Source organism: Eptesicus fuscus, chromosome 7 (genome assembly GCF_027574615.1).
Source record: "Eptesicus fuscus isolate TK198812 chromosome 7, DD_ASM_mEF_20220401, whole genome shotgun sequence".
NCBI lineage: Eukaryota > Metazoa > Chordata > Mammalia > Chiroptera > Vespertilionidae > Eptesicus > Eptesicus fuscus.
The window spans coordinates 28,062,141-28,134,229 of record NC_072479.1 but is presented as its reverse complement, the minus strand read 5'-3'; the positions used below and the strand labels follow the sequence as shown (position 1 = coordinate 28,134,229).

General features: G+C 38.4%; 1 protein-coding gene and 1 pseudogene across 1 annotated transcript; both read right to left on the bottom strand.

The window, feature by feature from the left end:
* Positions 1–18,233: 18,233 nt before the first annotated feature.
* Positions 18,234–57,041, bottom strand: RASSF9 (Ras association domain family member 9). Its single transcript, XM_054718424.1, has 2 exons — positions 56,683–57,041; positions 18,234–20,581 (listed from the first exon to the last, which is right to left on the bottom strand). Exons 1-2 carry the CDS (start codon positions 57,039–57,041, stop codon positions 19,321–19,323), a joined length of 1,620 nt encoding a protein of 539 aa, XP_054574399.1. The 3' UTR covers positions 18,234–19,320.
* A 3,445-nt stretch (positions 57,042–60,486) lies between these two features.
* LOC103288145 (male-specific lethal 3 homolog) lies at positions 60,487–62,065 on the bottom strand (annotated as a pseudogene).
* Between the last annotated feature and the right edge of the window lie 10,024 nt (positions 62,066–72,089).

Genomic DNA, 72,089 nt, shown 5'->3' with positions numbered 1-72,089 from the left:
AAATTAATCATTGTAAATTCCCTAGCTAAATATATGTTCTCAAAAATATTAGGTTCCTTTCCTAGTTGATTTTTTCTTCCATTTAGACCAGACTACACCCCTACCTTGAATCATACTTATCTGTTCACCACAGTACTTACCCTATATTATGTTCATGATTGACATCATGAAACTTTTCTTGAATGGATTTTGCTAAGTAAATTATGACATTTCCTATTGAAGTACAAACCAAGCTCTTGCAAGTTTTAATTATGAAACATTTCTCAGGAGCTCCTAATATATAGATTTAAAAAGCCATGTACATTTTAGTATTTAAAAAGAAAACACAAAAGAAAGAGGAAGAAAAAAAGATAAATTGAAATCTTATTGTTGAAAATAAAATGCATATACAGTTTAAGATTAGATACTGATACAAGTGAACCAGAAAACTAGTTTTATTCCCTGCCTACAATGTTAATTATATGGTAATGTTGGGAGGCAAATACTCTGATCTGCTTTTGTTTCAACATCGCTAAAATGTAGGTAAATACACGTTTAACCTCATCCATGTGAGTTGTGATGGTAAGACAATACCATATATGGAAATATTTGAGGATTTTTTTTTTATAGCTTCAAAGAGCTACATATATAAAGTAAGATCATCATTGCATATACTATAGATATTATATAAGTGTGTTTCTTCACAGATATAGAATGTTTGCTTTATTCTTATAATTTCTTCTTATTAGTCATGATTTTGTGTTTACATGGCATTCACTATACGTACATCTGATCTATTCTTACTCCCCTGCCTCTCTTGCCAGATTGTGCTACCTGAAGTTCAGACCTATTCAAATTCAGCTTCCTCACCCATCCTAGGGTTGTGTACATTAAGTTTCAAGATAACATCCAAGAAGTCTTTATTGTAATTACACTATAGTAAACTCTTGACTATCTATGATAATGGATGCCTGGGAGAGCCTGGATAAACAAATTGGTTTGGAGATTTGTCACCTTGAGTGATCTCTCCCATGTTGGTTCTTGGGAGTGGCAGAAAGGGTGAGAAAAACAGGCACAGTGACTGAGATTCCAGAGGGTAAGTTCACAGATAATTCCGGAATGTCCCTTGTCATTCCCCTCTCAAGGATGAAAAGACCAACAAAACTGAGGGCTTTTAGCAACAAACATTGTTTGAGTGAATGAGTGAATGAGAGGGTCACTTAGTGTCTTCCATAAAGGACTCTTCTTTCACTTCCTTCACAAGCTTGGAGTAAACAAAGGAATTCAAGAAGGAAAGACTGTGGTAGTGCAAACTCCTAATTAAGGAAGCTGTACTTAGATGAGAGACCTATCTCTCAAGTGTTCTATAAAATATGTTCAAAATATATTGCAATAAAGCAGCGTATAATGTAACATTTAAAAATAAATGCTAACTATAGAATAACATTTCCTTACAGATTGTCAGATATTTGTGACATTCAGAAATAGTCTCTCTTGTGCCCTTTTGGAAATGGCAGCTGATTTTCCTATAGTCAATACACAGGAAAATATGAACTGCTTGTTGCGATAGGTGAGGAGGTTCATGCCTCATAATTGTGCAACAGGTCGTCAGATGACTGATGCAATTTGAACTCAGCCAATATTCATTGGATACTTGTCAGTTGTAGGCATTTTTCTCATGATTAGGACAAAAAGATAACAAGATACTGTACCTGTCAATTTGCTGCTTCTAAGAATGTAAGGCGGGGGGGAGGGGGGGGCGGTTTACAGAAGGATTTGAAGCTAGTCTCCAGCTTTTCCTGAACTACATGGTACTTTCCTATCAGTTCTGCTGTTTTTTCCAAACAGGGAAATGACACAAAGGAAAGCTGCAGCTTAACTAGAATATCAGAATTAGAACAGCAAGTGTTACGTTCACACAGAGACTCTGGGGCATCCACTTTTCTATTAAGAGTTCAAAGGCCTGAATATCTGTCATATTTCCTCCATTACCTATCTATAACACTCCAGCTGTGTATGAATCACTACTCTTTTGTAAAATGACATATTTGGACTACACAAACTCTTTGATTCCTCTCTGACTCTAGCTGCAATAAGACATTGATAAAAGAAAAATGGAACTTTAAAACATACATGGATGGCAAAAGCAATGGGACTTGAGGACACCGAATATGGTGATTTGATATGAGGAGTCTAAGGAGATTCTAAGTATTTCAATTTGGATCACTGATGTCTAGGTAGGTTTTAGAGAAGTTAGTGAACTGGTAACTCCCTCAAAATTCAGGCAACACAAGGAGAAAGCGCAAGTCAGAGTGAGTCACGTATCCTACAATTGAGCACTGATTACCTGGGAAAGCTATAACCTATTTTTTTCCCTCTTTCCCTGACTTGTGTATTCTAGTTCTAACCATCTGGAAAAATTCCTCTGGCATTATGCATAATAGTTCATTACTCACTTAGCATGGAGAAAGCACACACACTTCAAGCCTCATTTAATTTGTGTGTACAAGGAATGATGAATGCTAAGCAAGGGCTCTAATTATGATTTTAAGGTAGTGGGTAAAGCATGAGTTGGTGCCCACCCATGATCCTCGCTAATGGTGGTATCACATGCAATAAGGTGGAGACAGAGACTCACAGAGCCAGTTTCAGCTGAGCTCCTATGGCGACCGAGGCCTGCTTGCAGAAGCAGTCTGGAATGACACATCACTGCATCAGGCTTCAAGTAATGAACTCATATCACATACTCTAACTCCACTATGCATGGAAAACTGCTTATTTATTTTTTTAAACATAAAGAATATATTAAAAAGTTTGAAAAAATTTAAGATCAAAATAAGCAGATAATTTTATCTTTTTGTAGTAATTTGGGACTTCTTTATTCTCAATCATTATAACTGATATTTAGTATGTAAAATTTTCCCCTTCTGGTATTATTATTGCTTATCTCTCTAATTCATTAGTTGCTAAAACAATCTTTTAAAAATTTTATCATTAGGATAAATGTCAGATATGATATCTTCCCAACTGTATCATAACCATCATGTACTTTTTTATACAGCAAATTCAGTCACAAATTCAGTTTCCTCTCTAGCTCAACTACAGTGAAGTAAAATTAAAATCAGTAATCTCTTGATTCTTTTGGAAACTGGGACTTGCTTTTGTCATACTTGATGTTATCTGTCATACTTGATGTTCTCTGTTATCCTATCTAATAAAAGAGAAACATGCAAATTGACTGTACCTCCGCTACACCCACAAGCCATGCCCACAAGCCAATCAGGAGCGAGCATGCAAACTAACCCAACAAAAATGGCAGCAGCCAAGGAGCTGTAGAGAGCAGGAGGCTTGGGTTGCCCCTGGCAATGGAGGAACCAAGCTTCCTGCCCACCCTGGCCTGCCTTGGCCTCCGCTCAAGGCTACAAAGTTTCAATTATAAAAGATAAATAAATCCCAGATACCAGTGCCTCCACTTGGGTCACCGGGAGTCATGGCCTTCCTGCAAACCACCACAGGCCTCTCGCCAAGGCTGCCCCACACCCCAAGAGAACCCCCACCCTGATCCGGGACACCCTTCAGGGAAAACCAGCTGGCCCCCACCCCTGTACCAGGCCTCTATCCTATCTAATAAAAGAGTAATATGCAAATTGACCATCACTCCAACACACAAGATGGCTGCCCCTATGTGGTCAAAGATGGCTACCACCATGTGGACACAAGATGGTCGCCACAAGATGGCCAGCAGGGGAGCGCAGTTGGGAGGGACCAAGCCTGTAAGGGAGGGCAGTTGAGGGAAATCAAGCCTGCAGGGGAGGGCAGCTAGGGGTGACCAGGCTGGCAGAGGAGGAAAGTTGGGGGCGACCGGGCCTGCAGGGAAGGGCAGTTGGGGGGGACTCAGGCTTGCAGGGGAGGGCAGTTAGGGGCAATCAGGCTGGCAGGGGAGCAGTTAGGCATCAATCAGGCTGACAGGGGAGTGGTTAGGGGGTGATCAGACTGGCAGGCAGAAGCGGTTAAGGGCAATCAGGAAGGCAGGCAGGCAAGCAGTTGGGAGCCAGCAGTCCTGGATTGTGAGAGGGATGTCCGACTGCCCTGATGGGATCGGACCTAAATGGGCAGTCAGACATCCCTCGAGGGGTCCCAGATTGGAGAGGGTACAGGCTGGGCTGAGGGTCACATCCCCTGTGCACAAATTTCATGCACTGGGCTTCTAGTTTATTATAAAATACAATGTAGTATACATATAATGCATATTTGCTCAATAACAGGTTTGTAATCTTCACCTGAGGATATTTTTTCCATTGATTTTTAGAGAAAGTGGAAAGGAGGAGGAGAGACACAGAGAGAAAAACATTGATGTGAGAGGGTCACATCTATTGTTTGCCTCCCACACATGCCCCAACCAGGGCTAGAGATTGAATCTAGGTACATGCCCTTGACTAAAGTCAAACCCAGGACTCTTCAGTTCACAGGCCGACACTTTATCCACTGAGCCAAACCAGCTAGGACAATAGTTTTTGATCAATAAAAGAAACTACATTCTCTAGCATCTTTAACCAACAATTTACATCACTTTGTTTTTCTGATATAACAGTTTAGGTTTTGTCTTCCCATTAAGAATCCCTAAACTGTTCTATATCACTTTTGAGCATTGGCTATTATGACTAGTTCATATGTTTATACAATACTGATTATCAGAGCAAATAATTATGAACTTGATCTCTTTATCTGGTAAAAAGTCATCTATATATATAAAAGCCTAAGTGACCGACTGACAGGCTGACTGTCCAGTAGCTATGATGTGCAATGACCACCAGGGGGCAGATGCTCAATGCACAGACATGGAAACATGGAACAGACTGATGAATCTCAGAGGTAAGAAGGAAGCAGGGAGGGCAGAAAGAGATTAACCAAAGATTTTATATGCATATTTGAGACCCTGCACCCTCTTGCAATCTGGGACCCCTCAGGAGATGTCAGAGAGCCAGTTTCAGCAGGCCAGGCTGAGGGACCCCACCAGTGCATGAATCCATGCACCGGGCTGCTAATATAATATAAAAAAATCAGCATCTCTCTTCTGGTATAATTTGATTTCTTAACATAATTAAATTAAATATTGTTGGAAATGAACTTTTCCTGAAAATCAGTCAGATGTTTTTGACAAATTGTTATTTGGTGCCTTGAGAGATAGGCTTCTTAACACATAAGTTACTCACCCTAACAAGATCTCTTAACTTTGAAAATTCTGTGGTCTGTTCTGAGATGCTTCGTATTTTTACTGCCTTTAATTGCATTATCTGTTCTGTGAATAAGCAATCCCTTCATAATGTATATTAATGACCAAATGTAGTGCAACTTTTTCTTGACTTATTAGATTTTGTAAAATTTTTTATTGTTGCCTCAAATTAAATATAAGTACACAGTCATCCTCCAAGGAAGGATGCATGTATTGCTTGTAAAGCTTATATTAAATACCTCATTTCAAAGCTCTATTTGTATCCTCTTTTTTCCCATACACACATTTTTCATTTTAATGCTGGATTGTGGTAAAAAATGTTGAGAGTTTTTATGATGTAGTACGAATTATATAAAAATCCAGCTGAAATGGCAATAGGATACATAGACTGACATTCTATAAATAATCCCACAACACTGACAATAAACAATATAGCATAACTTACTTTTCAACCTGGTAAGGATTTAATTTTTTTTTGGTTGTAAATAGAATGATCTATGCTTTTTAAAATTATCATTAACATCTTAAAAAGTAATAAAATCATCAAAGTATTATAGCAATAATTATTTCCATTATAATAAAAGCTTACTATATGCCAGGTGCAATGCTAGTTTACTTTTCAAGCTACATCTCTTATCCTTAAAGCATTTCAAAAAGTCAGATATTATTATTTCAATTTTCCAAGTGGGGAAACTCAGGCACAAAATGGATAAGTAATTTGACTAAAGTCATAGAGGTTATAAAGGCTGGAATCCAAATTTGAACTAAATCTGTCTGGCTACTTACATGAGAACTGCCTTAGCTATATTGCAGAAGGAGACACATTTAATTTGAGCCAAGAAAACACAACACTTTTGGGCAGTTTATTATTCTTAATATGCAAGCACATCTCTGGCACACTTGAAGGAGTATAACATCAAAAATATCTTGAGCACTCATTTGGTCACAGTGGTCCCCCAATAACCTAATTTCTTCTATCATTTTTACCTCAAATTAAGCACTATCTAGAAATAGAACCATAAACCTCTGTCCTTGGGCAGAAGTCTGCAGTCTTTGGAGCTGCTTTTTAATAAGTTTCTGTTTCCAGACTGCCTTTGGCTTCGGATCCTAGAACTGTTTGTGTCTTTACAAAGCCAGTGACTGCTCTTGGTCATTTTGAGAATGCTTGCTTTTCACGCTTTTTAATGTTTGCTTAGTAATGTCTTCAGTTACTCCCCAACTCTGCTAGAATCAGCAAACCACATTTGAATGCCATTGCTTTAAAAACATTTGGGAAGCTATTTAGAGCACAAAGTTTGGGGCCACAGTCCAGAATTCTTCAGTCAAATTCCCCAGGGTAAATTTCAGGAATCTGTATTTTAACAAGTACTCTTTGTGATTCTGTTGTGGAGACAGGTTTGGTAATTACTGCAGAAAGGCTTACGACTCAGGATGGCCTAAAAGTTAAATCTCCAAGCCATAGGCATTTTCCTGTCTAGGCTGTCCTACTTTTGAATTACCAATCCCAGTTAGCATTACCATACTCCCATCCTTAATAAAACTGCTGTTCCTCTCAGTATTTGACATTTGAGCATTTTATTTTTTTTTAATATATTTTATTGATTTTTTTACAGAGAGGAAGAGAGAAGGATAGAGAGTTAGAAACATCGATGAGAGAGAAACATCGATCAGCTGCCTCCTGCACACCCACTACTGGGGATGTGCCCGCAACCAAGGTACATGCCCTGACCTGGAATCGAACCTGGGACCCTTGAGTCTGCAGGCCGACGCTCTATCCACTGAGCCAAACCGGTTTCGGCACGTTTGTGCATTTTATAATCATTTGGGAGATGGCCTCAGAAATGGGTCTTGTGGGCTGATGCTGAAAAAAGATAGATAGCTCTCTCTTTGAGCTTTACCCCTTTGGATAATTTAAATTTTGGTCAATGATCTGTACTTGAAAAGCAGAAAAATCACTAACAATCACTAGGCCAAACATCTGCCCTTACAAGAGGAGAATGACTCATTAAAAATTCTCATACCTAAATGTAATGCTAAGAAACATTTCAAAATCTTAGTTTTGGTTCTAAAAAGGTATAAAACTTTCTGTACTCTCTTATCTGGGTATGACAAATGCTACCAAGGGTGGAAAAAACACCCCCACCCCACTTTAAAAATAGGATTTGGAATGGAAAACCTTATCTTGAATGTGTATCTCTATGAGTGCCAGTATATTTGTGCTGAGTGATAGATGATGGTATATACTTTCCAAGCTACTTAAATTATAACAATGGAATAATTAATTTACAGGAGAGGAAGAGGTAGTGTTTATTCTGAATATAGTATATAAGCATAGTTTACTGATGAACAGAAGCTTCACTTTTCTGTCATTTATATTCACAGAACAACTCATATTCTGGAAACTCCACTAGCTCTTTCATTACATAGCTAATATTATTAATGTGTGTTTTTTGGCAAATACTAGATGCAAATCTCATTTAGACAGTAGAGAAGTATAAAAATAATAAATACAGGTTACTTTCCTCCCTACCTCTATTTCCAGCATAGTTTTTCTGTTCCGGAAACACAATGATATTCTTTTTTCCTGGCCATATATTATTTAACTATCATAACCATGACTCATTTGTCTATCAAGGCTCATACTACCCACTCTATAGCCCTGCCCTAACTAATTTGGAAAAAAATAAGAGATAAGAATACAAATGTTGACAGAGTCAGAGTTTTGAGTTTCACTCACTCTTTTGAGAGATTTTGAGCTACTTTATTTTAATCTTGTGTAGGCTCTACCAGAGATAAAATAAAGAGAATAGAAACAATAATATCTAATTTTGTTGTGAATGTATCAAATCCATTGAATGCATTAGCTTACATAATTTAACAAAGTTGAAAGGACCTTAAGAATTATCTAATTTATTTTTTTAACTTTTTCTTTTCTAAAAAAACTATTTCATCGGTAGAAATCTTCCGTCCTTGGATGCAAATGGTTTGCTTACAGCATTCAGGCTCAGTTCTCAGTTAGTGTATCTTGTTCCTACACATCACTCTCTAGTTGTTTGATATTCACGAAACTCTCCAAAGAACCTCAGCAAAGAAATAAGAAAGTCAGAGGAACACCATTTATGGGGATATATTGCATGTGTTTAAATTATATTCTGTATTTTAAAATGTATATGGTGAAAAGAAATACACTATGCCCCAATTTTCACTTTAATAAAAAACTCAATAAAACTATTAATTTCCATGTTCTTATATGCATTTTGGTAGGCCCAGCTTTCTTAAATCTTGAATATAGTTGGTCTAAATACATTTCTTTCATTCATTTCTTTTCAACTAGATTTTGCTGTTGTATAATCTTATTAACATTAGTATTTCTTTGACAAATTTCTCACACAAATAATACCTCAGAACTTACCTAATACTTCTGCCATTATTGGGCTTTCAATTTGCTATTTTACATAAAACGATGATGAATTCCTAAATGCTTATGGGTTTTCAGAAGTCCTGGGATATTTTGTTGCCATTTATTATGAATGATGGGAATACTGACTGAAAGCTGTGAATAATTGAGGTTGTTGATAAATACCAACACTAATTCCCAATGTGTTATATCATAAGTAAACCTAGGTGACTCTCAGGGAAGGCCATTTCCTTTATTTTATTTTCAAAATGGGAAGTTCAGTAACCTGAATGGTGGGGTTGGCACATGGTATCAGCACAAATCCTAATAACATCACAAAGCATGAGAACTAAATACCTGAAACCCTGATATAAGGCAGAATCATTATAGATATTTTTAGTAACAGTGACACTAGTTTTATACTCTTGCTTGCTATGTTTTTGCTTTTCTGTCTGGCCATTGTCTGGTATCTTGTAGACTTATAATATACTGACTTGACCAATGACCCAATATTAATGGACATTCTGTTTTATTTATCCTATATTCATGGTTATTACAAATGTTACCAGTTATACTCCATGATCTCTGTCCTACACAAATGAGTAGATTTCTTCACATTCAAATGTTCTTTTATCTTAATATTTTTAGACAGAGAAAGTGTTTTTCACTGGTAAAATACACTGCCAAATCAACAGAATGGAATGGAAAGTCCAGAAGTAGATCCCAAATCTATGCCAGAGTTCGATTCACAATAAAAGGCTGCATTTAAACACAGTGGGGCAGCCCTAGCTGGTTTTGCTCAGTGGTTAGAGTGTCAGCCTGCAGAATAAAGGGTCTCAGGTTCGATTCTGGCCAAGGGCACATGCCCGGATTGCGAGCTCGATCCTCCCCCCACCCAGTAGGGGACTTGCAGGAGGCAGCCAGTCAATGATTCTCTCTCATCACTGATGTTTCTTTGTTTCCTTTTTTTTTAAAATTTCTTTATTGATTAAGGTATTACATATGTGTCCTTATTCCCCCATTACCCCCCATGTCCCCTCATCATTGATGTTTCTATCTCTCCATCTCTCTCCCTTCCTCTCTGAAATCAATTTAAGAAGTATAGAAAAAAAAAATAAACACAGTGGGGAATGAGTTAATTCTAGATTAACTGATATGGGATAACTAGTAACTATCAAAAACAAATTGTCTCCTTTTAAACATTATAACAGAATAAATTGCAGATAGTTTAATTGTTTAAAAGTACAACATAAAACAAATATATTATAAAGAAAGCATGAGAGATTTATTTGTTTCTTTTAAATCTTTATTGTTTAAAGTATTACATATGTTGATAGCTTTTAAATTTTACTTTTTGCACTAAAATGTGACTGCTTTAGGTTCATTATATGTTACGCAATTTTACCATGAGATGAACTACCAATAAAAATTTTAGTTAACACTTTAGTAACAGCTTTTTTGTTCAGTACAATTGATTTTTCTAGAGTATTTGCTTATTTTGATTGGCCAATTTAAATTAGTCTGAAAACTTGACTACTATTTTACTGTCAAATTTAATACTCTAACAACAATCTTGTTTTACCCTGTAATTATTAGTGGAGAGGATTATTTGCCTTCTTGAGTAGGCCCTGAGCATTCCTGGTGCTAGGCTGGATTTAGATATCCTAGACCCCAGTTCCCCGGATCATGGGTGCAAGACATCTCCATCAAGTCTTGTTGCGGTGAGAGGGCAGCATAACATTTCCAAAAGCCTCCCAATATTTAAACCAAAAAAGGGGGGATAGTAGAAGAATATCATGTAAGGAAAAATATCCTGCAAATAAATTACATCTAGAAAATTTTTACTTTAGAAAATTAACTTTCATTTGTAATGCTAACAGCAAGTCACCCAGGTAAAACATACATGGTGCCAAAACAAGCCAAAGGAAAATCATTTGGGCAAAATAATGAAAAAGGATCGCAAGTCAAATTTATAGAAAATATTCCTTTATTAACTTTTGGTCGAGAATATGTTTGTATATTTTCAGAAAACAACTCTGAGACATGTGGATTCCTGCAACAGAGAGGAATTGACAGGAGTGCTCCAGTCATGAAGTCAGAAGAGAAACAGTCCAGAGATGGAAGACGCTGACGACGCCTTGCCATACTAGCAGTCAGCAGATATGCGTCACTGCAGATTGCCCAGGACCAAACCAGAGAGGGTCGGACCTGCACTACCACCATTTGTCCACCATCCAGAACTGAAATATCATTGCTGTTATGAACACATTAACAACTGTTGGACATAGAAACCGGGACTCAAAAGAACTGTTGGCCCAGAAAGAAACTCACTACAGACTGATTCATTTGCCTCTCAGCATAACCATTATTGCTTGTCTCATTTTCAGTTCCTATAAGTGTATTCCTAGTATCACATGAGCTCACTCATCTAGGGGAAAAGATGAACAACATAGACTGAAGAACAAAAACAGCATTGATCAGACTGTCAGACTTCAGAGGGAAAGTAGGGGAGGGTGGGGACAAGGGAGATAGATCAACCAAAGGACTTGTGTGCTTGCATATGAGCCTAAACAATGATCACGGACAACAGGGGGAGGGGGGCTTGCGTGTGGGGGGGATTGGGAAGGGAACGGGGGGGGGGTTGATGACAAATATGTGATACCTTAATCAATAAAGTAATTTTAAAAAAATAAAAAAAAATAAAGTATTACATATGTTCCCTTTTTTCTACCATTGACCCCTTCTGGCCCACCCCTGTCCACTGCCCCAGGCCTTCACCACACTCCAGTCTGTGTCTGTGGGTTATGCATAGATGCATACAAGTTCTTTGGTTGATCTCTTCCCACCCACCCACCCACCTCCACCCTTCCTCTGAGATTCGACAGTCCGTTCTGTTCCATATTTCTGTCTCTGGATCCACTTTATTCATCGGTTTATTTTGTTCATTAGATTCCACATATGAGTAAGATCATGTGATACTTGTCTTTCTCAGACTGGCTTATTTCACTAGCATAATACTCTCCAAGTCCATCTATGCTGTCCCAAAGGATAATAGATCCTTCTCTTTTACAACAATCTCTCTCTCTGACTGGTTTATTTCACATAAAATTTGTTATGCAGCAGGAAGGCTCTGTAGAAATGACTTAAAAAACCACAAAAACTCATGAGTTGTTAATGAGAAAAATCCACAAATTCAAATTAAAAAAAATTAAAACAAATTTTTGCATTAAAATAAACAAATTAATAAGAAAAAAAATAATACACTGTGGCAGGAAGCAGTATTTCCTTTTTAAATTTCATTGATTGATTTTAGAGAGAGAGGAAGGGAGAGAGGAGACATCACCTTATTGTTTCATTTATTTATGCATTCATTGACTCAGTTTAGAATGTGCCCTAACCAGAGATTGAGCCAGATACTTTGGCTTATCGGGAGAATGCTCTAACCAACTGATCTACCTGGCCAGGGAAAAAAATAAACAAAAAATATATACTATGGGAGGGAGGAGTATATTTCCAACTCAAGTCTTAAAGAGTGAACTTCCATAAGGAATAATTAGCAATGTTAAACTTTATAAAATCTATTTGACACAGCATTTCTACATGTAGCAACATAGCCTCACAGAAATACATTGATAGGATAACATAGTTCACAATAGTAAATGATTAAAAAGCACAAAATGCCAATTAGGAGAGGACTGGTGAAATAAATCGGTAATGCATGCAATAAAATTTCCTGCTGCCATCAAACAGAATGAAGACTTTTATCAGTGTAGATTATCTCTAGAACAACTCAAAAATAACACTAAGCAGGAGATATTTCTGAGATAGATATCTGAGTAGTTAAGACATGGGATAGAATGGAGACCTACTTTTCAAGGTGTACATTTTTTGAGTAATTTGAGTTACAGTAATAATACAAATAATTTAAATATCTTAAAAATAAACTCACTGTAGGAAAAGACAATAGCCTTTTATAAAATTCATCTGATATTTCCATTTAAGAAAAATATTTTAATTTATTTTTTAATATCAAGGTAATCATTCATGTTTCCGCTTTATGATATAAAACTATTAATTATTAAACTTATAAATTATAATTCTCAATTATACCAGCTGTTGGAGATGAGTTAATTCTAGATTAACAAAATAACCATTGTGTGTTTTCTCTCACTATTGAGATACACTGGTTAAGAAAATAGTTTTAACTTACTTCTAAATGTTGTTACTGAACATTATAGACACTTTTAATAGTCATTTTATAGTGATTTATAGAACGAGCAAATAAGTTTCCTTATTTTTCAAATGATTTAGTTATTAAACACAGACAAAATTAAAGACCTATTTTGAGAAATAAGGATAGTGAAAAATTGAATGATAGAAGGAAAAATTTACACTTGAATATTTTTATATTGAAATGGAGTTTATTTTATTATTTATTTATTTTAATCCTCACCCCGATATTTTTTCCATTGATTTTTAGAGAGAGTGGAAGACAGAGGAAAAGTCAGAGAGAAACATTGAAGTGAGAGAAACACATCGATTGATTGCCTCCTGCATGACCGGGAGGAGTCTGCAACCGAGGTACCAGTCCTTGATTGGAATCAAACCCGGGATGCTCTATCCACTGAGCCAAATTGGCTAGGGCTGGAGTTTATTTTAGAAAGCAAGATACCAGGCCTTAAACCCGGCCACTTAGTACAGCAATCCCCCTTATTCATGGTTTTGCTTTCTGCAGTTTCAGCTACCCATAGTCAAATGTTAAATGAAAAATTCCAGAAATAAATATTGTATAAAGTTTAAGTTAACCAGTTCTAAGTAGTGTGATGAAATCTCTTACCATCCTGCTCCTTCCTGCCCAGGATGGGAATCATGCCTTTATCCAGGGTATCCATGCTGCATATACTACCCGCCTGGTAGTCACTTAGTAGCTGTCTCAGTTATCTGATTGATTGTTGATATTGCAGGGCTTGTGGACAAGGAACCTTTATTTTACTTAATAAATGCCCCAAAGTCATTCACATAACTTTTATTAAAGTATCCTCCTCTCTAATAAAAAGGTAATATGCAAATTAACCATCACTCTGCTACACAAGCCACGCCCACCAGCCACGCCCATCATCCAAGCCACGCCCACCATCCAATCAGGGCGAGTATGCAAATTAACCCCAGCCAAGATGGCTACCATTGGGTTTCCCCGGCAACAGAAGAAGCTAAGCTTTCCACACACTCTGGCGGGCCCAGGCCTCCACTCAAGGATACAAAGTTTCAATTATAGAAATGGCGGCAGCCACAGATTAGCAGGAGGCTTGGCTCCGCTCCAGGCTACAAAGTTTTAATTGTAGAAGGAAAATAAATTCCAGATACCAGGGCCTCTGCTTGGGTCACCAGGGGTGTGGCTGGACTGCAAACCACCACAGGCCCCTTGCCCAGGCCTCTCCACACCCCAAGGGAACCCCACCCTGATTCAGGACACCCTTCAGGGCAAACCAGCTGGTCCCCACCCGTGCACCCGGCCTCTATCCTATCTAATAAAAGAGTAATATGCAGATTGACCATCACTCCAACACACAAGATCAAGATAGCTGCCCCTATGTGGTCAAAAATCCTGCCCCTATGTGGACACAAGATGGCCACCACAAGATGGCCAGCAGGGGAGGGCAGTTGGGAGGCACCAGGCCTGCAAGGGAGGGCAGTTGGAGGCAATCAACCCTGCAGGGGAGGGCAGTTAGGGGTGACCAGGCTGGCAGAGGAGGAAAGTTGGGGGCAAACAGGCTGGCAGGGGAGCAGTTAGACATCAATCAGGCTGGCATGGGAGTGGTTAGGGGGTGATCAGGCTGGCAGGCAGAAGTGATTTAGGGGCAATCAGGAAGGCAGGCAGGCGAGCAGTTGGGAGCCAGCAGTTCTGGATTGTGAGAGGGATATCCGACTGCCCGTTTAGGCCCTATCCCATCGGGCCTAAACGGGCAGTCGGACATCCCTTGAGGGGTCCCAGATTGGAGAGGGTGCAGGCTGGGCTGAGGGACACCCCCACTCCGTGCACGAATTTCATGCACTGGGCCTCTAGTATATAATAAAAGGCTATTATGCAAATTGTCCCCTCCACTGGGAGTTCAACCAGGGGATGGGGCCTGCCAACCACCTGCAGCCCCTCCCCCAGGCCAGTCCTGCCCCCGATTGCCCCCCTACACCCCAATAGGGGGTGGGACCAGCCCACCAACTGCCCATGACCCCACCCCCAGGCCGGCCCGGCCAGATAGGCCCTGATTGGGGCGGGCCGGCCAGACCCCACCCGTGCACAGATTCATGCACCAGGTCTCTAGTATTAATTTCTATTTTATTATTAGTTAGTTTTGAATCTCTTACTGTGCCTAATTTATAAATTAAACTTTATTATAGGTATGTATGCTTTTGAAAAAACATAGTATAAATGGTTTGGTACTATCCACAGTTTTAAGCATACACTTGAGGTCTTCAAACATATCCTCAATGGATAAGGGGGAGTTACTGTATAAAAGTGAGAATATTTTTTAATGGTAAATTGAAACAAATATGTATGAAACCTAATAAAAAGTTTTGTTAGATCTTATTTGCTATACATTTATATTGTCAGAAAATAATATCTGATCTTAGATTGTGTGAGTTAGATGAGCAATTATATAAATCCAACTGATATAAAAAAAATTAATATATATTTTTTATTTCAGAGAGGAAGGGAGAGGAAGAGAGAGAAAGAAACATCAATGATGAGAGAGAATCATTGATCGGCTGCCTCCTGCACACCCCATACTGTGGATTGAGCTCACAACCTGGGCATGTGCCCTTGACCAGAATCAAACCTAGGACCTTTTAGTCCACAGGCCAATGGTCTATCCACTGAGTCAAACTGGCTAGGCCTAAAAGTTTATTTTTAATATAGCCAAGTATTACACCCAGAAAGACAAACAATATCATATAAAAGGGTACACTATTTCTTTTATTATTCTAAATTAATTACACAGAAAGAAATTTTATATATTTTTATATTTGTCATGACAGGTTTGTTATACCAATCAGATATTATGAAAATAAATAGACAAATATTTTTTAAAAAATCTAGATCTGGATAAGAAGAAACTCCTTTTGTCACTAGAAAAATACATTTTAAATAAAACTATAGTCCTACTTTGAAAATTATAAAATGTTAGGTATAGTAAATGTTTAAATAAATATAAAAATAAATTTTAATGAATTAAAATAGCTTCTATGCATTCATGAGGGGGGCAATAATCATAATAATAAAATGCCAGAGGTGTCACGACCGAAACGCCCAAATGACCTGTCACCAGGAGGTGCATGGAGCACCTCTCGGTCCTCCCCCTCCCCACCCCCCCGCCCTGCCCGCGAGCAGGGCTCTCATGGCATGGCAGGAGGCGGGAGGCAGGAGGCGAGGTGCCTCGTGCAGCATGGCAGGGCACGGGGCGCCTCACGCGATTTCTCACACTGGGCCTTTAGTTTTTATTAAAAGGAGAAAATAGATTATTTCATTTAGGATATTTCAAAATTATTTTGTGTTCTACCATTTCAAATTCAATTATATATATTATATATATGTATATATATATATATATATTTTGTATGCATATAATGCAGAGAAAAATGCCATAATTAACTAAGGGGCTTTTAAAAAGACATTATGTGCATTGCTTTAAACCAGTAAACTGCTAATTAGAAATAAAATAACTGATACTACATTAAATTTTTTCATAACAACATGAAGATTTAGTACCTCCTCCAAAGAATTTACAAGTAGAATTACTGCTAATGTTCTGCTAAAATGCATATATAAAATTCACAAGCATCATTTGCCATGTATAAATTTTTTAAAGTTATAATTTAGCAATTGTAAAATCTTCTAAAATTTCAAAATTCAGTTCAAAAACTAAGTAGGGGCAAAGAGGTTGATTGGAGGGAGTAGGGTTAACAAGATAAAAGACAAAGTAATAGACAATCAAAAATACATTGGGGGAAGGAAGTTAGATAAATTCATAAGTAAATATAAGTTAAGCCACAATATAAATGTTCCTCTCTGAATAGTACACCTAAAATATTTGTGGATTCAGAGATAAAACATTTTAACTGGTTGAATGTAATAAATCTTTCCTAGAAGAGGTAACATTACTGACTGAGAACGGGTAGGATTTCAGTACATGGCAGATGGAGGAAAAGAGTCATTCTAAGTGGAATGACAGACAAGGCACAGTAGGTAAAAATCTAATTTTTGTTATAGGAAGGAAGACTAGTCAGCTTTGTTTGCTGATTCTAGTTACATAAAGCAATTGCATAGTTAACCTGTCAATAATTTATAAACACTTTGTTTTAAAGCTTCTATAATGAATTAAAATATTACCTTTCTATCAAGTTCTATATTCATAATTCAAATTTTGTTAATTTAATAAAGAATAGTTAAGTTTCCAGAGCTGAGTGCATTGTATTTTATTATTTTTATTTGTATTAGTATACTACTCTAAATTAGAAACTCACCATGCTAACTGGGGATTTTAAATTATAATAAACCAAAAGCAAAAATATATTTGCATAACTAAAAAACAAATGAAAAATCTAGAATGAATTTAAATATCAACTGTACTGCATTCAGATAAGTTTTTAACATTATTTATTGTAAAAATGTGGAAGAATTGGTTCTTAGAATGCATCATTGTACTTAACTGTATAAAGCAAAAGTTAAATCAAAGTTTCTCAAATAAAATGATCTGTCTGGTCCTGCTTCTATATCAGAATCTCTTTTTAATTCAGATAAGTAAGCAAATTTATAGCAGATAAGCCATTTTTTAAATTATTTTTTCACTAAAGTGTAATCCAAAGAAATTACTTTCACTTTAGAAAAAGCATTACAATTATTTGTCATTGATGATGATCCAAATTTGATTCCCAGAAATAACAATAATACTATCTCAATAGCTTACCATTTTGCTGAATGATTTATTAGACAGATAAACTACCCTTTCTCAGATGACTATTCAATCCTTTCTCATTTTTTAAAAAAATTAAACCCATGTTAGCATTATTACTTACTCTTTATCACTGTACTTGTTCTGAAACAAAAAATTCCTACTTTTCTTGCCAGTCAGCTTCAAATAAAGCATTTAGCAATATATTGGTGCAAGAATTGATAACATAGATTCTTCCCCAAAGTGAAATTCTAAATATTTTCCCAAAGATTGGTGAAAAGTCTGGGGAATGGGTGAATAAAAAAAATAGATTAAAAAACAATTAAAATATGCACTACAGTAAGCATAAAAACAAAAGAGAAGAAATGAGAAATTCTGGGAACCTTAACCAATATTCATATATTAGTTATTCATATATAAGTAAAATAATATTTCTACTTACATGTGCAGTGGCATATAAGAGAAATGTTAGCTTAAAGAAAAATAAACTGTGGCAGTATTAATTTAACAGTACAATAAAATTGTTTCAATATGATTTATCGTGTTCATTGGCCAGAAACAAGGGAGTGAGAGAAGAAAGAGAGAAAACAGGAGAAAGACAGGAACTTCTAAACTAAAAACCAGGCAAAACCAAGTATAGTCTGGCACTATAATGATTGTTAGTCAAGGCAGGATGTAAAAAAACATTCATTTTATTTGTTCCATATTTACTAGCATGCTTGGGGGTAGGGAGTTGAGCTAGTACTTTTTTTTAGTTTGCACCTTAGGTGAAGTACAAAGATGATCTGAATTACAGTACAGCAGAATAAATTTGGTATATTTTTTTTTGTCCATGTGAGTTCCTCTCTGCACTCTGCATGTTCACAGATAAAATGGCCTATAGACTCTATTTTACCCATTCAAAGGACTCTGAGTTGCATCCCTTCAACTTTAGTAGGAAGTAAACAAACAGAACTACGACCATGTGATTTTCTCTGTAACCCACACCATACCTCCAAAGAATGAAGCTGCACAGACCATTGGTGTAATCAGAAGACCGGTATTGCCAGCTAGAGAAACCATATGCTTATGTCTTGATCACTTCAGGCTTCTTTACAAAAAAAAAACAAAAAAACTGCTGTTGCATGCAGTCCTTGGCCCTTCCTCATCTATACCCCCATCTGACCCACTGCTGGTCCTTGTACATGTCCCACCAGCAGCCCTTCCACTTCCTATTGATTAAGTCTAGAAGGGTAGAGGGGTTCAGGAAGTGACAAAGATAATGTATATTATAATTATCAATGGGATGAATCAAGATTTGAATTAATACAGTTACAGTAGAGTGCCTATCACATACTTTACAGATATAAAAATTTCAATAATACAGCATCAGAAAATCTATTACAGCATTTCAACTGTTCATGAGTGTTGTCTGAATATACTGACTACCTAATATTAAGAATTTGTTTTAAGTCTGGATAAATCATTTCTCATAGAAGTTATGGGAGGTTATAACTCCCATAAAATTATTTCTCATGTAATTGCAAACTATTTGTGCTGCATTCCTAATAAACAGTTCATCATTTGAACTAGTAATAATTAGGTCACCTTGGATATCTTAATCAAAAACAAGCTTATACATTTCTCTAGCTTTTATTAACTAGTGAATATTTTAACAGGACTTACTTTTTTTTTTTCCAGCATGTAATATTTAAAATAAAGTTTCCTGGTAAATTAAACAAGCATGAACAACACTAAAGTAGGTCAGAAAGAAGACATTCCAATTACGTTGACAACAGCACCACATCAGCTACGGCTGTTTCCGAGTCCTGACTGTGATTGGAGCTGATGCCAGTGTCCGAGTCTGTGTCATTTGTGTACATGTTAAATAGTCTTTGAGTAGAGGGAGGACCCTCCCCGCCGCTGCTGGGGGCCTCGGGCTCCTTCCCTCTGCTTTCCTTTAGCTGGCTTCCATCTTTGTTGCTAATATGAACTGAACTGAACTCCTTGGCCAGGAGCTCATATTCTTTTGCTTTCATTTGAAGCAATGAGTCACTGTACTTAATCTCTTTCTGGATGCCACTCAAGTGAGAGTGGATTTTCAAGCCAGCGTTCATGCTTTTCTCCAAATCACACTTAACACTTTCTAAGTTTAGGCTTTCAAGTTCACTTGCAGCTGCCCCTCCCACATCTTCATGTATCTCAGTGCAAACCCTTTTTACCTCTTTTTCGATTTCAGCGGAGAGCTTATCAATGAGCATTCTGTAATATATTAGCTGTTCCTCCAGCTGCAGGATTCCGTCACTTTTGCTCAGGTCCTCCAGAATCTGGTTTTCATCATACTGCAAGTCTAGCTTTTGCTCCACGTCACTGAAACTGGGCACTAAATATGCATCCTGGACATAATTTTCTCCATTATTTTCTACCCGCTCAAGATGGAACTTAGCTTCACACTTTTCAATTTCCAGATCCAGTTCTTTCATTCTCTTGACTTGCTGATGAATTGTATGGTCCTGGGAAATAATCAAATGAACTAAGGTCTCCATACTATCTCGATCATGGGAAACTGTGTCCTGCTTAATTTTAGCCAGTTTCCGGAAGGTTTTTCTGACTATTCTCTTTTGCTTATCTGGTGGTAATGTCTTCATGTAATTTGCAGGGCTGAGCTCCCACAGTTTTTCTGTGTTTTGTACTAATTTGGCTTCAGCTGTCCGCCACAAGGGAACTGGTAGAAAAGCATCGGCTTTAACCAAAACGAATTGCATATTGGATTGCTCATCCCCCCATGCTTTCCACAGCTTCAGGATTCTAGTTAGTGGAGGGAGAACCCGTTCTGAGCCCCTCCACTTTTCTATGATGCAATAATCATTGGGCTTCCCCAGAAGAAATCGTTTCTCTCCAAATGTAGTCTCGTGTTCTTCAAGCAAAGCCTGAATGACATCAGCCGAGGTGGTACGTTTAGTTAAACCACAGACAATCTTTTCTTCTTGGCAAACCCAAACCACAATTTCCTTCTCTTCCGAATCCATGTCTTTAGTTGGAGATCTGAAAGAAAAACAAAGCACATTATATTCCTGTCATCACCTGTGTAAAGTCAGAAAGACGGTTTAACTTTAATACCCTTAAGAAGACACACATTTTGTGGTTGAGACTACATAAGAATCAGAAGTTTTAGTGCATGAAAAAAAAAATCTTAATACCATGGAAAATATCTTAATTTCCTTTCTTAAGTGATCTCAGAAAGTGCAAATTCTCATAAAAAACAACTGAGGCTATTTTAATTTATTTTTAGAAGTCAACCACAATATAACTAAGTTCAAACTGCTAGAGTTGAGACAAGCAAGACAATTATCAAAGTGAAGGTGAATCGGAGGAGAAAGAAAATTTTCAGGAAAAACTTTTTTGGTATGTCCTTCCTGGAGTCATATGCCTTGAGGGTGCTACATAAAGTGATAAATGACTAACTTTTACAACAAGCCAATTACTACTCAAAAATTGTATGTCTTCCTGGTTCTTTCACTACCTATGTCTTTTTTTTCTTCAGAAACTGTTCCCCTCCTCCCATGCTCCTCTATATTATAAAGGAAATTACTATCAAGTTTTTACTTGATATGTATGTCCCAACTTGAACCACTTCCTATTATCTCTACTGTTAAAACTCTAGTCCAGGCAATCCTTATCCTCATCATAATCATCTGGAGTATAATTCATTTCATTTGTTTCTTAGCATTGTTTTAAAGAGATATTATGACAGTCAATTTTATTTACAGTCATGATAGAATCTTAGGACTAGGGAAGGAGCATGGAAGCGAAGGTAGAAATGGTGAAATGATATTAAAGTCATAGAGTTGAAAACAGTCCATTTTTAAAATTCTCATTCTTTCATTCAAAAAATGTTTATTGTATGCTGACCATGTGCCAGATATTTCTGAAAATGCTAAAGATACTATAATAAACAAAGGAAATGAGGACACAGACACAACTGTGTACTTAATATTAAATCAGACAGCGGTAAATGCTAGAAAAAATATTAAATGGATAAAGGGATACACAATGACTTGAAATAAGTCTATTTAGAGTGTTTAAGACTTAAGACTTCTCTAAGAAGGTGATATTTGAATAGGAAAGTAAGTTATGAGAAGGCAATCAGAGGCCTAAGGGAAGAATTCCAAAAAGAGTGAACAGACGTGCAGGGACCGTGAAATATGTTCCAGGGACAGAAAAAAAAAAAAAAAGTGAATGCAATTGGAGGCTGAGGATAGTGGAGTCAGGGTTGTTGCTGGTGGGACAGAGGGGTCAAATGACAGGTGATGAGGTCTAGAAGACAAGCGTGGCCTTGCTGACCATGATAAAGTGTTTGCACTTTGTTTCAGTTTCAATGAGAACCCATGAGAAAGTTTTAAGCAGAAGTGGAATATAATCTAATTTATGCTTTCAGTATATCTGGCTTCTGTTTATGGAATAGACTGTAAAAAGGGCAACAAAGGCAGGAAGTCTTAGTGGAAAACCTAGTGGAGAGGTCTAAGAAAGGGATGAGGATTGCCTGGACTAGAGTTTTAACAGTAGAAATAATAGGAAGTGGTTCAAGTTGGGACATACATATCAAGTAAAAACTTGATATAGTAATTTCCTTTATGATATAGAGGAGCATGGGGGGAGGGGAACAGTTTTCTGAAGAAAAAAAGACATAGGTAGTGAAAGAACCAAGAAAGTTGCATAACTTCTAGGCTATACCTTTTGGCAAAGTTTTACAATCACTTTTCTATCCTGACTGTAAATAAAAAAGGCTGTCTTTCATAATAGCTCTTTTAAAAATGCTAAAAACAAATAATATGAAATCAATTATAATCCATATGATTTATGAAGACATACAATTTTTGAGTAGTAATTGACTTGCTGTGAAAGTTAGTCATTTATCACTTTATTTATGCAGCACCTCAAAGCATATTACTCCAGGAAACACATACCGAAAAAATTTTCCCTGGTTTCTAGAATCATTTAAAACTTAGAATTTAGTTTACAGTGTTTATGTTTCAGTAGCAATAGTGATTGATCATATATTGTCATCTTTATTTTAAATGACTGATTATTATACTTTGGTTATTGACTCTCCTGAGATCATAAAGTGACTACTACAGAAGAAAGAACAAATTGCTAATACCAAATAACATAGAAGATTAGATCTAGTTCAGTGTACTAATAAAATTTTATCAATGATTGTTCAAAAAGTAATTCTGAGTTGTAATTTCTCTCTTATAAAACATTTTACATTTAATGACAGAATGGATTAATGTGATATCTGATATTTATGACACATCATTTAATAATTCTAAGCAGCATAAAGACAGGTCATAAATTAAGATAAAATTACTTTCATATTTTGATTACTAGAAAAATAATACACAAATACACTCTAAACAAAACAAATATGTTCTCCAAGTAATTAACTACTATCTGCTTTATGACTGACTATACAGGACAAATTACCTCTAAATTAATCCTTACCTTGATATGTTTTAAGCATGTATATAAAATATTTAAATTTAACATAAACATTGTTGTACACTGTGTAGTTAGAAGTTTACTAACTTGGATAATTTGAAAAGAAGTAACACAAATTCAATGTACATACTGTATGTTAAATTACAACTAAATTCCACATGAATTTTTATAAGTGATGGTAAAAATAACAAAATAGAGTAATTGTCATAATGATTCATCTCATAAGATAATGGCAATAGCTATGATGTTATAACTAAGGACCTAAGGACATCTTTATTTTATACTAGAGGCCTGGTGCACGAATTCATGCACGGGTGGGGTCCCTCGGCCTGGCTGGCGATCAGGGCAGCTGGTGGGGGGGAGGGACCATGGGAGGTTGGCCAGCCATGGGAGGTTGGCTGTGGGAGTACACTGACCACCAGGGGACAGCTCTTGCATCGAACGTCTACCCCCTGGTGGTCAGTGCGTGTCATAGCTACCGGTCGACTGGTTGTTTAGTCGTTTGGTCAACCGCTGTTTAGGCTTTTATATATATAGATTATGTTTTAGTCTTTAGGATTAAACTCTAAAATAAAGCCTATTAAGAGCAATAAGCAACAGCCCTGGTTGGTGTGGCTCAGCTCGTTGGAGCATTGTCCTAGACACCAAAAGGTGGCAGATTTTATTCCCAGTCAGGGCACATACCTAGGCTGCAGGTTTTATCCCCCATTGGGGCCTGTACCCAATTGATGTCTCCCCCCTTCTTTTTCTTTCAAAAAAAAGCAGCAATAAAGATTATAATAATTAATTATAAACTTTTAATATATGCCAAGCACTTTTCAAAGGGCTTACATATATCAGTTATTTAGTCCTCACAATTCTAAGGTAGAATGTTTGTAAGGTAGGCAAATATTATCTACTGGTGTACCGGTTAATAATGTGGATTTTTTTCAATAGATGGAGTTACACATATGTTGATAAATATGCGACTTGATGCATATGCTATTTTGTTGTATTAACAGCAAGCTTCAAACTTTATAGGTCAAATTTGCTGAAGGTGTTAACATCATAAATATTTTTATGCTTAAAAAGGTCAAATTTCATGCCAAAATAAAGAGCATTTGAGGGAAGTTTTAATTCATTACTTTATTTTGAAGAAAAAGTTATCTTATACTTTGAAAAGCTTATGGTGAACATGCTCCATCTCAAGATACTTGTGAACGCTGGTTTAAACACTTTAAAAGTGATGATTTCAATGTGAAAGATAAAGAGCGTCCAGGTCAACCAAAAAAGTTTGGAGACCAACAATTACAAGCATTATTGGATGAAGATGTATGTCAAACTCAAAAACAACTTGCAGAAAGATTCAATGTTGCTCAGCAAACAATTTACAATCATTTACAAGCAATGGGAAAGATTTGAAAGGAAGGAAAATGGGTGCCACATCAATTGAACAAAAGACAAATGGAAAACTGAAAAGTCATCAGTAAAATGTTGCTTCAACGGCATGCAAGAAAGTCTTTTTTGCATCAAAGTGTGACTGGTGATGAAAAGTGGATTTATTTTGAGAATCCCAAATGCACAAAATCATGGGTTGATCTAGGTCAACCATCAACATCTACTGCAAAGTCAAATTGCTTCGGAAAGAAGACAATGCTCTGTGTCCGGTGGGATCAGGAAGGTGTGGTGTATTATGAGGTTCTAAAACCAGGTGAAACCATTAATACTGATCGCTACCAAGAACAAATAATCAATTTGAGCCAAGCTTTGATCATGAAATGACCAGAATGTGCCAGAAGACATGGCAAAGTAATTTTGCTTCATGATGATGCAGCATCGCACACTTCAAAACCAGTTAAAGACACGTTAAGAGATCTTGCCTGGGAAGTATTAACCCACCCGCTGTATTGACCAGACCTTGCTCCTTCAGATTACCACTTGTTCTGATCAATGGCACATGCACTTTCTGAGCAGCACTTCAAAACATATGAAGAAGTGGAAAATCTGGTCTCTGAATGGTTTGCCTCAAAAAAAGAAAAATTCTATTGGGACGGTATCCACAAATTACCTGAAAGTTGGGGGAAATGTGTAGCTAGCGATTGACATTATATTGAATAAAGCACTTTTGATGTTTCTCTTGAAATTATCGTGTTTTCTTTGATTACAAAATCTGCCATTATTAACCGGTACACCTAGTAAATATATAAAAGCGTAATATGCAAATCGACAGACGGCAGAATGACCGGTCACTATAATGTGTACTGACCACCAGGGGGAAGACGCTCAATGCAGGATCTGCCCTTGGCCAGTCGATGGGGAACAGGGAACCGGGGGTGGGTGGTGGCAGACGTGGGTGGCTCCAGACCAAGGCAAGAGTGAGCGAGCTTGGCCCAATTGCCCTGCTGGTCACCTGACACACAAAAGGTGACCAGCGGCAGGGGGTGAGGCCATCGAGCGGGTGGGAACGGCCAACCTCTTAGTCACTCCCCCTGGCCAGCAGGCTCTGATCGCCCGATGGGGAACAGGGAACCAGGGATGGGTGGCTACGGACACAGGCGGCAGGGGGCGGGGCTGACTGCAGGCAGCCAGGGAAGATTGGCCCTGATTGCAGGCCAGGCCTAGGGACCCTACCCATGCATGAATTTCATGTGCCAGCCTCTAGTTTTACAGATAAAGAAACTGTAGCACGGAGGGGTTTAGTGACTGTCTTAAGGTCACGCAGTTAGTGGTGCAGTGAGGATTCAAACTTAAGCAAGAAAGCTGACTCCAGAATGCAGTTCTAACCATTACACAAGAAAAACAAGTTTACAAATTTTGATGAATTAGAAAAGCATATTAAATTGAAAAAAAAATCATAAAATAGACTGTATTTTTAGGAGAAACTCTATCACATAAAGTATCCTTTGGTACCAATTGGAACTATAGTGCCCTATTGGAGCACTCAACTGGTCAAGGAAGGATGTTTCCCAATGGCCAACCTTGGCAAAAGTGTGTGGATAGGTGTCATCTTCTGTGCCTTTTTCTTGTTAATCTTATTCCTACTCTGATTTAGTAAAAGGGATTTCTGGCTGGCCTGGTGCCTCCCTTAGCTGACAAAACTCTCATACATATAATAGCAGTTATTGTCTCCTTGGAGTAGTTCCTATGTCTTGTTCTACTTTCTGGCTGAGAAACATCAGTTCTGGGTCTGTAGCTAAGGAGGATACATGACCTATAAACTAAACCCTACACTATATCTGTGAAGGAGACTGAGAAGCAGAGGTGAATAGACTCTTTAGAATAATAGTAACCACTTATATGACAACTCTCCGATACTTTAATGTCCCCTATTCCAATTGAAATTCTTGTTTGGAAGGTTCAAGTTCTTGTACTAGTATATTATATATTTCCCTAGAGATATGCTAGTTTTCACCTCATGTGGATAATATAACACTGATGGGTATTATCCACAATCAAGAAAGATATTTTTATTTCTATATAACATATGAGAAAGTTAATGCCTTTATTAATAAGCTCACAATCATTTCCAATCTTTGCTTTTAAGCCTGCCCCAAACATCCTTATATTTTCTTGGGTCCGTTATTTCTAAATGTTTTGTGGAATTTTTACAACCATCATTTAAACCAGAAAATTTTCAGAAATTATGCCACTTGACTGAACATATTTAAAAGCAATCACTGCTTGTTATTGAATTTAGGGAATAAATCTTTCATATATAGTATAAGCTTCATCATTTTAAAATTCTGCTTTGTTAACAGGCTTAGGATTTGGGAAAACTATGTTTATTTTATAGTATGGCTCTGATTGAGTTTCTATTCATTCATTTGACAAATATTTGCTGAGCACTTCCTCTGTGTCTGGCACTGTCACGGAAATGTGGATTGTATAAGGACAATACTATTTATAAGACACTGTCCCTGGCCTATTGTGGGAAAGAGTGCTAGAGTTGGACAAAGAACACTTTAATGTCAATTCTAGAGCTAAGTTTCTTATTCCATCAGTGCTTCCAAGAAACTAGACTGATAACCCTCAGCATCATATATAAAAAAGAACCTTCAAATAAAAAATATTCATTAAAATTAAACCAATTTATTAATCTTAATCACAATATTTTAGAAATAATTGCTTTTATTTGTTCATAGACCCATGCAAATCTAGTCATCTGATATAAATAATTTAACACTAGAACTGGGACTAAAAATAATGTTTCCTTCCAAACCAATGGAAATTTATTATCTAGTATAAATAATGACATCTATAAACACATACATAACAAAGGTTAAAAATACAAACTTAGACTACATAAATTGGTTTGTCATGTAATATAATGTAACAAACAGTTCTTACCTAATGATTCAAATCTAGTAGTAAAGACGTATAACTTCCAATTATAATGCAGCAAAATAAAAATAAAATACAGACACTGCAGACCTAAGATTATTGTTTTTGCTTTGCTTTACTGTATGTTTTTTGGGGAGAAGTGATAAAAATTTTACTGGATCTTAAACTTCGCAGAGAATGTACTATAACCATATAAAAACTGAAAAACCATAGAACTTAATTTATAAAATTTTATCTCAGTCATTCACTTCTATTTTTATCCCAGTATTTTAGTTCCATTCCTCATTGTCAATTTGATTAATATTATTAAGTCTTTTCTTTTTCATTTTAGCTCCTCATACTCTGCCCTTGCTCACTTGATGTTACTTAATAGTGCAATAAATTTTTTTTTTCTGTATAATGAAGATGTTTCTTGACATCTACTATTTCCAACTCAGCTAAGTTACTTTTTATTTTATATGTTTCTTGGTTTGCAGCATCCTTTGATTTTAAGAACTCATGTATGTGGTAGTTATTAATATCATCTCCATTTTACAGATGAGAAGACTGAGACAAAGTGAGGACAAGTAACATGCCTAAAGTCACAAAGCTAGAAAGTAGAAATACTCCTTCCAACTAGATGTTAGTTTTATTTTTAGAATTATTCACTAAAAGTCATTATGACTATCCACTTACAAATAGTTTTCAATTTATGAACTGCTTTTATTTCAAAAATTGCTTTTAAATTAACTGCTTGAATCTCAATGCATTTTCCCCATAAAATTAATGTCCCACCTGGTTTAATCAACCAAGTTTCTGGTTCGATTATAAATTTACCTTCAACTTTCATTTATACATCTATATATATAAAAGCCCAGTGACCAAAATAGTGGAATGACCAGAACGACCAGAACAACTGGTGGCTATGATGCGCACTGCGGCAGCCAACCAGCTTGATCTGGGCCCCGATTGCCCCCATCTGGCTGGCCTGGTCTCTGATTGGCCCCCAACACCCTGACCAGGGCCGAGGCCAGCCACCAACCACCCACAGCCTTCCCCGCTACTCAACCCCACCTCCGAACGGCCCCCAACACCCTGATCGGGGCAGGCTGGCTGGCCAACCACCTGTGGCCCCTCCACCAGCAAGGCCCAATGGGCCCCCATAGGGGTGGGCCAGCTGGACCCCACCCCTGCACAAATTCATGCACTGGGCCTCTGGTCCAGTATAAAGGCAAATACTGAGGGACTCCTATGTACCTGACTCCATAATATTAAGGCAGTAGGGACAAAGAGAATGGCAGCAGATGGTAAGGTTAATGTGGATGGTGGTTGCAAGAGTGGCTCTCTCTAGATACTCTGGGAATGGATAACTAACCAGTGGACTTCCTGATGGGATATAAAAATACCATAGCTATTTTCAGGTATAGATTAATTATAATTTAACTGGCTATAAAATGAGAATTGCTTGGAATATAGGATTTATAATTTGTTACTTTATAGAGTAGAAGTACTAAAAATTATAGATTAATAAGAATAAAGTAACTACTATACTCACATTTAATTAATAGCAGTTTAAATTTGGAATCAAGTTAATTTGATAAATGTTCATTCATACAATTTGCAAGTAGATATAAAATTTTATAGGCCAGAATTTAGTCAGATTATGGCTTCAAAGTATAGTACTTAGAATTCCTAGTATCTTATTATCAACAACATTTCTTGAATAAATTACATGGCCAGGGAGATTTAAATTGGTTCTCTACATCACAAACATATAGTAAGATTATTTACTTTAAGGTGTCCACTTTAGGGAGGCAAAACAATGAATAAGTAAAAAACATTTCTAAATACCTTACATAAGTAGGGTATCTCAAATTTTGCTTCTCATTGAAAGAAAAATCAGTAAAACAAAGAATTTCCCAATGAAATATGTGTTGAAAAGATGAGTAAGTTATGATTGTGTTTTGACTTTATTTGAACTAGTTTGTCTATTTTAAGAATCGTTCATATGAAATGAAAAAATGCTCTTACTAGGCAAAATATGACTGTTTTACACAATCATCTTTTGCTATGTCAGAGAGGAAGAGAGAGGGAGAGATTAACACATAACTGTTTTACACAATCATCTCTTACTATGTTTGACTCATTGGAAACTATTAAAAGTAATTTAAAACATTATTTAACATATTTTATTATACATTCTATGTATGTTTTATACTACATCTATAAGCATGTAGTATATATTTATGACATATCTCATGCACATACTTTTAAAAATTATATATATATATTTAATAATTTATTAAATTTTATAATATTGAATATATTCTAGGGTTCCCTTAAAAATATTGTTTTGCTCCCAGTCGGCATGGCCTAGTGGTTGAGCATCGACATATGAACCAGGAGGTCATGGTTCTATTCCTGGTCAGGGCATATGACTGACTGGGTTGCAGGCTTGATCCCCATGTGGGGCATGCAGGAGGCAGCCAATCAGTGATTCTCTCTCATCACTGATGTTTCTATCTCCCTCTCTCCCTCCCTCTTCCTCTCTGAAATCAATAAAAATATAAATATATATCTATATATATATATATAAAAGGCTAAGTGACTGTATGACCGTATGAGCATCCTGTAGGTATGGTGTGCACTGACCACCAGGAGGAAGATGCTTACCACAGGAGCTGCCGTGTTATGTGGTTGCTGGGGCACTGTCGGCCCTGAATCTGGTTTCCTGCACACTTGTGTTTGTGTTCCACACCCTGTACAACAGCAACTTTGCAGAGAGCCCTCTTGCACTTTGCAGAGGGACCCCTCGGGGGATGTTGGAGAGCCAGTTTCGGCCTAATCCCCACAGGCCAGGCCAAGGGACCCCACCTGCCAGAGGGACCCCACTCATTCTACAAACACCCTTCAAGCTGTGGCACTGCCCCAGGTGTCGCTGGCCGGGGAGGGACCGGAGGAGGTTGGACAGGTGTGTCCAGTCCATCTCACCCAGTCTGGCCCCACCGGCCACTTTCTAATTAATTTCCTTTCAATGTGCACAAATCCATGCACCAGGTCTCTAGTAGAAGAATAAAAGCATAGTAAAGAAGGGAGAGAGATGGTGATATAGGAGCTAAATCCTCTTTAATTACAGTAATCAGTATGTAATTCCTAAAACTAATAAATCAAGCAATTTTGAATATAGGCATATCATTGAAAAATATGGAAGCTGTAAGCATGAATATTTCAGAGTATTTGCCTCAGGGAATAAGACTGGAGGTAAGAAATGGTGTGGGAAAAGGATGCTGCTTTTCTTTACAAGCCTTAAATTGTTTATAACCATGATGAATATACACAAAAAGAGAGGAAGAAGGATGAGGAGATAAAAGAAACAACTATATAATTAACTAGTCCTTTTTGTACTTCATATTGCTGCTCCTCATCCAGATGTTTTTAGACAGAAATAAACAAAATTCTAGTCTTTTGTTTCCAATCACACAAACAAAAGATTATCATCTTTCCACAGAGTTGAAAACATGGAGATAATACATTAGATAAAAATGTCATATTCAAAATATGGCCGTGCAGTCAAAATGGTAAAATTACTTTTATTAAACCTTAAGAAGTCAAATAAAACAGTAAAAACATTCATAACTTTAGGTTAATCTCAGCCTAGTCATTTGATATTAAACATTTTACCCATGTTGATTTCTGTCTACTTTGTTTCAGGATCAGGGAGAAATCTCATGATTATAAACACCTTGAGTACATGTGACCTACACTGCTACATGTCCTCTAGTGTACATTTTTTTGGCCTAGCACACTTCTGTTTAATTTATTTTAAAGTTTGTAATCACAAAGTGTTTGAAAATTATTTATATATACAGAAGAAAAATTAAAAAAAAACATTCATCATGCTACAGTATCCATTTTTATCAAATACTTTCATTGTTTTTTCCCTTTGAAACATTAATAAGATTTGTTTATGAAGCTTTTCAGAAGAGTACAGTGGGAACAAATGGACTGAAATTTTAAGTTTATGATATCATATTAACTATCACTAATAGTCATTTTGAATTCTGATAAATCATTTTTTTCTAATCCTCTGTACCCTTCACTGTAATACTGCAATTTACATATAAGACATTTCTCACAAGATTGCTGCAATTATCAAATAAGAGAAAAAAGTAAAAGTGCTTTGAAAATTATAAAACATGACCTGGGTAAATATAGGTTATTAACACTAATAATAAAATTAATGTTTTCTAATGCAGAACAGAGTGTAGTGTTTTTAGCATTGTTATTTAGTTACTTTATTGAACTTCCTACAATAGTTAACAATATTATTGTATAAATACTTCCCAACCTATCCCACAATATTTTTTCACCTGTTTCGACTACTCAATATTTTTTCATTTACACTTCCAATATATATATCAAAACTGTTGGGCTAATAACAGACATTTCAAAAACATCATTAATATAATCTTTGGATCCCAGATGAGCTGAGAATGCTTTTATTCTTACTCTCATTTACTAGAGGCCCTGGCCGGCAATGAGGGCCAATTGGGGCCTTCCTTCATTCCACGCTGCCCCCTGGTGGTCAGCGCACATCATAGTGAGCGATAGAACTTCCGGTCTCTGTGTCAAACTCCCGTAGGGACACTTTGCATATTAGCCTTTTATCTATATATATACTAGAGGCCCGGTGCACGAAATTCGTGCACTGGGGGGGTGAGGGGGTGTGCCCCTCAGCCCAATCTGCACCCTCTTCAATCTGGGACCCCTCAGGGGATGTCCAACTTCCAGCAGTTGGACATCCCTCTCACAATCCGGAACCACTGGCTCCTAACCACTCACCTGCCTGCCTGCCTGATTGTCCCTAACCCCACTGCCTGCCTGCCTGCTCACCCCTACCTTGATCTCCTGCCAGCCTGATTGCCCCTACCTTGCACTCCCCTATCAGCCTGATCACCCCAAACTGCCTGTGCCTTGGCCCCCCGTCTGGCCTCCCTCTGGAGGCACCACCCCCATAACCCCAATGCTGCTGCCACTGCAGCTGGTTATGGCTGCCTGAGCCTTGGCCTTCGTAGCCACTGTGGCTTTGTCTGGAAAGATGTCCGGAAGACAACCACTCTAATTAGCATATTACCCTTTTATTAGTATAGATTTGGGGACCATTACAACCACGCAGAACTTGAAGAAAACACATGGCCCTGGTCAGTTTGGCTTAATGGAGAGAGCATCGGCCTGTGGACTGAAGAGTCCAGGTTTGATTCTGATCAGGGGCACACATGCCTGGGTTTCGGGCTCAATCCCCAGTAGGGGGCCTGGGGCGGCAGCTGATCAGTGATTCTTTTTTTTTTTTTTTAAATATATTTTATTGATTTTTCACGGAGAGGAAGGGAGAGGGATAGAGAGCTAGAAACATCGATGAGAGAGAAACATCAACCAGCTGCTTCTTGCACACCCCCCACCGGGATATGTGCCAGCAACCAATGTACATGCCCTTAACCGGAATCGAACCTGGGACCTTCCAGTCCACAGACCGACGCTCTATCCACTGAGCCAAACCGGTTTCGGCTGATCAGTGATTCTTATCATTGATGTTTCTATCTCTCTCTCCCTCTCCCTTTCTGAAATTTTAAAAATATATATTTTTTTAAAGAAAACACATCATCTTCACTTTGGGCTTTGTCATCTTACAATATCCTTTGTGCAGTGTTTTAACTTCCCTCAACTTTCCTTTACCCACCTTTAAAGTGCAATCTATTTTGGGGAAGATGATCAGGAAAGTGATTCCAATGGGTAGAAGTTTTTTTTGGAGGGGATGGGTCATGAAGATATTTAAAAATTGAGCATGGTGATGGTTGTACCACTCTGAATTTACTTTAAAAAACCAGTTCATTGTACACTTTAGGTGACATGTACAGTATATGGGTTATATCTCAACAAAGCTGTTCTTTTATTTCTTTTTAAATAAAGACCAGTCTTATAATCAATTGCAGATGTTTTCAGAGGCCCCTCAAGATTTGCTCACCATGTCCCAAATCACGGCTGTGATTCCCAGTTGCCTCCAGTCCTGGTGGATCTGGATGGTGTGGTTTGCAAAGGAGAAGGTGGCAAGAGGCTTATGGAATTTCGGCAACCCCATTCCCCCGGTCTCCTCATAGGGCACCAGGGCCATTCCCACTGGGCCAGCTCTGCTCCCTTTAACCTGTTGGGCAAAAGAATCCTGCGTGCTCTGGCCAGAAAGTGCATTCTTTCTTAGGTGGCCTGGATGCTTTTTTTAAGGTCGTTTTATGGATTCAAAAGAATAAACAGAGATGTGGAAAGCTTTTGTCAAAATCCTTTCACATGGTTCTTCCAGTCTCATGGGAAATGAGATGTGGCTCTGAATTCATCCCAAAGTGTGTCTTTGGGCAAAAGCACTCAGAACGGTACAACTCCTGCAGAATGCCCCACACACTTTGCTGTCAGGACTCAGGGGGGCTTGAGGGTGAGCGAGGCGGCAGTGCCAGCACAGGACCTGGGAGAAGGTAGCGCTTTCTACACTGCCCAGGCCACGTGGACTACAGCAGTACCTGCCCAGGTGGGCAGGGTGTTTCTGCTGTTTTGTTTTGGTCTGGCCTCCACCCCGTCAGCCACGGACCTGTGCCTGCACTGAGACTGAATGCTTTGATGGCCCTACTTTTTGGTGGACAGTGGATGCACTCCCAGAGACTGGCAGTTAGACTCTGGTGGCTTCTGAGTCCCTTGCGGGGAGAGCCCGGCCCTAGGTCAAGAACAGACTCAGGCGTCCTCGGCCAGGAGGCCTCCTTGGGCGCCACAGTTTGAAGGCTGGCCATGACCCCAATCCTGGCAGGGGTCTCCTCTGGGGTGCTGGCAGGCCTGGTCTAGGGCTGAGGGCGGTTTAGAGGCTGGTCACGACCCCGATCCTGGTGGGGATCTCCTCTGGGGCGTGGCAGGCCTGGGTTAGGGTCACTGGCGGTTTGGAGGCCGGTCACGCCCCCAATCCTGTTGGGGGTCTCCTCTGGGGTGCTGGCAGGCCTGGGCTAATGGCCACCCTGGTTTAGAGACTGGTCAAGCCCCCGATCCTGGTGGGGGTCTCCTCTGGGGCGCTGGCAGGCCTGGGCTCTGGCGCCGCAAAGGGAGAGGTTCCTGAACCTGCTTCCCACACACCTAGGCTAGGATCCATCTTGTAGGAGGCGGCTTCAATGCCCGGGGTCGGTGACCAGGTCCTCCTGAGCCTCGCTTTCTGGGCTGCAGTCCCACGTCTCCCAGTGCCCCAGCCTCGGATGCGCCCACGCAGTTGCCCCCACCACCAGCCACCTCAGCGCAGGCCACAGCAGCTGAAGCCAGCCTCTTGGAAGCCAGGCCACCACACCCACCACCTCTAGTAGCTCTCTGCTGCTTGCTCTGTGCCCTGTCCACTGGGGTCGGGGAGTGCTCCCAGCCCAGAGGCCCTCCCTCCCTCCGCAGCCTGGCTTGGGAAGCTGGCCTCATGCTGGGGCTACTATGCCAGCATGCCCACTCGGCTACAATGGGTGTGACACGGGCCCCATGGAGGCCAACCTGGAGAACGTGGACCCCAACTCTGCATCCGGCTGCTGCAGATGGCCTCCGTGGTCAACTACCACCTGCTCCTTCCATTGGCCCCATTGATCCCTCTCAGCACCAGCCATTTAGGCGAGGGTGGCGATCGCCGGGGACCCCGCCCCGGGAGGCTGCTGGCCGTTCCCGGCCACGCCCCCCCGGGTCACGATGCAGCCCTGGACCCCCGGGAGGCTGCTGGCCGTTCCCGGCCACGCCCCCCCGGGTCACGATGCAGCCCTGGACCCCCGGGAGGCTGCTGGCCGTTCCCGGCCACGCCCCCCCCCCGTTGGATGGGTCCCGGGACCCCCGGGAGGCTGCTGGCCGTGCCCGGCCACGCTCCCCCGGGTCACGATGCAGCCCTGGACCCCCGGGAGGCTGCTGGCCGTTCCCGGCCACGCTCCCCGGGTCGCGATGCAGCCCTGGACCCAGGGGAGGCTGCTGGCCGTGCCCGGCCACGCCCCCCCGGGTCGCGATGCAGCCATGGACCCCGGGGAGGCTGCTGGCCGTGCCCGGCCACGCCCCCCCGGGTCACGATGCAGCCCTGGACCCCCGGGAGGCTGCTGGCCATTCCCGGCCACGCCCCCCGGGTCGCGATGCAGCCCTGGACCCCGGGGAGGCTGCTGGCCGTGCCCGGCCACGCCCCCCGGGTCGCGATGCAGCCATGGACCCTGGGGAGGCTGCTGGCCGTGCCCGGCCACGCCCCCCTGGGTCGCGATGCAGCCATGGACCCTGGGGAGGCTGCTGGCCGTGCCCGGCCATGCCCCCCCGGGTCGCGATGGGTCCCCGGACCCCCGGGAGGCTGCTGGCCTTGCCCGGCCACGCCCCCCCCGGGTCACGATGCAGCCCTGGACCCCCGGGAGGCTGCTGGCCGTGCCCGGCCACGCCCCCCCGGGTCACGATGCAGCCCTGGACCCAGGGGAGGCTGCTGGCCGTGCCCGGCCACGCCCCCCCGGGTCGCGATGCAGCCCTGGACCCAGGGGAGGCTGCTGGCCGTGCCCGGCCACGCCCCCCCGGGTCGCGATGGGTCCCGGGAACCCAGGGAGGCTGCTGGCCGTGCCCGGCCACGCCCCCCCCATCTCGATCCAGCCCGGGAGGCTTCTGGCTTTTCCCGACCACGCCCCTCTAGGGTTGTCATCGCTCCCCAGGACCCAGGGAACTAAGAGGATTTGGCGGCCGCCATCTTGGTTTTCTCAACTGCCAGATAGGCACCCGGAGTCCCGCCCCCTGCCTCTCGCAGGCCCAATCATGGGCATAGCGGAGGTGCGGTCAATTTGCATGTTACTCTATTATAAAGTAAGATAGAAGGCTAATATGCCCTAACTGGTCCTAACCAGTTTGGCTCAGTGGATAGAGCGTCAGCCTATGGACTCAAGGGTCCCAGGTTCGATTCCGGTCAAGGGCATGTACCTTGGTTGTGGGCACATCCCCAGTAGGGGGTGTGCAGGAGGCAGCTGATGGATGTTTCTCTCTCATCGGTGTTTCTAACTCTCTATCCCTCTCCCTTCCTATCTGTAAAAAATCAATAAAATATATATTTTTTAAAAAAAGATTGTGCTAATGAAGCTTATCATACAAAAAAAAAATCCTATATTCAACTTTTTATATATGTATATATAAAGTTAAGAATATTTATATGCTAAATAAAACACTTTAACAACATGTATTACCCTCACTTACAGGTACTTTTCTATATTCACTCTGAACTAATAGTGAATATTAAATATGAGACTTTTGCTTTACTCTATTATCGACCAGAAACTTAAAAATATCCCCATTGATAAATAATTTTAATAAATCAAATATAATTACACAAAATTAAATAATCTGGCTTATAAATACAAATGCAACATTCATAAAAATATTTCTTCAACAAACTTCTATTGAGTAATTATTATGCACAAAGCATTAGTGAATAAGTAAGCTATTTAAATCTATATTTAAAGCTATTAATATAAAATGCTGAATATGATATTTCAATGCTAATTTGAAGATCCCATACAATGTATATTTACAGAAAAAGGATTCCTTGCAATGACAGAGATAGATGGGCAATATCTGTCCATGTTAATTCACTTGTTGAGAGGAAAAAGGCACTGAAGTTGTAAAGCAGGAGATTAAATCAAAGAGTATCATTACATTATTGAAAATTGATGTATAAAATTATCAGGACAAATATTTCATATTAACTCTACTTTTAAAAATAGAAGAATCACTAAAATGAAAAATTATTAAGAATAATTACATTATAAGAAATGCCAGTATATGAACATCAGAATACAAGCTATAGATACTTATGAAAATACATGGGCCTCTGTATGCATTTTTATCTTTAGAACCTATGTGATAATGCAATCTTATATAATAAAAGTCTATAATAAAAGGCTAATATAAAAATTGTCCCCTCGACCGGGATTTCAACCAGGAGTTTAACCGAGAGTTCAACCATGGGGTGGTGTTTGCCCGCCAACCACCCACGGCCCCTCCCCCCCGCCAGCCTAATTGGCCCTGATTGGGGCGGGCCAGCCAGACCCCACCCGTGCACGAATTTGTGCACCAGGACTCTAGTTTATAAATATTTATAGAAAATATTTGGATGTTAGAATGCATTTTTTCACAGAACTTATAATACAATTATTTACAGTCCAGAAAGTATGCTACTGACACAATCTAGCTGCCACGTATAGGAGCTTTTATTGCTTAACTCTGCAGAACCACACTTCTGATTTAATGGGAGCATACATCAGATTGAAGGGTAAGGAACTATGAAGCATTAGCGGGAATACCTGAGTCCTGGCCCACCACCCAAAGACTCCAGTTTCCTTTAAATTACCATTACTCATTCTTTAAACTGAAGATTCTCTTTTTCTAAACCAATGATTCTCTACCAGGGATGATTTTGCCCCACTCTGACGGGGGGGACTTTTTGAAATGCAGAGACATTTTTGTTTTTCAGATTAGAGTCTGGGGGTGCTACTAGCATCTAGTGGGTAGAGGACAGGAACATAAATATCCCACCATGCATAGAATAGTATCCTCACAGCAAAGAACTATCCAGCCTAAAATGGCAGTAGTCATGCTGTTGAACGATCCTGTTCCAGATTTATAACAAAATATACCTACATTGCAGCTTCACCTTGGCTTTTTTTTCCCCTTCCATCTTGAGAAACTAATAGTAAAATATATGGAAGCCAATTACAAGAGAGACATTTCTAATCTCAAGTAGTCTAAAATAAAGGATGAAAGTTGGCATTCTACTTAATGGAATAAAATGGAACTCTTTTTTCTTTCCTTTCACCCTATAGCCAATCACTATGCTTATTATTATTAATCTTGCACAACTGGACTTCCCTCCTTTGATCCCAGAGCTGGTCCTAAGGAATACTAATATTTGCATTTAGATGTGGTAGAAACACAAACCCTATTCAGAATAAGGTTAACTTTAGCACAGGAAAAAACGTACATTCACTGACTAGTAAATCTCCCTTCTTCATTAAGAAATAATATTTGAACATCTTGCTGACAACTTTGGGAAGGGGAGTAAAAAAGTGTATTTAGAATAAAATGATGGGAATGGTCAAGGCGATAGTGGAAGGGATAGGAAGTTGGGAGTCAGCAGAAGGGATTTCCAGTCTATTTCTCTCTTACCCCTTCTTTGCAATCCACGAACAAAGGGGACAAAGGAATGGAAGTTTCTAGAGGAAGACAAGATAATACCTGCATTCTTTACTGGATGAAAGAGAAGGTCTCAGAGACAACTGGGAAATGAGAGGGGAAAAAAATCACTGCTATCACCTCATAAGGGTTAGGGGCATTGCAGGCATGGACGCTATACCTAGGTAAGTCAGAAACAGTCTTTAAAAATATCTTAGGGGAAGACAATGGGGGGATAAGGACACATATGTAATACCTTAATCAATAAAGAAAAACAATTTCTTAGCAATAAAATAACACTGAATATAACAATCTGCACTGTAATACGTCCTGAAGTCTCTATTATTCAAATGAATTGGCATGGCCAAGATATAAAAAATTCTGGTTATTTGTACTTTCTCATTGCTGAATACAAAGCAAGGGCTATTAATATTTTAAATTTTATCAGTCTTTTGGCCAAATAAATATATTTTTTCCATGCAGTTGAAAGTAAATAAATGCTTTTCAGTCAAACTTCTCATTTCATAAGGAAATGAGAATTGTGTCCCTAATATTTTCTTAACACATAATACAAGTAATGCCCTTCAAATTTTTAGTTAACCTCAAAACACATTTATATTCCTCAAAAGATAAAAGTTTATTTTACCCTAATATCACATCACTATGCAATCCAAAGCAATATAAAAAAAAACAGCCAGAATTAAACAGATGTTTTTTATGTGTCCTGTATTTTGATAAATGTAATAGAAAAATAGTGAAAAATTGTTCTTGCGCAGATATTCTGATCCAGCTGGACACAGATTTTAATCCCAAATAAATGATCCATTTTGAATTATGGTATATGAATTTTTATGAGTTGCTTTACCATTCATTTGTCAAAGGAACCATAGTTTTGGCAAATGTGAATAAATGCTGAAGATAAATTATATGGAAGATAAGATTATCCTTATGTTCAGGAATTTGTCATACAGCTAGGAGGGAGAAAATATATCTCAGAGAGAGATTTTAAAATTTTAAGACCATGTTAAACACTTTTTAAAATCATGAGATATACTCTGTACAAATGTGTTATAAAATTTCAAAAAATAAAAGTAATAGCAATAATAAAAGTTAAGTAATATTGAATACATAATAAAAATGACATAGAAGTTGACCTCAATGTCTTCAATTCATTCTGAATTCCCATAACCCTTTGTATAATGTCTGATTACATTAATGAGCCTCAAGAGATTTAATTGATGCTGATTTTGGAAACTGTCTGTAAGAAAACCCTTTAGTATTGTGATTTAATATAATTATGTGTGGGCCTGCTAGTTAAGGAACAGGTACTTAAAAACTAATAAAGTGACTAGAGGCCAGGAACATGAACGGGAGAAGAAAAGTGGAGTATGTGTAAAAGGATCCATTGGATAACAAACATTTATTGAGTGCTTAGTATGTACCAGACACTGTTATACATATCGACTCATTTCATTTTCATCACAACCTTATCAGATAGGTCCTATTGTCAAACTCATTTTACAGATTAGGAAACGGAGGAACAACAGATTAAGTACTTGTTCAATACTACCCTCAGGTAATAAGTGGGGGGAAGTAAAGATAACAAGAAAATAAAGAAAATAAGGATAATATGGATAAATAAGAATTGAATCAAGTCATTGATCAACTCTCTATTAAGCCTAATATAATGATCAACATATTTCATTGTTTTCTCTTTGAAAACAAGATAGGAAATCTGAGTCAGATATATGAACCTATTGAGAAAACAGGCTTAACTTAGTTGACATTCTTAGCATGACATCTCACAAGATTCATGATTTACAGGAAACATTTTCAATGCACAAATTCAGCGATTTTCTTTACTATATGAAATAAGATGTCATTTTTCTCACAAGCCACCAGTATTTAATAAAAAAAATTAAAACAACATTTCTGTCATGTAACCAAAGCATGTCTCTCTCTCTCTCTCTCTCTCTCTCTCTCTCTCTCTCTCTCTCTATATATATATATATATATATATATATACACACACACACACACACACACACACACACACACACACACACACAAACACACACTCACTGAGTGGCCAGATTATTATGCGTTCAGAGATCATAATAATCTGGCCACTCAGTTTAGTACACATAATATACTGTGTATGTGTGTGTGTGTGTATGTATATATATATTCATGGATTCTTTTATATAAAAATTCTAATTTTTGAAAGAATAGATGTTGAATAACAACCTAAGAGAGAGTTTCAGGTTTATTTAAGTTTCAGAGAATTGTTCATAAATTTATTTATTTTTTGTCTAAGGTATTGTGTGTTTCCCATTCTTTCAGCCTTTAAAAGTTATGTTGACTTTTTTTTTAATCTATTTGAAGTTTGTTTTGGCTATTTTCTGTACTTAAAAATTGATTACCTCAGGAAAAGTGATGGCATTTGGAGTAAAGCAAATATACTACTAGTGGGAATCAGGACACAATAGCCCTAGATATGGCACCTTGATATGCTGAGTATTTTTAGCTGACAGAGTGAGAAAATGGGAGAAGCAGGAAGTTCCTTCAGACTTTCCACACACGCCTCTTTCATGAAACTGGTCATAACACCCTTATGCGAGAAGTGCCCTCCCTATACCTGGAGGAAATGAGCACCGTTATCTCTGAAGACAGAGGAACAAGAAGAATCCAACATCACGACTTTCTAAGTTTCCTCCATTTACTACATGACCTGTTCACTCTTTATCAAGCCTAGCATAAAAATATGCAGGTTTAACCAGTTTATTTTTTGCTCTTCATTTCCTTAGAAAGGCTCCCAAGTCATGAAAAACTTACAATAAATGTGTATGCTCTTTTCCTGTTATTTGTGTCAGTTTAATTTTCAGACCTACCCAGGGACCTAAGAAGGTTGAGGTATTTTTTTTCTCCCCTACACTGTACATAAAATTGAAAAGGGAATGTTAAATGACCATTTGATTGTCTTTCTTTAAAGTGTGTGTGAGTGTGTGCATACACAAACACACACTAAAGTTTAAGCAAATTAAAATTAATAAAGCAGGCAAATACTGAGGCAGTTCTGGGCCACAAGCTCACTCTGGTTATCTGCAAATGGTTTCTGAAGTAACATTTTGGGGACCACAGTGCTGCAGTCTGTGGAAGAGAAAATCACACAACCTTTGAGCCACAAAGAATGCATCTTTCTTAGGTCACTAAGAAAATTTGAATCACTGTGTTAATAAATGAAGCATGAAAAGTAGTTTGATCAAATAGTTTTCACTAAACACAAACCATTAACTTTTATTGTAATAGTTTTCAAATTGGGCTCCTTCAGAATATATTCTATACATAACTGCAATAGTAAAAACTATAATTTAAGATACCCTGAAAATTAAAATTTCATATATATGTATATATACATATCTATAGAAAAATTCGGTATTATATGCTCTATTAATGGCAGCTTAATTTTCTAGAAAGTATTAATATATGCCAGTCATGGAGGGTGAGGAAAACCCTGGACATTCCATAACTGCAGGGTAGTTCTAGTACATAATTCCCATTCACAGAGAAAAGGGAAGGGAATGTGCAAAGAATGTGTATTGGAGACTACTGAGGGTTAAGTAAACTAAGCTCATGGTTCAGATTCCGGAAATTGATTATAATCAAAATGCAAATATTTAACATGTTGTATTTGCCAAATGAAATGCTGAGAAAATATTTAATCTCATTGAAAATTCTAGTGCTTACTTCCCAGTGTTACCTGTACTAGCAAACACCTAAAGTTCCCTTATTGATTTGTACTTTGGAGAGAAATATTTCATAACAAAAAAGCATAAGTATATTTATTAAAGGAAAATCCCCTAGCCTGAGTATTTAGTTTAATGATTGCTGTAGTTATATCAATGATTAGCATTTGTTTTCCTTTTGGCAGCTAAGTCCACAATTGGTTTTGGTTCTTAGTGAAATATATTCCCTAGTGATGGTGATTTTCAGCTTGTATCTGCCTGCAGCCACCTGCTCTTTCCTCTCTAAATGTATTCTGAGCTATGTTGGCATATTTGAATGGCACTAGAAATATGTATGAATTTGAATTATGCAGTAGGATAGCTGAAGGCACCAGATAAGCTTCTTTATCCCCGATTTTCTGAACATACTTTGTAATAAACTGTAATAAAATGTGACCTCCAATTGGAAACTTATCTAAAATAATTAGCTCTTCACATTAGTCATAAATAAATTACCTAAAGGGAAACAATAAATTAATAACTTGTAGAAACAAGAATGTACGAGGACCTGTCATATAATTTTGTTAAGGAAAAAGGAGATACTTGAAAACATCATCTATAAGAGAAAAACACTAGTTATCTATATCAAAAGTATCTATGTCCATTTACTTCCCAACATTTTAAACTCTTTAATATGCTCTGAATTTCACTGCCTCCACCTCCTCAAGGACTTTACTTTATGGTTTATTCCTTCTTAATCTCTTTTTTTATCTTCTCCCTTTCCCTCTGGTCCTTCCTACTACCCTGTCACATATCCTGAATATGAGTTGACCACATCTTCCACTCAGTTATCTTTCTTTCACAAACACAAATAGCAACCCACAGTTACTTTCTCTAGTTCATCACTTTACAGAAGCCACAACCCACCATAATAAAATGACTTCCACCCTTCCCCATGCCCAACCAACACAAGTCTTCTTGTTTATCAGAGCTCTCCTAACTGTCAAACCCAATAGCCATTTTTGCCACTGATCTGACTTGACCTCTTTGTTACATTATGCATTGTGACCTTTCTCTTCCATTCTTGCAGCAATCCATTGCTTAACTTCTTGACTGCACTCTCCATGGTTCTTCCTTTACCTTTCTAGCTCCTCCTTCTCAGTTCCTGCAAGGGTCTCACTTCCTCTGCACATTCTACAGATGTAGGTGTCATGCAGGAATGGCCACAGATCCTTTGCAGCCGAACTGAGGCTGTGGTTTGATGAGAAAGCCTGAGATGAAAGACTGTATGGAGAGAGACCCAGCCATCTGTTGTCCCATCTGAACCTAGTCCTCAGCCAACCCACTGCTCACGAGAGAGCCAGGTGAAACCAGAAGAATCACCCCAGTTTATCGACAAAATCTTGACAAATAATACATTTTTGTTTTCAGCTGCTAATTATTAGGATGTTTTATTATGCAGTGATAACTGATATAATTGGCATCCCCCAGGTTTCCATGACTCATTTCTTGTTCCACTATACACATTTTATGAGGGACTGTAATATCGCCCACACATTTACCAACCAAGTGTATGATAATAGTTCCCAAATCCAATTATTTTGCCCTTGAATTCCAGACCCATGTTCCCAACTTCTTTTTTTTTTGCACATTTACTTGGTACTTACATTTGTATAGCCCAGGGCACTTCAAATTTGACAAATCAAAACTAATTCATCATCCAATCCTATCATATCTCAAACTATTCCATGTCCTGATTTCCCATCTTACTGAATGTAATCATTATCCCCGTGCCTCTTTTTCAAGTTTGAAAATTGGACGTCTTCTTCAATTCTTTTCTCTCTCTCTCATCCCCGGTAATATTATTCTTCCAAATGTCGCAAATGTGTGCCCTCATTTCTATGATTACTACTACAATTCAGACAACTCTATTTTACAATAGATGGCTGTAGTAAGCTGTTACAAATTATATTATAAACTCTTGCCCACTTCACATTTGCATCATAATATTGCCAGACTTCCCTTTTAAACTGCAATCTAATTGTGTATCCCCCTTGATTAAAATTTTAAATAGATTCCAAGACCTTTAATTTTAATCTCTTTACCTCTCTTCCTCTCCATTTCACCCTTTCTCTTCTCTCTCTCATCCAAACCCCCCCCCATTCAGCCTCTCTCTCCTGCCTGCTCCTAGGATTTCTTCTATGACCTGTTTTCCCCAACTCATAACCAAGCACATTCATCTAGCGATTCCTAACTTCTTGCTGATATCTGACAGGTCTAACATGAGGGCAGCCTGACTTTCACATAGACCACCCTATGGATTACTAGACAGAACTGAACTATACCTGCCATATTTTTGTTTTCACTCTGGGCGTTTCTACAATTTGTTCCCTTTGTCTGCAAAACCCGTCTAGCTCCTTCTCCATTGGATTAACTCTTACTCTACTTCAAATATTGCTTCCTCTAGGAAAATTCCCTTACCTTCTCTGAATACCCTACCCTCCACCACCTCAGACTGAAATGAGTTTGCATTCTTTTTTTTTTTTTTTAATATATTTTATTGATTTTTTACAGAGAGGAAGGGAGAGGGATAGAGAGTTAGAAACATCGATGAGAGAGAAACATCGATCAGCTGCCTCCTGCACACCCCCTACTGGGGATATGCCCGCAACCAAGGTACATGCCCTTGACCAGAATCGAACCTGGGACCTTTCAGTCCGCAGGCCGACGCTCTATCCACTGAGCCAAACCGGTTAGGGCAAGTTTGCATTCTTAATGCTTCTACAGAACCCAGTGACTTTAAGTAATAGCAGCTCTACCTTGTATTTTTTGATAGTTTTTCAGTCAGGTCCTGGCCAGAGTCTTTCATCTTTGAAGTCTAAGTGTCTAACATAGTAGATGTCATAAATGTTTCTTTTAATTTTTGGAGTAGGGGTGGGGTGGTATAAGGGATGTGGGATTATAATTGGGGTAGGAGACAAATGAAGGGAATTTCTCAGTCAACTAGAGCCTGGAGGTTAGAACTGTCCCACCACCTGTTTTTGTAAATACAGTTTTCTTGGAACCCAGTCATGAACAGTCAATTATCTATTGTCTGCAGGTGTTTTCACACTACATTGACAGAGTCGAGTAGCTGAGAGGGTAAGATTATGTCCCCTCAAAACTGAAATAAATTTAGTATGTGGCCTTTTACACACACAAAAATTGCCAACTCCTGACCTAGATGCCTTCCCTGCACCATAAATCTAGATTTTATTTATTTAAATATGAAAACATTCTTTGAACTCCAGTATATACACAATGATTCTGTATGTGACTCTCTAAGGGATAAAAAAGGTATTAAACAGAAAAAAATTTCCAGTCCCATAGAAGTGATAGCCCTGTTTAGAGGTAATTTCAACCAAAGGTAATGACTAAAGGATCACTAAAGGGATGGTTACTAAATGCTCCATGGAAATTGGGTGGGTTTAGTATAGGGTTAGTCAGCTTGAAAGCCCTCACTGGGAAACCAGTGTGTTTTGTCTTTAAAGCCCTTTTCCAGGTGCAGCATGTTCCACATTGATCAGCCCCATATGGATATCAGGAGGTATCAAAGTAGGTTGGATGAAAGGCTGCTTTCACAGTCCCATCTCAGGTGCAGCATGTCTAAACACCAGATGTTTGGAGGTGGAATATTTGGAAACATTCAAATGATACCTTGCATTTTTTCACTCTTCACCCTGATGTTCTTCCCTCCACAAATTAACCTTGCCATTTTTTCTGTTCCTTATGATGACACACTATATTCCAGTTACTCAGATCCAAAATTATTATTATCAGTGACTCTTTTTTCCCCATCCTGACACTTTCTACTGCCCTTATCAACTCAATTTTGAATTCCCATAAATTCTGTCTCCCTGGTGACCCCTAATAATAACCACTATCTAAAATTTCTTGTTTCAAACAGTATTTGAAACAATAAGTTGTTTCATTTATTGTTTGTTCATTGTCTGCCTGTTTACCACTGCATTATAAATTCAGTGAGAGTAGACTATCTCATTATTTTATTACACAATTAGAAAAAGTCCTTACTGTATATCTCATTATTATTTCCCATTATTTTATTTCCACTACCTAAAATAACATATGGCACATATTAGGAAGTAAATATTTATTGTTGAATACATAAATTTTATTATGATACTTTAAAATGCCTGCCTTGCATTTTAATTATTTATGTATGTCTGTGTGTCCACTAATCAGCAAATTCTTTCAAAGTAAGATCTATATCTGATTCATCTTTACTCTCTCATAATGCCTGCCAAGGTGTGGGGTTCATTTAATATTTTTGTATTTTTAAAAGTCATCAAATAACCATCATTTTGTGTCACAACAAGCCAGATATATACAAGTAGATGGCAAATATGACAGAGTGGGATAGTTCCTGAATGTTTTGCTTTTAGGTGCTAAGAAAGCAATACAAAAGTCTACCCAGACTTCATAAAGCATTACATAGTACCAACTGCCATTTTACTTAATCCTCTAAACTGTGATTACAGCAAAAAAAGTAGAACCACTGAAAGTAATCAGCATTTTTAAAATAAGTAACTTGGTCTAAGTTTCATGCCTATTTTAGTAGTCCTAGGAATAAATTATTTGACTTTCAATACTAGAGTAGACAAGCAGGCAGTCAAGAAACCAAAGTTAATACATCATGGTCCCATTGCCTAACTGCCTGCACTAGTAAAAAAGATGGAATCTCAAAGGCTCACCATAGCTTTGTACAGTAAGGACTTTTTCTAATTGTGTAAAGCTCCTTTCTTCATATGAGATTATAGTTATTATATGTCTAACTAGTGGAAACAGACATGGTTTTAATAGCATCTCTCGAACTTCCAGGCAAATGTAAGGTCTTATGTGCAGAGCTGAAAATAGGTATCCTCAGACTCTACTATGAAAGACTGTGGTCTCCCCAAATTAATACCCTGCTACTAGATCATAAGTACCCTCAGTTATCCATACTTCAGGGAATTCCAGGAGGATTGAAAAAAGTCAGAGTAAAGGAGGAGCATTAGAGTAACCAAAGGCATCTGAGGTGACTATCAATGTCCTAATCATTGGTTGAGGAAACAAGCATACACTGTGCAGTATACCAATAAGCCTCAGACACAAAACTCCTATCACTTGCTGAAGTTAGACCACTGTATGCATTAATGGAATTCAAATCCAAGAGATCAACAAAATAGTAGAATAACTCAATTCTAAGAAATGATAATCTGACAAATTTAATATGATTATTAGAATGAATAGCAATTAACTACAGCTGACTGTAAGTCTAATACAGCTTGTCATAAACACATCTTTAACATTTTTCTATACACTTCTTCAACTGTAAAATGTTGTTTTCTACTAACATAATCAAGATTATGGATTGTCGCCAAACTGATCATATTTCTGCCTGCTTCCTGATTCCTCTTTTTTGATTATCCTATCTGAGTCCATCTTAGCTTTGGGTGATTCAGCCCCCTCCTACATACTTTTATACATCTTATTGTGTTCCCTTCTCTTGTCCAAGCCTGTCACCTAACTGTGGGAGTTTAATAAATGCTAATTGTGATGATGCTCCTTTTGTTTTCCTTTACCTCCATTTACTTCTCTGTTATATACTTCCACTTCAAAAACATTTATTGAGCACTGCCTCTACAGAGAAATAGCCCTCTCCAACCCCAAGATACTATGCTTTCATTTTCTTAATTGTGTGATAAAGATTGTGCTTTTATCTACCCTGTCAAAGGTAGTCTCCCATGAAAGAGTGAATTAAAAATAATTTCATTCATGAGATATTGAACTATAATGCTGTTTTCTCAATTAGGAGTTTAATCTCTTAGGAATGGAGGTGTGTCTTTGCATGTCTGATACAATACCAAATCCAGAGTTTACTGGTTCTAAAGAAATGTAATAAAAAAGATAACTACCCTAAAGAATTAAAGTAAAAAGATAACTACTCATAACATTCATATATTTGTATTACTAAATTTAAAATTATGGTTAGCAGATAGCAAATACTCAATAATTCTTAGATATCCTACCTAATAATAGACAAATTGACCTCAGCTTTGCTACACCCAAGCCACACCCACCAGCTAAACCACACCCACCAACCAATCAGGAGGAGTATGCAAATTACCCCAACCAAGATGGCAGTTAATTTGCATATCAAGACAGCGTAGAAAGAAGCCAAGAGCTGCAGAAGGGAGCAAAGCTTCAGAAAAGCAAGCAAGCCGGGGGGAGGAGAAGGGAGGAGCGGGGGCGGGGCTGGGGGAGAAGGAAGGAGCCCAGGTGGGGCTGGGGGAGAAGGGAGAAAAGCAGGAGGGCTGGTGGAGAAGGCGGGGCGGGGGAGAAGGGAGGAGCCCAGGTGGGGCTGGGGGAGAAGGGAGAAAAGCAGGCGGGCTGGTGGAGAAGGCGGGGTGGGGGAGAAGGGAGGAGCCCAGGCGGGGCGGGGTAGAGTGCAGCAGGAAACCCTATTGCAGGATTCTTCCTGCAATAGGAACGCTAGTTTTAGATAAAAAAATAATTTATAAACTAATCACATGTGATTGTAAGTAGAAATAAACATATTTGACTTTTACAATGCATCATCATGTCTTAGGTAAAATGAAATCACACTAAAATAAATTTCTTATAATTCTATTTTCTAAAGTTATCTTGAAAAGGTAAACAAGGGGGACAAGAGAATTAAACTCTAATTTGCAGAGGGTACTTTAGAATTATAGAAGCTTAGCCATTAAAGGGACCTTAAATATTCAATCTCTCATTTTATTAAAGGTAAGGTTAAAATATTTAAATTATGTATCCCTTCTTTTTATCAAAACTTCACAAAGACAATAAGGAAATATCCCTTAACTATTTTATGCATTGCAAAATCATTAATGGTCTTACAATTTGGCTCAAAAAAGTGTGAGGATTAAACCTAAAAGATGTCAGAATTCATATTTTCATCAGGATTCAGAGATAGTTTTATAAAATATTTATAGATTCATTTCTAATTTTATTCACTAACTTATAATTGACTTCTCTATATCCAAGGAGGAAAAGAGATCAGTGGTGATACAGAAGTTTTAGAGTATCAAGATTGACATTTCAAAACCCAAAATATCACACCACATTTAAGTATTAAATAGCATTTTTTAAAAATATATTTTTATTGATTTCAGAGAGGAAGGAATAGGGAGAGAGAGATAGAAATATCAATAAGAGAGAATCGTTGATCGGCTGCCTCTTACAGGCCCCTTACTGAGGACCGAGCCCATAACCCAGGCATGTGCCCTTGACCAGAATTGCACTTGGGACCCTTCAGTCTGTAGGCTGATGCTCTGTCTACTGAGCCAAACCAACTAGGGCTTAAATAGCATTTTTAATTCAACAGGGCTGAACAAGAAGTAAGTATTTATTAAGCTTTTATTATGTCCTAGTATTGCATTGTCTTTAATATAAAGTTAGATTTCTTGATGGTATAGGATTAAGTCTATTTTAGAGATGACAAAATTTAGTCCAAAATAGGCCATACACCACAATGGTTAAAAAGCATGAATTTACTTGTTGCACTCCTCTGTGTCTTTATTGCCTCAAATGTAGAATAGAGAAAATAATAGCTCCTTCTTCACAGCATTATTTTAAGTATTATGTAAATTATTTAAAGCAGTGCTTGGCACAGAGGTGGATTTACCCTGAAACTAATGAACTTAAGCATAAGGGCTGCCTTATTTGCACAGCAGCCTTCCAAGACCCCGGAATGACCTTAGCAATATTTTTATTCGTAATTGTGTATTATTTACTTAAAGAGCACATCCTTTAATTTTCAAACTTGGATTTACCTTTGCATGTTGTTGTTGTATTAGAAAAATTAAGTACTTGCCACAGGGCATACAATTAGTAATGGCATATCTGAGATATGACCTAAGGTCTATGTAAATAAAGAGATGGAATTCTTAAGATATTTTTCTTCCTAACATTTTCCCTTTGTCTCATAACTGTGATTATCTTATACAAAGAGCATAACTTCTCATTTCATGTGAGAAAATAAATGTTTCACAATCATATTTTCCTCTTATCTAAAAAGAAAGACAAAATGCTCACATTCAGCAGTGGTGTATAGAGTAGCCACCCACCATTGTCTGCCAAACCTCACTCACACATACTCAGTTGTTTTCAAGGAGATGAAGTTGAATACCAGTATCCCTAGTGAAGAATGTGTTACCTTGGTTTGTTTGCTACCAAAACCCAAACAATATTCCTAAAATACGTTTTACAGCATTTTTGTCAGATATAGCCCTTCACCATTTGACAGAAAGGAGGTGTTGAGCCTAGGATCAGAGATATAAAGAGGTGAACCTACTGAACAAAATAAACTGATGAACAATATAGATCCAGAGACATAGAAGCATTGAACAGACTGAGGAATATCAGAAGGAAGACTGGATGTGGATGGGTGGGTAGGGAGAGATCAACCAAATAACTTATATGCATATTAGGGGCCCAGTGCATGAATATGTGCACCTTGAAAGGAACTGTGGGCCGTGAGGCTGGGGTGAGCACAGGGGCAGGTCTCAGCCCATCCTCCGTGCCCCTGCCCAGCCCCTCCCACTGTGGCTCCTGGTCCCCTGTCTGCTTGCAGCCCTGCTCCCGCTGCCACTCCCACGTGCTCACGGTGCTGGCCCCACTTGCACCTGCTGATTGCACGGAGCGATTTGGGCCAGTGTCAGCAGCAGGTGGGAGTGGCGGCTGCCAGCCCCAATCGCCCCTCAGGAGCAGGGGGAGTTGGAGAAGCCCTGAGGGGTGATCAGGCCTAGGAGGGATGGAGGGGGTCAATGGGAAAAAAAAAAGAGGGGGGGAACATCTGCAATACTTTCAACAAGAAGGACAAATTAAAAAGTAACATTATGTAAAAAATTTAAATAGTTACATATTTTGAACTACTATTCATAAAAAAAAAAAAAAGATGTCAACCTTGAATTTCTGGATTCAGTCTTTAAGTTACCCATGCATCAAGCATACTGCTCTATTCCTGTGATTCAAGTTCTGTACAGTGATCAGCTGTATTTAAAGAGTATATATTAAATCCATTTATTCAAACCAAGAGGGCTCTATAGTCTGCAGATATAAGCCTTTCAGGATAATTTTCTTTGTCAGCATATTTAATTCTCATTGATTATCCTTATCCTTAAAATATCTTGCCAGTGCTAAGCATCTTCCCAAGGCTCTATTCAATTCACACAAAATAATAACTTTACCCCTGGTTGACTATTCACATTAGCAGTTGCTTTACATTATAATCAACAACTATGCAAACTTCCTCTAAAAAGTAGTATTACAACAGGCTCCACAGGAATGGAATAAAAATATATTTTAAATAATTGATTCTTAAGAAACCAATAGTATATGTGTTGTGTATATTTATTTAGCCAAAAAGATGTCTTTAAAAACTCCTAAGCAAACATACATTAAAAAATATTAGAACACAGAAGTATGCTGAACTTTTGCCTTCCACATGTACCTGGTGTAGATTATTGCCTCACTTTAGAAAACTAATGTGTTAGAGACAAAGAGATTGCTCTTCCAGAACTGGAATCCACATGCACCTGAAAGAGGTAAACTCATGCCCCCACTTCAACTTTCTTCCACCTTCAGAACTAAAATAAAAAGAGAGCCACATTTTGTGAATTACTTGAAGCTACTATCAAATTTCCTTGTAAATAAAATTGTTAACCAGCTACAGACTTTTTAAAACTTTTTTTTTCAAAAAAAAAAATCCATTTAAGAACTTTATACCTTAATGTTTCATGAATTAGTACAGGGCATTATAACACATCTTATGTAGTGATTTTAAGTCAGCTTATAGTTGTTTGAGTAACAATTCAAGATTTAACCTAGAGCTCAATTTCACCACTGCTACCTTTCTCAGGATAGTTTTGCCAGGAATAGAACATTCCATTCATTGTTCTGAATGGGCTGTCTGCTGCCAACTAGTAACTACTCAAGTTACCAGGTATTCTTAAGGGAAAATTTTTTCAGGAACTCCTGGGAACTAAGAAGATGTTCTTACTCAAATATCTGGCATTTCTAAATCCAGTTTTGGGACCATTTTAAATATTCATTGAAGGTCAAACAAAACATTACATAATAACTCCCCATTCTGCAGAATTCACGAATTACCATACTTCTAATTACAGAGAAAATATCTATCCTGCCAGCAAAACTTAATTCTTCTAACCACAAAACTTAATTCTTCCTTCTGATGAAGCATTTATGGCATGATGTACCTATGGGAGCAATATGAAGCACCTAGTTTTAAAAAGCTTGGCAGATATGTTCTAATTGATTCAAAAGCAAATTTAAATGCAGATTTTATGTATCAACTATAAACAAGAGAGCTGTATTTTATTCCTAATATATTTACTACAAGAACATTTTTGGAGACTTTTACTTTCAAGTTGATATTATGACAATATTTCTTATCACCTGCGATAGACATATCCATAGGCATAGGGAAAGCCAAAGGAAAGTCAAGAGTGGACTAAATAGTGCTTAACAATAGTGATAAGGCCGTGTTAACCAGATTAGATCCTATCATAATCACTGCTAATTTCCTTTTACAAATCACCTAACTAAACTATTCTATTTTAAATTTCAAGCGAACATATGGGATGCTGCTTTCCTATGACAATTTTCTGCTTCTAGCAAAGTTTAGTAAAAGGTCCAAGCAATTCTCTGACCTCAAATTTTATTAATGAAAACCCCAAGGAATCACAACTCACAACCAAGTATCCCTGAAAGCTTTATAGTGGCATTCTACTTTTCTGAACTTTTAAAAAAGTTGCCGGTTGCTATTTAGTAGCAATAGTTTTTAAAACAATCATTATTTTGACAAATCTAATATGAAGATGATCAGGACCACAAATGGAACCTATGTGAATAGTTGAAAAGGCTAATAATCTAAATCCCGTGACTGAAGGTCCATATGAATGCCAAGTCAAGTTAGGCTTCACTATTTGCTTCTTTGGCTTTTATAGGAGAAACAATGTCTATCTAGTGACTTTTAGAAAACACTTTCAGAATCTTACATAATTTATTGAAAAGAAAATATCTAGAATCTCTAACATTTTTATTTTTCATGTTGAATAAGAGGTTGCATAAGGTCTTCATGGATCTTTAGGATTCAGTCATAGAACATTCTATTATTCTGGAACCAAAATAAACGACCCATCTTCTGAGAGTAAAAGCTCTTCTGAAAATTACTCTCGCTATTAAATACTAATAAGTTAGAGAAATTTAAAGATTAATTCTGATTGTAAACAAATTTTAGATTGGCTCCATTTCTTTTATTTATAGGAAACTTAGAAATTAAAAGCATGAAGAGTTTGCTTGCCCAAAGACAATCATTTTGTGACCATATATTTTATTCTCAAATTTCCTGAATACTGTTTCCTAATTTTTTTAATTAAATATATATATTTTTTAAATTTAGAAGATGATCTGGTATGGTAGGATTAACTTGGTGTCCAAATCCAATTAATTATTTGTCTATTTCCCTGGGTTTTGCATTATATCAAATATCTACCAGAATTTTTATTTTTTATTAATCCTCACCCAGGGATATTTTCTCCATCAATTTTTAGAGAGAGAGGAAGGGAGGAAGGGGGGGGGCGGGGAGAAAGAGAGAAACAGGTGGAAAAATAAAACAGAAGAAAACAAAAATATATCATCAATAGCAATACTAAATACTGAAAAAATAAATATAAATTAATTATATTTCAATCCACTATAAGGCTTATTTACTGCTTAGTTTGAAATACCCTTATTTTTACAGACTCGACTATCACTGTGGTTTAAATTTGTCTGAAGGGTTAGAAAAATACAGACCTGTAAACAGAAGCTCTCAATTATAAGAGGAAAGTATCATCACTTACCACCTTTGCGAAAACACATTCATAATAAAGCACCACCTTTTGGAGCACCGTTTCATTTGCTCAGAGAAACTTGAAATACTGTGAAACTCCTCATTTTTTATTGTTCTTTCCACTTTTTCATAATTTTGCATAGAAAATGTTGTATTAAAAAATGTTTCCGTACTCACCTCCTTGAACGAAAATTGGTTTTATGGGCAGAGTAGATAGAGCAGTAGCAAAACGGAGGTAATGAAAGTGGACAGGTACGCCCCTGAGGGAAACTCACAGGGGAGTGTGCAAAGCCTCGTTGCACTGTTATTTGGCATACCAATGACAGAATTATTGAATTTATAATAAAAAACAAAAGACAGACACACGCGCCTGCGCACAACAATCCTGAACTACCTGGGAAGTTTTAAAAAAGATCAGTATGGCAGAAATATAACTTGTCTTATAAAACCATCAACTTTCCCGAAGAAATTTCTATATATTTTGACAGCATTTAAAAAAACATACTCATAAATAATACTACTGAATAATCATTTAAAAAGTAGTAAGGATTTTATTTTGAAAAGGGGAGTAATTTAGAATATTTTGCATGTACTAATATACAAATCTATTTTTGATAACCATCACTAACATATTTTTTTAATAATACCCAAACACATTTATTTATTTTAACATAGTTTCACCAGTTACCAGATATACCATATTTGTGGTCTACTGTAAGTTATTAGCAAATAAAACTGGTTCAGAAAATTTTATAGTATAAATTATTGCTGTTTTAGTTTCTTAAGCAAACTTAGTCAACTAAATCATGAATACATTTGGAATGAGTTAAAAACAGAATGTTTCAAATAGACATTCATATACAAATTAAACTATGGAGATTTACTTTAAAGTTGTATCACTCCCATATTTTTATGCAGACACTTTAAAATAATTGTATCATTTCCTACCATCTAATTGTATGCTTTTAAATTTACAAGTAAATTACAAGTACAAACAAGAATGACTGAGAGAAGAGCTGTGGAAAAGCCTTTATGCCAAAATAAATATATTAAAAAGTACAGCCCATGTATAAAATTATCCTCACATTTTTGGCATAGAGATGTAACATTGGAGGTGTTAATAAAACATTGAATAGGACTGAAACACACATATTGACTCAAAAAATCTGTGTGTGTGTGTGTGTGTGTGTGTGTGAGAGAGAGAGAGAGAGAGAGAGAGAGAGAGAGAGAGAGACTAAGATAAAGAGAAATTATTTACACTATGGGCATTGCAGGCTTGAAAGTGCAAAGAAAACCAAATCAAAGTAAAATATTAATAATAAGGATTAAGGAGGACAGCTGTTTGAATCCTCCTGAAACCACCTAAAGTTCTCAAACATTTTCTAAAGAACCAGTTCATGAAAACTTTCTCTACAGAGTATTTTCACTTCAGGAACTTTTCAAGTTTCAGGTCTGCCCTACTTTAAGGACAGCCAAAGCATTGTTTCAGGATTGTATCAGCAGCTGTGTTTTTTGTTCTAATTAGTGGTTAATTAATTTTACTTATGTATTCATAAACATTTAACTCTTCCAATAACACACTAAAATTTTGTTTAAAACAAAATGAAACTTGCTAGCCTACTACTCTCAAATATGTAAGGCAACACAAAGAGAAATTTTGGTGATATTGTGGTACAATGACTGGCCAATGGGAAGAAAAATGAGTTTTTTTAAAAAAAGAAATCATTATTTTCAGAGATCCTTGCCCTGGCCACTGCAGTCACTGGTTCTGAAGCAATATCCTCACCAGTCAAGTACAAATACAAGACCTCAACCCCTAGGGCTCTGTCCCCAAAGAACAATTTTCACCAGAACCCAACTGCAACAAATCACATCCTTCCACACAAACTCCGCAGCACACATCCGCTGGACTTTACCTGTTTTTATGCCGGGTCTTGAGCAAGTTTCTTCCAAAGGGAGCCATGGTCGCCAGGCAATTGAACAGCAAGAACTTATCTCCAAGTTCTCTGAGGATGGGAGGTAGGAGTGCCTGGGTTTCTCTGATGAAGGGAGGAGGACTGGAAGCTTCCTGCTCACCTCCTTAGAAGTCCCTGGCTCTCAGCTCATTAGCAGCAGGCTAAGAGAGCTGCTGGAAGTTGTGCAACCGCTGTTTAACTTTGAACTGCGGGATTGTTGTGGCTGCTGCACCTTTGGAGACCTGCCCAGCTTCAGCCTCAAAGAAAGCATTTGGAAGCAGGAAAAGAAAAAAAAAAAAAAAAGGAGAGGAAGGGAGGGGGACTCTATTGTGTTCTGTACTTATTTGCAGACTTGCTAAACTTTAAGAACTGCCAACCGCACGGGCAGGTTCATACCCATGGAATGAGAATTTCACTTGGTTTGGAAACCCCCCTCCCTCCTTTCCACACCCAACCACACAAGGTGAACTGAGCATACATGAAAGGATTAAAAGTAAATACCCCCCACCTCCCAGCAGCTCCAGTCGGTGAAAATCATCTGATCTGGCAAGTTGGAGTGAGGGCCCAGAACTCTGCCTGCGGATTCCACAGGAAAATCCCCTGCCCGGGGTGTCCGTGCGGGGAAGTCTGCGGAGGAGGAGCGCCGCTGGAGACGGAGTGCGGGTGGCCACAGGCTCCCCGGGGGTCTCAGGTCCCCAGTGCACGGTTCTCAGAGCGGCCCCCGACGCCACTCCTCCACGCTCTTCATTCATCTTCCCAAAGGTGAAGGACCGAAGGGCCCCTGATCGCAGCACTGGCCTGGGAACCTGTCGGGGTTTGGAGTCCGACTTCCCAGGGGTTTGCGCCAGCCCTTGCCTCATCTCGGGCATTTACTGGGCCTTTGGGGGCCTGGGAGTTCGAAGGAAGAGCCAAAAGTTTGCTCCCGCCCCTCACTCAACTGGTAAAGTGACAGGACGCGCCTGGAGGACTTCAGGGAACTCGAAGAGTGCAGTGGAGGTCGAGGGGTGGGCAGGCATCACCGGGTCCCACGCTAGCTCGAACCCAGGACCCCGGCAGCCAGCGCTGCGCCCCCTGGGGTCCCCTTCACGGAGATGAGGGCCTGCTGAGTTTTCCCAGGATATTTTTTCTAGGATTTCCTCTCCCTAATCCCCTCCCTGCTGCCCCTCCTCCCACTCCTGGCTCAAAGCATCTAATCATCGGCTTCCTCAGCAAAGGGAGCCAGGGAAGGAAGTCAAAGGACTGTAGGTTCACTGGGAATCACACTTTGGGCTAGTGGGTCTCTGGACCCTGGCAGAGAGCATGATGGTTCACACTTTCTTTGGGACTCTAGCCTCATCCCCAACAACATCAAACAACAAGAAAGTGACCAAAAATGACTATCCTTTTATATGAACGGGTTTATTAAGGAATCTACAGAGCTCAAAATTTTCCTCCAATATCTACCGTCTATACCTATGTATACATATATGCAATTTATATATTATTTAAAATGTGTTATTTATTTATAATGTACTTGTATATAAGTGATATATATATATGTATATCACTCACCAGGTGATATACATATATATATAAATACATATATTTTTATATAAAAATACATATATATATACCCATCTTGGATATACATCAGTTTCAGTTCTTGATTTTCTTTTACAAGCACATCACAAAAAATTTTGATTTAAACTATTGTGGATGATCACCCAGTTATTCTTAGTTGTTCTAAACACAATCACCTAAAGTTATACTATTTATTTATTAATATAATGCCTGCTGTCAATTTGCAAAGAATTTTGTATTTACAAATACCTGTTTCCTGTAGTTTCGGTTCTCCACCCTTATTAAGATTATTTGTACAGATAGTTTTCATATAAAACGTTTTTCAATAAAGGAATTTTAATGGAACAAGAGGAAACATTACATCTTTATTAGTATAATCTTATGTTGAGTTTCAAGTTAGCACAAATGAGTCTCATTTATGATGTTGTTATTCCTCATATAAAATATTCTATTAACACTGTTCATGACAAGCTCTTTGATGTGTAAGAATTAAAACACAGGGTTAATGTCCCTCAGACATTAAAAGCTAAAAGGACTCACAACATGGGCACTCACATCTAAATAGGAAAATAAGCAAATAACAATTTTAAAAGAAAAGAACAAAACCGTGTTTTTTTAAAAAATCAACTTTACTAGTAACCAGATATTGTAGGTAACTGGAAAAGAGATTTCATTTTGCATCTATCAAATTGCCTGATTTTTAAAATGATAATGCTCAAGTCTGTCAGTATGATGGTCAGAGTATACTATCTACATGAGTAGTACAGATTGATAATATCCCTGATAGAAATGAATCTGGCTATGTACATCAATAACCTTCAAAATAGTTAAACTATTTTACCCAAGTTGATTCTCATAAGGAAATAATCAGAGTTTCATATAAAGGCCTATATTCATTGATATTCATTTGAGAACTAAATAAAATATTGCATATAAGTGTTGACACAGAGTATTAGACAAAGTACTAATTTTTTTAAAACTGGGATTATAGGCCAACTCTGACTGCATGTATTTGCAGTGATATCTTGGAGCATTGCATAGTTCCTCCCAAAGATGTTTCACTTCTTTGGAAGAAGGCATTTTTTAAAACTTACTTTTAATATTAGTTAGGCCCATACTCTGAAAAATTAGATGTTATATTGAAAAACAAGAGTGAGTTGCAAATTATTTTTTATTTGGGTGTGATACAAATGATTTTTGTCTAGTAGAAATATTACTCAAAAGGTTATGGTTTTATTGCCCTGTAGAATATCACCAATTGATCAGAGCCTGCTGGCCCGGGGGGGAGGGACCGAGAGGTTGGCTGTTCCCGCTTGTTCACCAGCCCTTTCCCCCAACGCCTGTCACCCTCTGTGTGTGGGGTGACCTGCGGGGCAAGGGCCTTGGCCTGGCACTGCCCAAATCTGCTGCCAGCCACCCCCGGTTTCCTGTTGGACATCAGGTGATCAGGGCCTGCGTTGAGCATCTGCCCCCTGGTGGTCAGTGTGCATCATAGTGACTGGTTGTTCCACCATTTAGTCGATTTGCATATTACTCTTTTATTAGATAGGATAGCACTCTTTTCTATCCTCTTTTGGACAGCTTTATAATTCTGCTGCATCCCTCATTAATAAATTTAGCCTATCTCTGATACTTGCCTACTATACATTTGTATGAGATTCATACTTTTCAGATTTTTAAAACTTATACTTTAAAAAATTCAGAATGTATTGTTCTTTCTGAATCAACAGGAAATCTTCGTAGAAGAAAGATTCCATACAATCTCCACCTTTCTTAAAAGATAAAATGTGTAAAATAAGTTTTGATGGTAGAACACAAAGTGTCCTTTTACTTATCTATGAGTATGAAGCTCAACCAAAATATATAGAAAAGGTGTATTTTCATAGATATTTAAATTGACATGAAAAATCAACATGGAAATGGTACATTACATTTGATATGAAAAAAAAATGAATGAATATTTTTCACAACCAAATGAAAAGTACTTAATCTGTGTTTGAGTTTATCTCAAAAGCCAAACAAGGTTAAAACATTAAAACATGTATTCTGATAGAAAACCCTTTTTGCTTCTGGTGAGGAGGTCTCTGCTTTATTCAGAACATAAAAATACATATATATAACGTTTTACAGAATGGTAACCATAACATTACACAATGAAGTACAGCTGTAAAATCTGAAACTACTCAAGCAATGTTTTTATTTAGGTCATCAAAAATAAAGTTATAGCTGCAAATTTTCTTTTGCCTTTGATATCAATTCCCTCTAAAATAATTTAGGACTACTTTGCAGTTTTCAAGGAAAACTAAAAATTGTTAGAGTTGCTCAGTGTCATCATAAGAATGAAAACAGTTTGCAAAACAATTTTACTAGTGGTAACAAGTAACTAAAAAACGGTGGCTATTGCTACCAACCCCAACGTGTTCTGAAACAGCCTAACCTATGTACATTTTCATAAATGTTTCACTGTGAACATAGCTGCTCTTTTCCCACCGTCACATATGATGTGTACGGTGGCTAAGGTCAGATATTGGAGGCTGTTCAAGCACCAAGGAAGTACTCCTTAACAGAAGTAACCATGGTATGTAATAATTCAAATAGCTGGGCCCTCTGCTAGAGCCCCCCCCACCCCCCGCCCCCGGGGTGAGCATCACTTCTCCCACTCTCTCCCCAGCTCCCCACTGGGAGCCTAGAGTGCCAAGCCGGGCAGAGAGGCTGTTCTTCCAGAGCCATGGGAACTTTGGTAAATCACCATGGGCTCTTGGTGCTGTAGCGTGCCCCCAGGCAGGCGGACTCTGGGACTCTGGGACTCTGCGAGGGCGTCTGAAAGAGATCAAAGTGCTCTAGGAAAGCCTTTAGATTCTCCACAGAAAAGGAGATCTTTCCAAGATTTTTGGAACACTCAACCACAAGTGTTGTGCCCCATGAATGTAAGAGGTGGAGGCCACAGGTCACCTGGAGGGTAACTGGCAGGTACAAGTTTCAGGGAGAGGAGCTTGTTTATTTCATTAGCTCTTCTGATTTCAAAGCTGGCACACACCGCACTCCCTTCCTTGTTCGGGGTCACGGGAACAGGTGGGGACGATCTGCTATGCACAGGTGTCTTCTTTTCTAGGCGCAGGACGTGATGGTGGACATGTCCTGCTGTGTCCTGCCGCAGGCGCCTGGGCTGAGCTAACAAGTTGCTAAGACTTTTGGCAGAGGGATGCGCAGAGACTGCAAGGCGGGCTGACTCTGCATGGACGAAGGGGTAGATGGATTCAACAAAGGTGGGCTGGGAGAGAGCTCATGCTGTTTCTTTTTTTTTTTATTAATTTCTTTATTGATTACGGTGTTACATATGTGTCCTTATTCCCTCATTACCCCCCTTTACACTTTCCCCCCCTCCCCGCTCATGCCCTCACCCCCCTGTTGTCTGTGTCCATTGGTTAGGCTTATATGCATGCATGCAAGTTTTTTGGTTGATCTCTCATCCTGTTTCTTATTAGTGTTTGTGGCACTTTCCTTAATGGGAAGGAAAAATGTGGACGTCACCTTTATATACTGACCTTGTTCATATGGATACGGCAAAGCCAGTGGAAGAGTGTAATCAAAGGTTATCCTTAATCCACCCACCATCTCCTGACAAAGGTGAGCGTTCTTTTCTGCTGGGGTACAATGCACATTCATGTGGGCTTGTGGCAGCCTGCTGGCATGAGGCCTCGTAGCAAAACGCTTCGGGTTGGATCCCAGTACAGTTAAGGTGTTGGTTTGGCACAGAAGTTTCACTAACTCTTTCCTCCTGTTGATATAATAGCAATCGTCCTCCAGCTTCCTCAGGACTTCAGGGATGTCTACAGTCCTTGTTCCTTCTTCCGTCTCCCTCTGTGTGTGCAGCTCCGGTTCTTCCTTCACGTCTTTCCTGCAGTGTCACTTTCTTCATGCATCGCTTCATCCTTTTCTTCACTACTGTCCCAGAGAAAGTGCGTATGGAGTTCTCATCACTTCTATCTTTTTCTTCTATGGGGAGGCTTTTAACGACAGAATTGACATCCGGTAACCGGCAGCGCTTCTCCTTTCTTTTTGTGGTTATGCGAGCTGCAGCTTTTCTTGCCAATCTATGCGATAATCTTCGATTTTCATCAGGGTTACCGAGGACATGATCTTCAGATGCTCACCCATCCCAGCTTCTGTTCCAACTATTGAAATGGTCCAGACATTCTGGGATCTTTCTGCCTTTTATTGTCTTTCCCAGCAATAACATAAAAAACCTGGATCGGTAGGTCAGGGCGTGGCCAGGGAGCCCATGGGCGCTGCTCTGCGCGGGATGAGAGACGTAAGGCCCCATCCTCTATGGTACAGGAGTTAAGAGCATTCGTTTTGAAGCTACATAGACTGGATGCATGTCATAGCTCTGCCACTTCCTAGTAGAGATCTTGAATAAAACCCTTAACCTGTCTGAGTTTTCTGATCTGCAAAATGAAGAAACTAATAAAAATGCATTCTCATTTTCCATCAAAAGTAAGTTAAAGGGGATTTTTTTCTTTAAAAAAATAGTGTCTTGTACAGATGTTTTTCCTTATTACTAGAAATTTACTCTTCACATACTAATGATAAAACTGGCTTCGTGGTATAATGATCAAACATGTCTGTACTGGTAAGAGCCAGTTTCCCCAAGGGCCTGCATGAAAAGAACAGCAGATATGAGGTTCTAGATCTTTGATTACACACAGTTGCTTGATTCTGAACTATTCTATTACCACTTATATGGTAATTTGTGAGGGAATAACATACTACACAGCTTGTTATAATAATCAGTTTATCTGATTTACTCCAAAGTCCATGCGTAATTAAGGAAAATAATAGCAAGATACAGAATCTGTTTTATTTGGACAATAGAGAACTCACAAATAATTAGTACCAGCCAGAAAAGCGGGATCAAAACTTAAAATGAGAATTTTGGACCATCACGATTTAGCAAAAGGGCACCATGCAGAACGGAGCTGTTCGTAGAAAAAGGCAGAAAACCACAAAAAAGTTAGTGGAGTATAAAAAGTTAGACTGAATTCCAGAGTTGCTATTATTATTACTATTCCAATGAGAAGCTACCTTCTGAAGTTTTTTTCTGCCTTAATTTTTCTCATAGTAAAATAAATCATGTCTTAAAATTGGAATGGATGTGACTTTTCTCACAGGATCTTGTAAATACTGGATGTAGGTATCATGAGTAGTGAACTAATTTCTCTAAGAGGTCTGAGCGTGGAAAAAAAAATAATTATCTTGAATGTTAGGAAAAGCCCAGAAGCAGAGATTTTTATGGTGGCAATGTTCTTTCGATTTTCCAAAAAAGTTTAGAATGGCATTCCTAAGCTTTTGTAGGCCTTATATAATCATGTGTCTAATTAGTCATCCAGCTTCAATAGGCTTTTAACTAATTAGCCAATATTTGAATAGCTGACAGTTGGGTGTTAGCTAGATACCTGTGTCCTAAACGAAGGTCCAAATTTCTTCACTTCATAGCAATGAAGTTTATTAAATCTAAAGAGATTAATTGACAAATCCCTATAAGGGTGACTACGACTATAAATCACTCAACTTCAAAAGAAGGGTTGTGAAACACTGATACTTTAATAAAATTAAATGTGTGCATATGATTAAACACTGCCAAATAGACATTATCTACTGTACTAAATAATAAAATCATATTATTATATAATAATGTTTTACACAAGGAATTTTATATTGGTATCTTGTTTGATCACAATATTGCTAGCAGAAAAGAAAATATTATTTCAGTACTGGCTGCTGTGGCTTAATTGGCTGGGTGTGGTCCCATGCACCAAAAGGTTGCCTGTTTGCCCAGCTGGCATAGCTCAGTAGTTGAGCATTGACCTATGAATGAGGAGTTCACAGTTCAATTCCTGGTCAGGGAATATGCCCAGGTTTCAGGCTCGATCCCCAGTGTGGGGGGTGCAGGAGGTAGCCGGTCGATGATTGTCTCTCATCATTGATGTTTCTATCCCTCATTCCCTCTCCCTTCCTCTCTGAAATCAATAAAAATATATTTAAAAAATGTTGCCTGTTTGGTTGCAGGCTTAATTCCCAGGCTTCATCCTTAGAAGAGGGTATGCAGGAGATAGCCAATGTATGTTTCTCTCTCTCATGGATGCTTTTCTCTCTCCCTCTCTCTTCCTCTGTCTCTAAAATCAATAAAAGCATTTTTTTTTTAAAAGAAAGGTATTACTTTAATTTTATCAATTAAAAAGCTGACATTAAGAGTTACGTGATAATTTAACTATTACTCAAAACAATGAAATCAAACAGGAACAAAAGATAATTTTAGAGTAGGTAAAAAAAACATGGATACCCTCTATGTAAAATCTCATTATATAAAAGAACACAAGACTCAGAGATAAATGCACTTGCTCAAGGGCATGTGTTAGCATAGAGGAGAGCAGACTGTCAACTATGTTAATAACACACATATAGCTTTTTAGGTAACTTGTAAAATAGAACATAAAAACCTAGGGACTTAAACAGACCATGCAAGGACTCGTTTTCCTGCTAAGGACATCAGATAATAAATTAATTGCCAAACGACACAGTAGTAGGCTTGAAACACAATTCTCCCAATTCAGTATTATTTTTAAATTATATAAATGTATATGCTCATTCTATTTGCAAGTATTTAAATGACTTGAGTTTAATCTCACAAACCAAAATGACCTGTATTTTATAGTTTACAAATAAAGAAAATAGCTGGTGGGAATGCAGACTGGTGCAGCCACTGTGGAAAACAGTATGGAGTTTCCTCAAAACATTAAAAATGAACTTCCATTTGACCCAGTAATCCCACTTATAGGAATATATCCCAAGAAATCCGAAACACCAATTAGAAAGGACATATGCACCTCTATATTCATTGCAGCACAATTTACAATAGCTAAGATTTGGAAACAGCCTAAGTGCCCATCAGCAGATGAGTGGATTAGAAAACTGTGGTACATCTACACAATAGAATACTATGCTGCTGTAAAAAAGAAAGAACTCTTACCATTCGAAGCAGCATGGATGGAATTAGAGAGCATTATGCTAAGTGAACTAAGCCAGTCAGAGAAAGATAAATATCACATGATCTTACTCGTTTATGGAATGTAATGAACAACATAAACTGATGAGCAAAAATAGATTCAGAGACAGAGAAGCATCAAAGAGACCATCAAATTTCAGAGGAAAGGCAGGGGAGGGGCGGGGTAAGAGATCAACCAAAGGACTTTTATGCATGCATATAAGCATAACCAATGGACACAGACACTAGGGGTGTGAGGGCATGTGTGGGGGTGGGGGTGGCTGGGGAGAAGTCAATGGGGGATAAAGGAGACATAATAATACTATATATAATACTTTACACAATAATTAAAAAAATAGTTTTAATCCAGTGACAAGAATTTTCATGAACTCATGAAGCAGTAGCAGATTTTTAAAAATAGTCTTGTAAAGATATGTGGTGTGTGATTACTAGAAATTTGCTCTTTAATTTTTAATGTGCCAAACACTAATAATAATTTTAAAGTGTGGAAGACTCCTTTAACAAATATGGAATGGATAAGCAAAGAAAAGCTGACACCATATGTTTCCAGTCTTGGCATTAAACACCACTTTAGGTAGTTCAAGCCAAGCAAGGTTTGGTGCAGAGAGTTGTTTACAAAGGTGTTGAAAGGAATAGAGAAACAAAAGCAGAATACAGGAAGCTGCTACCATACTGGAAGCCATGAGCCAGCAACAGCTTCTCAGCTGCTGGAGAAACTTCTTTGACCGACCACACCTGTTAAAACTTCAGGGCCGCTCCTGGCAAAACCCTGCAGTGTGCACTCCAATGCTGTTGGGTCAATATTTGTAAATCCCTCAGGTCCTCCCACTTTCAGAACTTTTGCCCATATCCCTCAATGTCAGAACTTAAGAGAAAGTTGGTACTTAAACTACTAGCTTGGCAAAGAGTTTGCAGGCTTCTAAACTTATTGGCATGGTGGAAAATACAGAAGGAGATGGACTTTAAAAGAATTAAGTCATATACAATTTGACATTACCTAGTTTGCCAATATATAGATACCTGGAAGAGTACAGAGACAAAAGACACACTTTCTGTGTATAAAGTAAGTGGAGGGGAAAAAAGTCAGGGACGTAATAATATTGCCAAGGGAGAAAGGCTGAGTAAAGGGAAAGCCATTTACTATGTCCTATCTTATGAGTAATGTAAATTACACACACACACACACACACACACACACACACACACACACATACTGGTAATAGAAAGCTCTTTGTCAACATTTCCTCCCCTTAGAAAAAGATCTTATGCTGAACTACTGCCATGTAATATACTCCTACTGACCTAGACCATGAATTCTGGAATCTAACATATCTGAATTTGAGTTTGCCCTCTGTTATTTACTAGCTGTGTGACATTGAGTTCTTTATACTCTCTGACCCTTAACTTTCTAACTAACCTCCAATGATAGAATTCATACCTAATATGATGGTTTTTGAAAATTATAATAGGTAACATATACAACATTCCAAGTACATAATATATAATCAATAAATGTTAGCTCAATTTCCCAGCATTTCCTGACTATGTGGGGCTATGTATGAAAAATTATTTTGCTGGAATGGATTGTTTCTAGAAGAATTAAGACCACCTCTTTTTTTCCTACCTCCTTAACTACTCACATATGAAAGTGCTAGAATCATTACAAGTTGATGGTTAGTCTTTGGCTCTGACTAGGTTATAAATATTATCAATAAATATTAAAAAAGAGTCTCCATCTGTACAGTAAAAAAAGAAATAGAATATCATTCAATTCAGAGCTTTTAAAAATGTTAAAAACCAATCATTTATTGGTTTAAGACTTTGAGGTTTACCTCAAATATTATTAATACTAAAAATAAGAGCATTAAATTTCCTTTACCTCTGAAGTGCCTTATGTGAGTGATTCAAATTAATCTGTAGTAATAGTAACAAATGTTGTTGATTTTTAATAAAGGTTAAAATAGTTAAATTATTAATGTTAAAAAGATACAAACATAATCTTAATAAATTTGCTAATCATATTCTCTACCATTTATGCTTGGTTCATGTTTAACAAACACATTGATTGAAGCTCATTAGTACTTTGACACAATAAGCATTTTTTCAAATGCTAGAGTTTTCAGGTACTGAATTAAAAGCCTACTATTCAAAGACTGAATGGCACAGTACTGGCTTTCAAAGAGCTTGAATTGAATTGGAAAAACAATTATAATATAGTTATGCATAGAGTGATAATATGAGGAGAAAAGCAATTAAATCGAAAGGAGAATTGAGGAAAATCATAACTAAAAAGTAGCTGTTATTATTGCTACTATTATTTATAGATGTTAACAACAATAATGGTTTAGAATTATAATACAGTCACGAACATGGCTTTTAAATGATAATTAAATAGCTTTAGAATTGTTTCCTTTTTTAATATTATTAAGGATTTAGTGAATGTAATTTTAGTTTACCCCACTACCAGCCATCTTTCCTTAGAATACAAAGAACAGATTAGTCTCATATTTATCAAAGCACTAATACCAATTGTTATGAACAAAACAGTCCCACCAAAATTAATATGTTGAAGCTCTGACCCCCGATGTTACTGTATTTGGAGGGCATTTAGGGAGTTGTTTAGCTGAGGTTAAATGAGGTCATAAGGGCAGGTCCCTGATCCCATAGCACTGGTATCCTTATAAGAAGAGAAAGAGATAGCAGAGCTCTCTCTCACCGAGGACACACAGAGAAAAGGCCATGTGGATACAGAGAAGGCAACAGTTTACAAGCCAGAATGAGGGTTCTCACCATAAACTGAATTTACCAGCATGGTGATGAATGACTTCTAGCCCCCAAGAACTTTGAGAAAATGAATTTCTGTTGCTTAAGACACCCAACCTGTGGTATTTTTTTTAATGATAGCCTGAGTAGACTAATACACCAATAATATGAAACATATGAACTTGAACTAATTTTTCTTGAAGAACATCACAGCACCTTTTGCTCTTTGGGAAAAACACTACCTTCTTTAATACTTTTGTGTTCTGAGAGAACTGGCGGGTGAACTTGCACCTAGATTGAGAGCCTCCTGGGAAGTTCATGGATCTCAGTCCACACCTTCCCTTTGAGATTCAATGTTACAGAACTTCTCAATGACTAAAAGTGCCATTCTGGATTGAAAGGATACCCGCGTTGCGAAGGGTGATTTGAATCCAACTGTAAGCAAGTATACAGGTTGCAGTTGCATCTTTCTCACTAGGGGTCTGTAGCCATATGAGGTACGACTCATTCTTGGAAATTTTCAAGATGCAGCCACCATAAATTTCCAAATTCTTGCTAAGTTTGTTAGTGTAGGTCAGAAAGAAATGTGTGATCCTCAATGCTACCATTTCTGCACTTTCAGGGATCTAAGCTTGTTAGATAAGTGGGCACAGATCTGATTTTACGAATCCAGATTTTCAGATTGGAACCTGTGAGAGCAATAGGAACAAGGGCAGCTAAAAAGCTATAACTGCAGCCCTGACCAGTGTGATTCAGTTGGTGGGGCACGCGTCCCAGGCACCAGGAGGTTGCTGGTTTAATTCCTGGTCGAGGGCACTTGCCCAGGTAGTGGGTTTGATCCCTGGAGTGGGTGTGCAGGAGGCAGCCAATGGATATTGTGCACTCACATCATTGATGTTTCTCTCTCTTCCTCTCCCTTTCTCTCTCACTAAAACCAACGAAACTATTCTCAAAATAAATTTTAAAACTTACAACTGCAAGTAAACCTTTCACTTTTAAAAAATTTCCTTCCCAAATTCTCTGTAAGCAGGACTGATTTCTTTTATAAATAAAGAGGAAAATGAAGGAGAGAGAGAGAGGTAATATTAGATTTTCTGATGAATGCTGTAGTCCCCCCTTATTCATTGCTTTGTTTTCAGACATTTCATACCCATGGTCAACAATGGTCTGAAAACATTAAATGGAAAATTCCAGAAATAATCAATTTATATGTTATAAATCGGTGCCTTTCTAAGTAAAGTGATGAAATGTCATACCATCCTGATCCATCCTGCCTGGGACGTGAATCATCCCTTTGTCCAGAGTATCCTCACTGTATACACCACCACCTTCAGTCACTCAGTCGCCGCCATCTCTGTTATCAGATTGACTGTCATAGAATCACAGTACTTATGTTCAAGTAACATTTATTTGACTTAATAATGATCCTGAAGCACAAGAGTAGTGATGTTGGCAGTTCGGATTTGCCCAAGAGAAGTGGTATGTATGTATAGGGAAATAAAGTGTATATAGGGTTTAGTACTATCCTCATTTCAGGTATTCACTGGAGGATATAGGCATTCACTCAAGTGATTGATGGGAGAAACATAAAAAATGTGACTATATTGTCACCCAATATAGTAGCTTAGATCTTGTAGATTTTCATATGTAGTAAAGTCCTAAAAATTACTATTAAAACATGGTCACGTTTGTGAACAAGCAGTCCACAGAAGCATTAAAGAAGCTCAGTGTTGACATGTTAAAACTGTGTCCACAGATTCTTCTATGCTCCTCCCTTCAATAGGTGAAGCTTAATCCCCTCTCCTAGAGTGTAGACAAGTCTTAGTGACACACTTCTAATGAACAACAGTAGGGTAGACTTAGTGACTTTTTTTATAACAAATAATGGCAGAGATCATGATGTTCTTTTTTAATATCCTATATAATAAAAGGATAATATGCAAATCGAACAGTCACTGACCACCACGGGCAGATGCTCAACACAGGAACTCCCAAAGGGGGAGTACCGCTCAGCCAGAAGCTGGGCTCAGGGCTGGCAAGCACAGCGGCAGTGGCGAGAGCCTCTCTCGCCTCCACAGCAGTGATAAGGATGTCTGACTGCCTGCTAAGGCCCGCTTTCCAGGCCTAAGCGGTCAGTCAGACATCCCCCGAGGGCTCCCAGACTGGGAGAGGGCACAGGCCAGGCTGAGGGACCTCCCCTTGAGTGCACAAATTTCATGCACCGGGCCTCTAGTTAGATTATAAAAAGACTGTAGCTTATGTCTCGCTCTGGGGAACGTCATGTTGTGAGCAATCTATGGAGAGTCCACGTGGTGAGGAAGTGAAGCCTACTGCCAATGGCCACATGGCATGAGTGTAGAAGCAGACACCCAGCCCCTTCCAACACTGCATCTCTGCCAACAGCTTGGCTGAAAGCTCAGTAGAGACCTTGAGACAAAACCACCCAGCAAAGCTGCTCCCAGATTCTTGCTTCTTGTAAACTGCCTGAGTTAATAAATGTTTTTTAGCTGTTAAGTTTTGGGGTAAATTGTTACATAAAGTGTTTGTATCCTAATCACAGTTCCAAATTGTTGGGTAAAGGGAAAGCAGTGTCCCAGACACCCCTGGGTATGCTAACAATTCAGCTCAATTCTGACACTGTCTACATCAGTGGTTCTCAACCTTTCTAATGCCATGACCCTTTAATACAGTTCCTCATGTTGTGGTGACACCCAACCATAAAATTATTTTCGTTGCTACTTCATAACTGTAATTTTGCTACTGTTAATGAATCTTAATGTAAATATCTGTGTTTTCCGATGGTCTTAGGCTCTACAGCTGTGGTTCTCAACCTGTGGGTTGCGACCCACAGGTTGAGAACCGCTAGCAGGATAGCCTAACTCTACATAGAGATAGCACCAGATCCCATGGGTGAAGGGTTCAGTCCTACAAGACTGCCATCTCCTACACCCCCAATTTTAGTTTCCATTAATAATAAGTCCAAATTGGTACCTGTACTTCTGACTGAATGGCTATAAATCAGAAGTTCCCATGACCCTCTCCTCAGGTTCAATTAATTTGTTAGAGTGGCTCAGAGAAACATTTAACTTACTAGATCCCTGTTTAACTATAAAATGGATGTAACTCAGGAACACCAGATGGGAGAGATGCATTGGGCAAGGGTTGGGGGAACAGGTGCAGAGCTCCCAAGCCCTCTCAGAACGCACCACTCTCCCCACATATCCACGTGTTCAGCAACCCAGAAGCTCTCTGAATCCTGTCCTTTGGGGGTTTTATGGAGCCTGAATTACATGGGCATGACTAATCCAATCATTCGTCATTAGTGAGTGAATTCAGTCTTCAGCTCCTCTCCCCTCGCTGGAGGTGAGGGCTGGGAGATGGAAAGCCCCAACCCTCTAATCACACAGTTGGTTCCTAATAGCCAACCCCCCATCCTTAAGTGGGGTCCCAAATCTACCTCATTCATATAAGAAAAGACACTTTTATTACTCTCTCACTTAGGAAATTCCAAGGGTTTTTGGACCTCTGTGCCACAAATGGGAACAAAGACCAAGTATATATTTCTTATTATAAATCACAATATCATACAGAGTTAAATAACTACCACAATTCAACTCACTAAATATCAGGGAAATGCAAAAATAAAACAAAACAAACAACAAACAAACAAACAAAAAACCCTGACAACGGTAGGTCGGTCAAATTTTAAAAAGTAATCCCTGATATTTACTAGGGCATACATTATTGATGAGTATTTAATTGAAACACTTTGTGGAATAATTTTCCAATATACTATCTATAAGTGTTTAATACACATATCTAACTCAGTGGCTCTACTTCAAAAAAATTCACCTAAAGGAGTATGTGTAAATGTCCAAAAAGGTGCACTTTGTATCATTGTGTACAATAGTGAAAAACACATTATTCGTCAGGTACTTCCTTAATCCTTATAAGAGACTATGAGATAGGCTCCTTTTTAAAAAAAATCCTTACCTCTGGGGTATTTTTTCCATTGATTTTCAGTGACAGGGGAAAGGAGAGGGGTAGGAGGAGAGAGAGAGACAGGGAAGAGAGAAAAAGAGAGAAACATCAATCTGAGAGAGTCACATCTATTGGTTGCCTCCCACATGTGACCTGACCAGGCGAGGGATGGAACCTGCAACCCAGGAATGTGCCCTTGACTGGAACCTAATCTGTGACTCTTCACACTTGGGTGCACAGGCCGCTGCTCTAACCATTGAACACACTGGCCAGGCCAGATAGGCTTATTTTTTAATCACCATTTTCTAGATAAAGGAAACTGGGATGCAGAGAAGTGAAATAACTTCCTTGAGGTCACAAAGCTACTAAGTAGCAGAGCAGAGTTTCAAAGCCATGCCCTTAAAAATTATGATAGGCTGCCTCTCAAAAAAAGCAATATTTTTCATATATTTTAATAGCAGAATGCTTAAATAAATAATGCACTCCTATTTTAATTAACTTTATGAATATTAAAGTAGATTCATATACAATTTAATGA

Coding starts and splice junctions, on each gene's coding strand:
- RASSF9 (XM_054718424.1), bottom strand. CDS start 57,041: ATGAGGCAAGGGCTGGCGCAAACCCCTGGGAAGTCGGACTCCAAACCC. Junction 20,582..56,682: donor GAGCTGCTGGGAGGTGGGGG/GTATTTACTTTT, acceptor TTTTTCTTTCAG/ATCTCCAACTAAAGACATGG.